Source organism: Vicia villosa, linkage group LG3 (assembly GCF_029867415.1).
Source record: "Vicia villosa cultivar HV-30 ecotype Madison, WI linkage group LG3, Vvil1.0, whole genome shotgun sequence".
NCBI classification, from domain to species: domain Eukaryota; kingdom Viridiplantae; phylum Streptophyta; class Magnoliopsida; order Fabales; family Fabaceae; genus Vicia; species Vicia villosa.
In genome coordinates, this window is record NC_081182.1 from 42,100,549 (window position 1) to 42,172,637 (window position 72,089).

At 32.6% G+C, this 72,089-nt stretch overlaps 3 protein-coding genes, 1 non-coding gene and 1 pseudogene across 5 annotated transcripts in view; 2 read left to right on the forward strand and 3 right to left on the reverse strand.

The window, feature by feature from the left end:
* Window positions 1-12,488: 12,488 nt before the first annotated feature.
* On the forward strand, window positions 12,489-13,471 carry LOC131655527 (citrate-binding protein-like). Its single transcript, XM_058925383.1, has 2 exons — window positions 12,489-12,814; window positions 12,912-13,471. Exons 1-2 carry the CDS (start codon window positions 12,548-12,550, stop codon window positions 13,290-13,292), a joined length of 648 nt encoding a protein of 215 aa, XP_058781366.1. The 5' UTR covers window positions 12,489-12,547; the 3' UTR covers window positions 13,293-13,471.
* An 18,986-nt stretch (window positions 13,472-32,457) lies between these two features.
* LOC131655528 (citrate-binding protein-like) lies at window positions 32,458-33,502 on the forward strand (annotated as a pseudogene).
* A 3,462-nt stretch (window positions 33,503-36,964) lies between these two features.
* LOC131657943 (egg cell-secreted protein 1.4-like) lies at window positions 36,965-37,397 on the reverse strand. Its single transcript, XM_058927287.1, has one exon. The coding sequence runs from the start codon at window positions 37,367-37,369 to the stop codon at window positions 36,965-36,967; it is 405 nt and encodes a 134-aa protein (XP_058783270.1). The 5' UTR covers window positions 37,370-37,397.
* A 12,954-nt stretch (window positions 37,398-50,351) lies between these two features.
* On the reverse strand, window positions 50,352-50,425 carry TRNAI-AAU (transfer RNA isoleucine (anticodon AAU)). The gene has a single exon. It is a non-coding gene; the product is annotated as a tRNA-Ile (tRNA).
* A 19,251-nt stretch (window positions 50,426-69,676) lies between these two features.
* The window catches only part of LOC131661149 (uncharacterized), a 3,721-nt gene continuing 1,308 nt past the window's right edge, over window positions 69,677-72,089 (reverse strand). Inside the window, exons 3-9 of one of the 2 annotated variants that reach the window (XM_058930580.1) lie at window positions 71,556-71,636; window positions 71,382-71,470; window positions 71,214-71,288; window positions 70,840-70,901; window positions 70,682-70,747; window positions 70,354-70,533; window positions 69,677-70,075 (exon numbers count right to left, since the gene is read on the reverse strand). In XM_058930580.1, coding sequence (XP_058786563.1) covers window positions 70,008-70,075; window positions 70,354-70,533; window positions 70,682-70,747; window positions 70,840-70,901; window positions 71,214-71,288; window positions 71,382-71,470; window positions 71,556-71,636 — 621 coding nt within the window. In that variant the 3' untranslated portion in view covers window positions 69,677-70,007. Of the gene's footprint in view, window positions 70,076-70,353; window positions 70,534-70,681; window positions 70,751-70,839; window positions 70,902-71,213; window positions 71,289-71,381; window positions 71,471-71,555; window positions 71,637-72,089 lie in introns of both variants that reach the window. The other variant, XM_058930579.1, reaches the window with a different exon arrangement.

Sequence of the window (72,089 nt, forward strand, 5' to 3'; positions counted from 1 at the left end):
CAGAAGCTATGAATTCTCTAAAGACAGAAGCTTATGTGATCGTCTCTACCGAAATAATCAGGGAAGTCTTTTATTAAAGTTCTTCGAGTATTTATTTCAGGGGGAGATTATTTATCTCAGGGGGAGATTGTTAATCTCAGGGGGAGACATATTCATATGCTTATGCTATAGCTGTGTAATTTGTCTTTTGCCGTCTGCTCTTTCTGATCGCAAATTCATATCATTTATATATGTTTTTGTCATCATCAAAAAGGGGGAGATTGTTAGAACAAGATTTGTTCTGATCAATTATCTTAGTTTTGATGATAACAATAATATGAATTTTGCTTAAGATAATATGGTACTCTAATCCAATGCAATTTCCTTTTCAGGAAATATATAAAGAGTACGCATAATTCAGCTCTCAGAAGCTTTGTCTCAAAGGGTTCAGCATGCAACATCAGAACATGGTCTGGCAAGACATCAGAAGATGGTCGAAGCAGAATCAGAACATGGGTCTATGGAAGCATCAGAAGAACAAGAGAACAGAAGCACTGAAATTCTGATGGTATCACGCTCAGAAGCACTTCAAGGTCAGAAGATCAGAAGATGCTTTGCACCAAGCTGTTTGACTCTGATGATATTCAAACGTTGCATTCACAAACATCAGATCAGAAGGAAGTACAAGTGGCAGGCTACGCTGACTGACAAAAGGAACGTTAAAAGCTACTAAAGGCTACGTCAGTAGACACAGCGTGAACAAGGCCCGAGGTAGTTGACAAAAGCGTATAACATTAAATGCGATGCTGTACGGAACACGCAAAGCATTAAATGCACTCAACGGTCATCTTCTCCAACGCCTATAAATATGAAGTTCTGATGAGAAGCAAGGTTAACCAATTCTACACCTATTCTGTGAATATTAACTTGCTGAAACGCTGTTCAAATTCAAAGCTCAGAATCTTCATCTTCATCAAAGCTCACTACATTGCTGTTGTAATATTTTAGTGAGATTAAGCTTAAACGTTAAGAGAAATATCACAGTTTGTGATTATAGCTTTTAAGAAGCAATTGTAATACTCTTAGAATTGATTACATTAAGTTGTAAGGAACTAGAGTGATCGTGTGGATCAAAATACTCTAGGAAGTCTTAGAAGTTATCTAAGCAGGTTGTAACTAGAGTGATCGTGTGGATCAGTATACTCTAGAAAGTCTTAGAGGGTATCTAAGCAGTTGTTCCTGGAGTGATCAGTGTGTGATCAGAAGACTCTGGAAGACTTAGTTGCTGACTAAGTGGAGAACCATTGTAATCCGTGCGATTAGTGGATTAAATCCTCAGTTGAGGTAAATCATCTCTGCGGGGGTGGACTGGAGTAGTTTAGTTAACAACGAACCAGGATAAAAATAACTGTGCAATTTATTTTTATCTGTCAAGTTTTTAAAGCTACACTTATTCAAACCCCCCCTTTCTAAGTGTTTTTCTATCCTTCAAAAATGACCACTATCAGGTTACTCCTATCTATTGCTGCTTCCCTTCAATGGCATGTGCACCAGCTAGACATCAACACTGCCTTCCTTCACGGAGACCTCGACGAAGAAGTCTACATGAAGTGTCCACCTGGTCTAACAACTGCCAAAAATCTGTTATGCAAACTAACCAAGTCCATATACGGACTCAAACAAGCCAGCCGTCAGTGGAACTATAAACTCACTACCACTCTGGTTCAGCTTGGCTTTATACAATCAAAATTCAATTACTCTCTATTTACTCACAAGACTGACATTGATTTTACTGCAGTTTTAGTCTATGTCGATGATTTGATCCTTACAGGTACCAACATCAAACATATTGAACATATCAAGCAGGTTTTGGACAATAAGTTCAGCATAAAGGACTTAGGTTACATCCGCTACTTCCTTGGCTTCGAGATTGCACAATCCACAAAAGGCATCACACTATGCCAAAGAAAGTACTGCCTCAATCTCTTGGAAACCACTGGCCTACTGGGAGCAAAACCGGCTAGCACACCGATGGATCCTTCCCACAAACTAGACAATACTGATGAACCTCTCTTGACAGATCCAACACAGTACAGAATCATCATAGGTAAACTGCTTTATTTAACACATTCTCGCCCTGACATTGTCTACTCTGTTTGCAGGCTTAGTCAATACATGTCAGCCCCAACACAAACTCATCTCCAAGCAGCTCATCGTACCATTCGCTACCTCAAGACAGCGCCTTCCATGGGACTCTTCTTTCGCGCAACATCCCCTCTTCTCCTCACTGGCTTCACAGATTCTGAATGGGGAGCCTGCCCTGTAACAAGACGTTCCACCACTGGCTTCTCCTTCTTCCTTGGTGACAACCTTGTCAGCTGGAAATCAAAGAAACAGCCTGTCGTGTCTCGGTCATCTTCGGAAACTGAATACCGTGCCTTAGCCAACACTTCTTGTGAGGCTCAGTGGCTGCTCTATCTCCTTCAAGACTTCAACATCAACCATCTTGCACCTGTCAACATCTACTACGACAATCAAAGCGCAATTCACATCACAACAAATCCGATCTTTCATGAAAGAACGAAACACATCGAAATGGATTGTCACCTTGTTCGCGACAAAATCCAGTCCAAGACAATACACCTAATGCCGATCAACTCCAAAAATCAAATTGCTGACTTATTCCCAAAGCCGCTGCACCATGGCCCGTTCCAATCATTGTTTTCAAAACTGGGAATGCTCAACATCCATTCCAGTTTTAGGGGGGGTGTTAAAATATAAGTCCTCTTAGCCTCAGGCCCATTTGATTATTCACTTCTGTTTAGGCCCACTTTTCATATTTGCCATATCTATATATAGGCCGTTGTACCTCTTACTCAATCAATGGAAAATATTGTAAAGTTTTCACATTCAATTTTGTCTTTAATGCCTCCGCTGACATTTGTCAACACAAACCAAATTTTTCATAAAAATTCCAAAAAAAAGTTGATTAGAATAGTTATTATTATTTTAAATATTTTATTATTTTCTTAATTTTTTTTTAAATATCAAATTTTTTTAATTTTAAATCTATTTCAAATAGCTTTTCATAAAAATTATTTTTGAAATATAATTTTAAAAAAATTGAGATTTCAACTATATTTTGATATTAAATAAAGTATGTTTATGTTATAGAATGTCGAAATTAATTTTTTATTTTTTTAAATTATAATATTTTAAAAAACATTTTATAAAAATTATTTTTCGAAATGAAAATATATATATATATATATATATATATATATATATATATATATATATATATATATATATATATATATATATATATATATATATATCTTTTTAAAATTAAACCAAACAGGCATTGTATTATAGTTGTGTGGTCTGTTTAAACATTTCAAAATAACATCATCTATTTAAAATTTTTAATAAGTACAAAGTATTTAATAAATAAGAGTATTTTTCATATTTAAAAATTATATTTTGATAGGTTTGCAGAAATCTCTCCTGCTTTCTTTAAATAATTTGAGATTTCATTTTTTATATAGTCAATAGGATGAGAGTCTTTGACTTTTCAATGGTGAGTACTTTTTTTTAATAATCAAAATAAGATATCATTAATAAAAAGAAAAGATTACAAGGACTAAAAAAAACAAGACCCATTAGTTACAAAGCCTAAATCTAGGAATGCCTTGTAAGTCAAGCAAAAAGTCCTTAGTTAAATCAGGATGTACCCTATCAAATCAAGTGAAAGCTTTGGTCTTAAACCTTATATTAGCCAATAAATCAACACAAAAAATAAATCAGCACAAAAATTGACTTCACGGAAGGTGTGCGAAATCATAAAATTCATCTGAAGAGTATGCGCACAACAAAAAAGCCAACAAAACTTAATGTACCAAGGGACAATATTCGAGTTTGAGAAAGCCTTAACCACTAAAGAGCAGTCAGTTTCAATCCACAGTTTAGACCAATTTTTTTCCTTTGCTATTTGAGTAGCCTTAATAGCCGCCAAAAACTTCGCAGCATCAGAATTTTCTTCATGGAGATATGCACAAAAGCTTCCCAATGGTGAGTACTTGTTACTTGCTATTGAGATTTAGGACTTCTTTGAATGAGTTTTAAAATTTGTTTAAATTAATTTTGTTAAATTGTTTTTTTAAATTTAAAAATAATAAAATTTGTTTAATAAATTAATTTTATAAAATTAATTTTGAAAATTCTTATCTATTTAATAATTTTGATGACAAAAATTAAAATAATTTTTAATTTAAAAAATTATTATTATTTTAAGAATAATTTTTAATTTCAAAAATTTTATAAATGTCACGGAAGGAGTATTGTTTTTAAAATATTTTTAAGAAGAGTGGAAATTTTGTAATTTTTAAACATATTTACTGCATATTTTTTATATAAAATATTCGGAATTTTCTTGAAATGTTTTTAATTTTTTTTATTTTCAATTAAATTTTATAAATACATTTTAAAACAATGTCCATTTTTTCCATATTATTTTGAGAGCAATAACCCTCAAGAAAACTAAAATCAATATAGATTGTGGGTTGACTAGAAAAATAAAATGGCGGCTAGATTTGTTATTTGTCAAACAATAGTAAAGAGGTGATATCGTATCTAACCCAACAGACAATAACTCGCTGTGTCATAAATGCTAGATAAGATCCAATTTATTTTCTGAGTCAACAATGGAAACTCTTACTAACATATTATAACCTTTTTTCTTATAAAAATTAAATGTTATGGTTTGTGAATGTATTTTAGATATTTTTGGATAAATTTACAAAGTACATTATTATTCTTTATTTACATACATTCATTTACATCTAAATACAAATAAGAATCCTGTTAACACTCTTTAAGTATTTTAAATAAAAAATACTTCTGAAACACTCGTTCGCATTTTTTAATTTCTGACATATTAAATACACATATTGTTAAAAAATTACTATTTTAAGATTTTAAAAAAAATACTTCTGAGACACTCGTTCGCATTTTTTTTAAAAAATTAATATTGTTCATTTTAAAGATTACTATCACAAATTCTTTATATAAGAATATATTTATCTTTTAGATATACATAGTTTAAATATATTAATTATTTAAAAAATTTAAAAAATAAATATGTCTTTTTATAATAATAAAAAAATATATAATAAAATGTAATCTATACATAAAAGTTAAAAAGTATTTATAAAAAATAAATTATAAGAGTTTTTTTTTAAGTTAACTAATTCTATAGATTATAAATTCGAATTCAATTCTAAATACGGAGTAGTATTAATTATTATTTTTTAAATAACCATTCATTATAATTCTCTTTGATTTAAAATATTTAATTTTATAATTATATAATTTTGAGATTAAAGAAAATGTAATTACACGATTATCTAATAGAAATTTACTATTCTATCATGTTATATAATTAATTTAAAAATATTAGTATAATTTAACATAATATATGATGGTGGTTGATTGACTGTATACAATTATTTTACTTGATACATGTTTTTTCTCATATAAATAATTATATATATATATATATATATATATATATATATATATATATATATATATATATATATATATATATATATATATATATATATAATATTTAATTCATAAAAAAAGTAGAGATCACACTTATCACTATTTTTTTTTTAACCAAAAGAAAAATAAATTAAAACAAAAAGAGGGGATTACAAGAACACAAGGGGGGACCAAACCAAAACCCCTTAGTGAAGAAGTCTAAGTCTAGGGGTACCATCATTGTCAAGCAAGAAATTCCTACGAATATCCGGAACAATGTGAGAGAACCAACAAAAATTTCTAAGTTTAAGACCTAAACTAGCCAGGATATCGGCACAAAAATTGGCTTCTCTATAAATATGTGCGATCATGAAATCTATTGAAAGCGTGTAAGACCTACACTTAAGCCAACGAGACTTGATAATCCAAGGCACTAAGTTAGAGTTAGAAAACGCGTTAACAACAATGATGCAATCCGATTCAAGCCATAGCTTCTGCCAACCACAATCTTGAGCTTTCTCAATGGCCACCATAACAGCACTATACTCCGCCAACTCCGCTATCCCTTCCCCCAAGAAATTGCAAAAGCTCCCAATATGATCACCCATGTGGTCTCTAAAAATCCCTCCACCAAAGCTAATAGAGGGGGAACTGGTAGCCACCCCATCAATGTTTCCTTTTATCCAACCCACCGGCGGAGGAGACCATAACACGTCAATATGACAGATCGATCTAGACGGATTTATCCTGATATCAAATCTTTTGAGAAGAGAGAAATTTTTCATAGAAGAGTTAAAGGATTTCTTCGTATTATTACCAACCATCTTGGCCATCGCACTGATATTAGTAATCCAGGTTTTCCAATGAGTGACCTTATTTTCAAACCTGGCCAAGTTTCTTGCTTTCCAGATTTGCACGAAAACATTAATAAAGCAAGCCGTAAGGACCACCCCTGCCTGAGGAGAGCTCCTGGCAGAAATCAAAGCATAGCAGTCCTTAATAGAATGGATCTGCAAATGAGTGCCAATAACTCCATTAAGCCAATCCCAGATTTTCCGAACATAAACGCAATCAAAGAATAAATGTTGGGAAGTTTCTTGATTCGAATTACAGAGATTGCAGATAGAGGGAAAAGCCAAACTGCGAATCGACATATTCTCATCCGTCGGTATTTTGTTATTGATAAGGCGCCACACAATCATAGATTGAGAGGGAGGAACATTCGGACTCCATTGAAATGTTTTCCACGAAGCTGCCGCCGTTGAGGCTTGAAAGAACCTGTAAGCAGATTTGAGATTTAATTGGCCATTAGCAAGCTCCTTCCAAATCAGATCGTCCTCTTCAGCAATAAGGGGAAGATGAATTTTATTTTTTATCCTCTCAAGGAGACTGGGAAAAGCTGTGGAAACATTATCATGAAAGCTCCAATTGTTATTGTCAACATAGTCGCAGATTTTCGAGGTGAGGTGTCGGTGGAAGACCTTCGGAATATGGAAAATGTTCACCAACGAATCTCCGAGCCAATTATCCATCCAAAATAATGTGGATTTGCCATTACCGATAACCCACTGCAGTTAAATATAATTCTTTGTGTTGACTAATTAGTAATTAGATTTGATTAGAAATAATGATAGAAAATGGATGTCAACTCTCAACTATTCTCAAATACAATTACTTTTGATTCTTATCAATTATAATTTTTCAATTGAGTTGAATCACTTTTATTTTATCAATTCTTAGTTAGCCTAATGGTGATTGACGATTTGATAGAAAGGATTATAGTTCAATCACCTATAACTACAATTAAAATGAGATTGAAACCACTTGACGCTAGAATCAACCCTAACACAATTGACTCCCAAATCAGATTTGTTAGGAAGCTAAAACAAATATTAAATTTATTTTGAGAAATTTTTAATTCAAAATTTTGAGATAGAAAATATTTTTTTAGGCGAAGGGTTTGGCCTGATCTTGAACACATATATTAGGTGTTCTGTTGTAGAATCAAGGTTGTACGATGAATGGTGAAATAAGATCTTGACATGGTGGATCAAGCTCATGATGCAACAGAGAGGGGGCTAACATGTATGGTTTGCACTCCAACATTCAAGTAAGTGATAGAATACAAAATGATGTGAGAATATGAATGAATTTGAATAACTGAGAATAACACACCTTTCTCTTATATAATGGGAGAGGTTTAAACCATATGTGAGGAGTACATCGTGCAACATAGACAACTGTTTGATTGATCTAGAGGGTTGGTAATGCTTCAAATGACAGAGTTGTTTGGTTTAGGCGAGGATAGAAGAGCACCAGCTCCTCGCAATCGTTTCCTTGTTAGCGGCCTAAAACAGTTGCATGTTAATCCCTTGTCCTTGCTTTGCAGGATGAGGATTTGTTGTATACACCTTAGCCCGACAGCTTGGTCTAAAGAGGTAAAAAGCTTTGATGGGAAGTCACTGTTATCGAGAACATGCACATTTAAGGCCTTTCTTGTAATAGATAATGTTTTGTAGGGAACAACGAATGTGTGTCCCTACGCTAGTTGGTAATGATGTTTCCTTTTCCTTAGGGACTTGAGTACTTTGAACAATTTTGAAGAAATCTCCACTGTTGGTGGTATAAGGGGATTGTACGATCCTCTGTGGTTGAGGCGTATATAAAGGTCTTGAAGCATAATTTTTCTCTTTTTTGCCATTTACTATCTACAAAGTGTCTCTTTTTTGCCATTTACTATCTACAAAGTGTCTCTTTGTCTTGCTAACTTTGCTCCTTCTCACAAGCCCTTATGTTATGATTTCTTGGTTAAGCTCATCTGCGATTTTTTCCGGTGGCATTTGATACATATAGACAACCAACCTATTTCTTTTAAGGTGAAGTCAACATCTTTTTCTTTTTTTTTTCTTTATCTGTTAAGGTTTCTATGGAGTGAGTTTTTGATATATCTATTGCTCAAAATCCTGTTATTGATATGTTCGATCAGAGTATGATTATTCATATCCCTTTTCAGTGTTGTAATTATTATTCATAATGGACATTTCACCTACTATGCTTCGTAATGAAGAATGAGATAATCTGTCGGTATGGGTAGATCAGGAGACATTGGATACCACCTCTACATTCTCCTATGAGGGTGATTTGGATTGATCTTTCACCAAGGTGGGGCTTCCTTTTAACTGGGGAGTACTTATTCCTAAGAAAGGCAAAAGGGTGTAGTAAGTATGATGGGCGTTTCATCCCATTTCCTTACAGATTATTTTCCTTAATAGGTTTTCGTCTTCCTTTTGATGATTTTAAGATTGACATTCTTAGTGACATGTTAATCTCCCCTTCGCAACAACACCTAGAAAATTGGGTTTACGCTAAAATCTTCCAATACTTGTGTGAATATAAGAAGAGTATGCCGACCTTGACGCTCTTTTTCCATCTCTTCAAACTTCAATATAGCACGAATGATTCAGCGAAGGGTCAAGGCTTGATATCTCTTCGTCAGTGGGCCAAGATATTTGACGTCTATTGAGATAATGTGAAATACTTCAAGGGTGATTTAGGTTTCTCACAGGCGGCGCACTGATCCGGAGGATGATCAAAACCAAAAAGTGGGCCAGAGACGTCTGCACGATGTTGGTGATGATGAGGAGGGAGTGTACCTGCAAGGCACTCCGACGAGCAAGTAAGTAGGAGCACATATACATTTAAGTGTTTCAAGGATTTGAAATTGTGTTACCTGAACCTCTTAAATAAGAGGGTTTTTATATTGTCCTAAAGCGCTTGGCCATTGGTCCATGTTTTAGACTGGATCGTGGATCTAGGCCCAAAATGCGTGACTGCAAGGATTCTAGGAATATGTTTAGGAATCCTGAGAGGCTGTTAGAAACTAGCCGTTGGTCGGGAAGGGAGGTATCTATGGTTGATAGAGACGTCCAACAAGCAGAGGTTGTTTGTCCCCGGCCGAGGAGCAGAGAGGTTGCCTTGCCTTAGGTGCAGGGGCAAGCCAGGTCGAGTGTAGCGATGATGTGTTTTCCTCAGACAATATGGAGGCGTGTCCCCAACGAAGGGGCATGGGAGATGGTGCTCTTACTGTCCTTAGGTGATTGGGCCAAAGTTATTGGGCCGTCTTGAGAGCAGATATGGATTGGGCCACCATTAGCCATTGGGCTAGTCCAGAACAATAATATTAAAGAATCATAAGGATTTAATCAATAATACAAAATTATCCCAGAAAGATTGCACAAAAAATTGATTTTTTATACACATAATGATTTGTGACATACATTTTGGAGAAATTAGATTTAATTTTTAATAAAATATTCGTGATTGAGTTTTTGAAGAATTACTCATTTATATTATACACGAGTTTCTAAAGAACTACGGATTTACAACATACATTAGTTTCTATGAATACTGTTAAAATATCCCAGAAGGATTACACAGAGAATAATTTTATAGTTTTGAATAACTAATATTCATTGATAAATATTTGTGATTAAAATCTTATATGTTTTGTTTGAAAGAGATTGAGAAAAAGAAAATTTTTGATTACATGATATTTTTATTTTGTTTGATAGTATTTAAATTTTAATAGTGATTTTATTCTCTCTAATATATATGATAGTTTTTTCTATCTGATAATTTTATTCTTGATTTTTGTTCTCATATTGGGTATACTCTATGTTTTTTTATTTATAATAGGGAGGGCCTAAGCCCATTGAAAAAAAGAAACTACAAAACAACAACCATAGAACTAACACTCCCACTAGAACTTGCGTCCAAATAAGGTCTCAAGAAGTTCCGCGCCTCATCATAGATGAATAATTTCTTCTCCATGCATCCACTATTAGCTAGCGCATCCACACATAAATTCGAGTCTTTGTAAACATGAGAAACAACAACAACAACCTCATGATCTTCAATAATCTCTGTATACTTTATGTTTCTATGACATATACAAGTAGAAAAAAAATATTTTTATTGTAAATTTATTAAGATTGACAAATACTTATTTCATAATTGAATGTTATTAATTTAATAATTTTTTATATTTTTTTTTTATAAATGTGTGACTAATATTATTAAGCTTGACAATAAAAGTTTGATTATTTTTATTTTCATTGTGTTTTATAAGAAAATAAACCATTCAAATATGAAGTGAATGAATAAAAACTAATTTTTATATATACCGACTCATTTACAACATCATTTATATTTTTTTCTCCTTCATCTTCTTATCTTTTTATAATACTTAGATTATAACATATAATTATATATGTTATAAGTCATGTTTTGTATAAATTAAATATATGAATTAAAGATATGCATTTTTCCTTATTTCCTTATGATAGATATTTATTTATTTTTGACATTTTTTTATTATTTTTAAGATAAATTTTAGTGGTGAAATTATTTTCTTAACACATATTTACTTTATTTCATTTCAATTTATAGTTATATGTCTATATATTGTTTTTGAATATCTATTTTCATTTGGATTATAACAAATTTTAAATTATATTTGTTAACCGTTGATTCAAACATATTAGAATAATTGTAATACTTGTATTATACAAACTAGAAGTTTATATATATATATATATATATATATATATATATATATATATATATATATATTAAATTTTAGTTTGTCGTTGGCAAAATTGGTTTGGTCGTCTCAGCTATGATATGATGCGAAAATTAGTATTGAAGAACCAACAATTTCTTCAATCTAATATATTTTGTGTATTTCTAAAGGAAATTAAGAATTTGAGAAATTCAGTATTTTTCATGACATCAATTGTTGCATCGACTAAAAAATCACACATATGTTTGTTGTCTACTCATCACCATAAGTTTGCAAAATTGTTTTCTCAACAAAAAGATCATGCATATATTAATAATGAACATATATTATCAAAATTAATATTGAACATCTTGTAACACATGTTCATAAAAAATGGACTTGAAAATCCATTTTTTAGATGTTTAAAGTTAATAGTATGATTGATACTTGTGAGTCCACACACAAAACATGAATATTAAGATGTTTATTCGCATTAAACCAACACATTACTATACATATAACCAACACACACACACACACACACACACACACATATATATATATATATATATATATATATATATATATATATATATATATATATATATATATATATATATATATATATATATATATATATATATATATATATATATATATATATATATATATATATATATATATATATATATATATATATATATATATATATATATATATACTAGATGTTTTTCCGTGCGATGCACGGAATAGTCGTGCATAATTTTGTGAGGCAAATGAATAATATTAAATATAAATTAAAAAAATGAATTAAAAAATATCATAGTAGTCTATCATCAATGTGTTATATTGCTTTCAATCTCCAATGTTATCTTTATATGTGAATATTGCTTAATCTTTATATTGGCAATTCTAAGTTGAAATAAAAATAAGATTATTTTTAATATCCCCCTCTTTAAATATAAACACATGATCATAAAATAGAGAAATTAAATTCATTTTCAACTTGTTATAACAAAGGAATATTGAATTGAATGGAAAATGGTTCGTTAAAGAGAAGAAACTCAAAATGTTTTTGACATTAAGTGTTTTAATTCTATATTAAATGTTTTTGACTGTGTAAAAAATTTTAAACTGACAGTGCACTACCTTTAAACTCTAATATTAATTAAATAAATATATTAAATTATGAAGTTATACCCTCAATTTTAGAGATAAAATTATAAAGTGACTTAACAACTTTAATATATAAGACATTTAAAAAGTCGTCCTTTTCATATTTTTTTGCCATTTTTTATAAATATTTATTTATGTTGTGTCATATGAAATCAACTGTACCATAAGTAAATATCTCTTTGATATCACACCGTCTATGTTTAAAAATTGTATATATACACACCCCTAGTTACAACTATCTAGCACAATCCTCATTCCTCAAGAAAAAAAAACTTGTATCTTCCAACCATGACAATGTTACCAATTTTGCACCTCATCCTCTTCCCATTAATCATTTACCACACCACCTCCTTTGCCACCGCGGTTGATCCCACACAAGGGTTCACCCAACTTCCATTAGGTAACTCAAACTTCCAAATTCAAAAGCCTTACGATGTCTCAGTAAACGAACGTTACAGCTTCTCAAATGGAGTGCACAAATTCTGGATATACCCTACAGACAAGCCTTTCATGTCTGGCAGTAACACACAACCACGAACAGAGATTCGAATCACCGTAAGCCAATCTCCATCTCACAAAACATAACTTTTGTTGTTGTTGTTGTTGTTGTTGTTGTATATAATTTACATTCACTTTGTATTTCTATTTCCAGGGATATGATTATACTTCTGGTGTATGGCAATTTGAAGGATCCGGTTATATTCCAAGTGGCACAAGCGGTGTTTGTGTTATGCAAGTGTTCGGTGGAAGTTCTACCGCCACAACATCTCAGCTTAGAGTCTATGATGGTTCGTTAACTTATTATAGATCTCCTGTTTTGTCTCCAAATATCTATAATAGGTGGTTTAAAGTGAATGCTATTCATGATGTTGGTGCTAACAATGTTAAGATTTATATTGATGGAAATCTTAAGTATAATGGAGATGGTCGTGGAGCTGGTACTCACTATTTTAAGATCGGGGTTTATGTACAGAATGATCCTTCCAGTTACATGGAGTCTCGTTGGAGAGATATGAAAGTTTTTAAGAAATAGTGTGTGTTTGTGTTTGGTTTTAGTTAGTATTAAATAAAATTCAATATAAGAGAAGATAATGCAAACTAAATAAGGACTTGTTTCATGTTGTTTGCGGTGCAGATAAGGAAATACTCTTGTAGTATATTGTTCTGTTTTATAGCATTAAAATGATAATAATAAGAGTTATGTTAAGAGTACTGAAGACTGGGTGAAAAAGAAGCTATTATGATTTATTCTGATTTTTTTTTGTTGATTCCTAAAGTTATATTGGAATCTTTGCTTAGCAATAGAAAGGCTGGATGAAGTGGTGAAAAAGGAAAATCAAAGTTAAACACATGATACACATTTTCCCTTTTGCGAACTGGGAATTAGTACTTTAACCAATTCTTTGTTCACGTAATTGTTACGATAATGGGTGGTGGTGGGGTGTCTGTGATCATGAATAATGGAATTGAACGAAAACTATTGTTTGAGTTAAGCAGCCAGCTTTTTTTACTCTAGCATGTGACATTTTTTCATAGAAAATTAACTTGAAATTCTCATTATTATCTTGGTCTTTTGGTGGGGTTAATCTTCGTCTTGAGAGCACTTGAAAATTATTGGTTAGACTTCTTTCTAAGTGGATGTTTTGGAGGAGCCACTCTAGTGGAAGAGTAGTGCTTCTTAGACGAGAAACAAGGGTAAATGTAATTTAATGTAAATGTTTTGTAAACAATTCTGTTATGTAATTTGGGTTTTTTAGTTTTATAGAGAACCGGAGAGAGTTTTGTGATCTCGACTATAATGCATAAGCATGCGTTATATACTACTATGACGATAACCGTCGACAACGATTCAATCATATGAATCTTCAAGGACATAATTGCCAAAAAATCGATTATTATGTTGATAATTGCGTTAATAACTGCTTCAAACTTCTCAACTACCTTTAAGAATCTCATATTTACTCTTATTGCACTTGTCGAAACATCTCGTCACTTAACTGGCTCTTAGACGAAAATATGATAAGTCATAGACTCATAGATAACTAGTGAACTCGTCGAACCCAACTATTTTGTCAAAGACATTTTTTAAGATTTTGAGAGAGAGAGTATTTTGTCGAAGACATTTTTTAAGATTTTGAGAGAGAGAGAGAGTATTTTGTCGAAGACATTTTTTAAGAGAGAGAGAGAGAGAGAGAGAGAGAGAGAGAGAGAGAGAGAGAGAGAGAGAGAGAGAGAGAGAGAGAGAGAGAGAGAGAGAGAGAGAGAGAGAGAGAGAGAGAGAGAGAGAGAGAGAGAGAGAGAGAGAGAGAGAGAGAGAGAGAGAGTATGTTCTTGAGATTCTTTCAAACCATTCTTACCACACTAGTCGAACTACTAAGTCGACGTTATTAATAAGTTGAAGCTTTTGAATTGAACCTTCTTGATACTTAGTATTTTTCAACTTAGCTATTAACATTTTTTTGTTGAATTTTCTCCAACTAAAATTTTCAACCTAACATGATTGATCTCTAATTTCTTTTGGAAGGTTCGAGGAATTACCTTTTCCCATATAGTGACGGTTAGTGGTGTGGTGCCATAAAAATGTGGGTGTTTTTTTCAGTTATCCCGGCTTACAATGCCCTTCTTAAAACACGATTCAGGAGTTGTTTGACTACGTATAAAGAGACTATGATTTTGTCAATAATTTTGATTAATTTGTTTCCTTTAAAGTAGTAGTTTTCTCTATAAATAACAACATTCTAATTTATTATAAAATATTTAATTATTAATAAATGTCATAAATATATTTTAAAAAAGTCATATGAATAGTGTATTTGTAATTTAAATTTAAATTTCTAACACATTGCGATATAATAAATTGTAGAACAAATATTCTTATTTTGATTTACATAAAAAAAATGTAGTCTTATAAAATTTTGGTAATGAATAAATTAGTGGTCATTTTATAAAAATTAAAAGTATAGAGAATAATATTAATATTATTAAAGAAATTTAAAATTTGTTTAGTTTATATAGCAAAATCTCAGTCACCGCCATATTTGAATTATCTTTTGCATAAAAACGAGAAAAGAAAAAGACAAAATTAGAATTGTGTGGTTTTGGAGATAACCTTGCGAGAAGGTAAAAGCAATCAATTAAAGCGGCGTGATAGCGATTTGTTTGGCAAACGAGTGTCATTTCTGCACTTAAGCAACTTGATTCCCTTATGGGAGGAAAATTTCTTTTTATTTTACTAAGTACTTAAGAATGAAGAGTTGAATATGTTCATCTACATTGATAGCTAGAAATTCAGACGGATATCAGATTTCTTATATGTATAAATTAAAATAGAAATGTTTTAAATGAAATATATAAATTTTACTTCAAGAATAATTATACAAAACATACCCTATACATATCAATTATATTTTAATGGATAATAGAATTAACAAATAAACATGCATATTGTAGAAACTGGAAAAACATAAAAATATTTGTAGACTTTTTGTGTATAAAGTACAAGCAAATACTCGTTTTTATAATACAGGATTGAAGACAAAGAAAGAAATAAATAAAAATAAATATACAATAAAGACAAATTATTTCTAATATAATTATAATATAAATTATATTACTGAAAAATTTATAACATATAATAACATACTCTAACATCCTCCTCAAACTCAAGTGTGAGTGGAGGAGTAATCAAATTGAATTTTGATACTAAAGTGCATAAGCAATCAGAAGAATAAAGTTTTCAGAGTAAAGGAGACGATTGATCTAAGAGTATCGATGGAAATAAGATGAAGTTCACCACAAAGAAGATGCTAATGAATGAAGTGACAATTAATTTTAATATGTTTAGTTTGCTCATAGAAAACATCACGGTGGAAAATTTGAATGACACTACGATTGTCACAATATAGATTAATTGGGGAAGATCGTGATATCACTAAATTATCAAGAAGCCTATGAAACCACAATATCTCAAAAGTTGTATCAGCAAGAACATGATATTCAGGTTCAGTGGTAGAGAGCTATCAAAGTTTGTTTCTTGTTACACCTAGATATAAGAGTATTCAAGAAAAATATAAAAACCAGTGTTGGAACGATGATGACTTAAGTCACCGGCCCGATCAACATTAGAGTAGGATCTAAGAATCAATGAAGACATGTAACTGAATAATGTAGACCCTAAAATAAGGTATCCGTGATATACTGAATAATTTGGAGGATAGCCACATACTATATGTGGTACGAGGAGAAGTCATGAATTGGCTAATAAGATGAACTGCATGTGAAATATCTTACCAAGTAACCATGATGTATATCAGACTACCTACAAACTGCCAATAAAGAATGACATCGTCAAACAAAGTATTATCTTGAGGAATAAATTGAACATTAGGTTCAAGAAGAGTGTGCTCAATTTCACTATTTGTGAGACCTGCTCGAGAGACAAGATCAGAAGCAAATTTAACTTGTGATAGAAACAAGCCATCACTTAAAGATGATACTTCACACCTAACTTAATGTCCCAAGATCCTTCATCTTGAAATGTTTATGCAATAATTTCTCGTGCTCTTCAATTATGATAGTGCCATTGTTAGTTTTTCTAGTAAACACAACAGAATCATGAGCACTGCATTAAAAATTCAATTGTGTGATAATCTTGTCAAATTTAGAAAACCAAACTCCATGGACTTGTTTGAGACCATAAAGAGCCTTACAAAGGCAACACTCTTTGTTTTCTTGACGTGTATATCCTGAAGGAGGATGCATATAAATCTCTTCTTCTAAAAGACCATTGAGAAATATATTTTTAACATCTATTTGAGTTTTATTTGAGTTCTTGAATATTGAAAACACGTCTAGATTTTATAGAAGTGTTTTTAAATATTTTATAATCACAATTTCATGTTAATTATTATTTTTAATATATATATATATATATATATATATATATATATAAATAATTGTTTTTAATTAATATTTTATAATTATTTTGTGTTTTTCTCTAAAATCAACTTCCTAACACTTTTTAAAAGTTCAAAACCCGTGCATTCAAATTTTTCTTTTTCAAGCTTTGTTTTGATATCAGATCTTGATAATGAGAGATATGTGATTTATTGTGGGAGACGTTGTATTGAAACTAATTATTCTTGAAGATTGGATAAAGATTTTCAAGTTCTTGCAAGATTAATGAGTTGTCACTGGTACTAATAAATTCTAGTGAAAGGAAGGAGGTTCTTTTCTCCATATTTCCTTAGTAGTCAGTGTGTGGAAGGCTACAGATAAGGAAGGTTTCTTCTCAAATCTTTAGACAATTCATCACTATGTCATACCCCAAAATTTACCTTATTTATTTTAATATAGTGACCTTATTTTAAAATTAATTTATAAGGGATGTATTCAAATTATGGGTGTTATTGGGCTTAACATTTTGATTCATTCTCTTGTAAACCTCAAAAGAAAAATGGAGTATCTATTGAACTAGTGGGCTTAACATTTAAATTAGTAAGTCCATTCTCTAAGATATTCAATTCAAAAGATGGGGGTTTGTTTTTGTAGAAAAATATTTGGACCCAATTAGAGTTAATAAAAAAATAATAATAGAAACCATGACCTTACCTTTTCAAATTAAAACAATCTAATTTCCTAAATCTAATCAATTTGAATATTAAATATTAATTAAAAAATGGTCAAAATTTAGTATAAAGGGGGCGCTTATTATCCTTATTTTTAGGCTAGATTTTTTGTTTTATTTTCATAATAATAAGCCAACATAAAAAAAAAGGGTGTAAATAAGGATGACTTTTTCAACTATAAAAGTTACCACTAATATTGTAACATTATATTAATTATTTCTATTATTAAAAAATTACATTAATTATTATTATACTAATTATTATTATTAATTAACCATTGTTAATTAGTATTATATTAATTATTATTATTACATTTAATTGCACTATCATTATATTATATTATTAACCATTTTGTACTACACTTACGGTAAAATCAAATATGCTTTGAATAAATACAATTTTATTTTTATTTTTATCATTTATCAATAATCATTTTACTATTATTATCCATTAAAATCTATTATTATTTGGTTATTATTATTAAAATTAATAGTTTCATGAGTAGTAAAAATTATTTACTTAATTAATATAACATAGGTTTTATATATATATATTTTTTTTATTATTAACATTTAGGAATAATTGACTAAGTCAACTAGCCCTGTTCATCTTCTTCTCCAAACGGCACACCACCTTCATCAACCTCAAACCCTAATCTAACTTCAAACCAATTCTAAGCAAAAATCAGAAAAGGAATTAAACACAATTTTTAATTGAATCAAAAGAAAATATTTTTACAATCAATATTCAATCAATGTCCAAATCAAGTCTTACAAGAACAAATTCGAAATTTTTAAACCATAAATCTCTAAATACAGAAACAATTGAAATCAAAATCGAATCGGATCAACACAGTAATTAATTTCATCAATTTCTGAATCAAAGCTCTTAAAGGATTATTTCCTAATCCAATAATCTAAAAACTCTATAAAACGAAAACCTAAACAACCGAAAAGGGGACCGAAAATCTGACAAAAAATAAATGAAATAGAAAGAGTAGAAGAAGGATCAAAGCCTTTGCGATTGATACCGCGAACACGAAATTGAAACTTCAAGCATCCGCCGCCGCTCTCGATTTGGGTTTCATACCTGAAACTCCAAATCGTCCTCGATCCTCATCTTCCTATTGTTACGCCGCCACCTTCGTCTTGCATCCGAAAAGAGAGAAGAAGGGATTAGAGAAGGAACTCACAAGGACCGGAAACGGAGTTGTTCAAAGATTCACGGCATATAAGGTAACCTCCTAAAACTTAGCTTTATGGATGCGTTTTTATGAGGACTGATTATTGATGATGTTCCATTAGGGGTTTCTGGGGGATTTAGGGTTTAAAGGGTTTGAATATGTTTGAAAATCTGGGTTGGGTTGAAGCTTGTTGTTGTGTGTGCGTTGATGGAAAAAAAACGAGAGAGAGAATGGGAAATAGAAAGAGAAAAGATCGTTAATAAAATGGAAAACAAATAAAACACTCCTCTGCGTTCCTATGTGTGCACTTTGTCTTACTCCCTCAGTCAATATATAATCATAGCCTTCTGTTTTGTATACCTCGATCTAACGCCCTAGGATTAAATCTCGGGAGCTCTTTGATCAAATCAACGCTCTAGATCAATCGTCCCCACCATAATCTCCCTGGTCCAGCCTACACTGGATCCATGGGATGTACACTAATTAGAAATGGGCCTTGACCAATGCTATTCGTACCCCTGTTTTACTATTTATTTACAAAAGTTATGTAATTCGTACCCCCCATGCTTATTGGGTCCAGATTTACATCAGGGCCTGATTCCTTATACAATTTGCACTCTGATTTTTACTATCATAGGATAAAATGCACCCCCTAACTTATTAGGTTCAAATTGACATTTGGACCTAATTATTTTTCTTAACCAAATATTTATTTCAATATTATTATCTCCTCTATTTAATTAATATACTATTTCATTAATATATAATTTTTATTTAATTTTTACAAATTACTAATATCTAATTTATTTACTATGATTCATAGGAGATAATATTTAAAATATATCTATTTTTAACTTAAACTTTCTATTGGAATATATTCTTAATACATATTTTACTAAATTTTAATTCAATTATTATAGATACATCCAATTAAAAATCTCAAAACATCTAAAACTTTTTACTAATACCAAATCAATACTAAGTTCATAAAAAAGGATTGTACAATTGTTTTTTTACTAAACTTCAAACTACGCCCACAATTACCTTATTTTCTAAACCGGACGAAATTCAAAGGAGAATCTGAAAGTAATTATACAATCCTATAAAAAACACAAACCGAACCCGAACTACGAATTGGGACTCTGATTCTCCATAAGGGGATACGTAGGTATTCAATCGAAAATTGAAGCGAGTCCCCTAATAAATAAATAAATCACGTTTCTTTTATAAATATGAAAATAATGCTTTCGAAACCCTAGAAAAAGACCTAGATCTAGAGGGGGTCCCCTTGAGTACAAGGGAAATAAAGGGTGCCTAACACCTTCCCTTTATTTAATTAACTCACGAACTTAGAATCTCTGAAAATATAGGGTTATCCATTTAATTCCCTTCCCTTAGGATAAAAATAATGGTGGCGACTCGAAAAACTTTAAGCCGGTTGCTACAGCTGGTGACTCTGCTGGGGAGCTCCTTAAAATAGAGTATTCCCTACCTTTAGGTCTAGGTTTTCTGTTGGGGGTTTTTTATTTTTGAGTTTATTTTCATATCGTGTTTTATTTATTGTATTATTTTATTTGTTATTATGTTATTTATTTGTTCTTCATATATATATTTTGTTGGTGGGATCATATTTCAAATAAAGTGAGAAACATTAAGAGAAGGATTGTCAATTGGCCAAAGGGGTTTAACATCCCTACGAGTCTTTGCGACAACTTCGCCTAGAGTCGGTCAAATTCCGAGAAATGTCTCAAGAGGGCTCGCCTCTCTTGGAGTCAGGACTTTGGATTTGACCAATGACTCTTTGTACCAAAAATAAAACATCATGGTGAGACCTTGCATGACCTATGAGATAAGTCTCGGTCTACAAAAAGGCTCCGCCTAAGGGAGGCCCCTGTGCCTTTTCCCTTTAGCGTTATCCATGATACCCTTAGTAAAAGCCACCCTGAGTGGGGAGGGTAGAATATCCTTAGAACGAACTTATGAACCTACCTATTAAGGATACCATTATCACCATCTCACCCCCAAGTTACATCATCATACATGCATGCATTTAAATTTTAAAATATTCATTTTTTTATGTTTTATTCACAGGAGTTCTTCGAAAAAAATATTAAAAAAAAAAAACTAGTACGGGGTATTACTACCCTAGCCTCTTTAGGGTAGTCACTACCATAAACTCGTATGGGGTGTCCTCGTTTTATCTCAAGAGTGGTATACGGTATTCTCTAACCTATCCTTTTTAGGGTATTCACCTTAAACCCATTTAAGGTGTTTGCATTTCAATATATTACAAAAAAAAAAACTCGTATAGGGTATTACTATCCTAGCCTATATATGCTTTAGTTTGTCTGCCTCTTCTTAGCCTACAAGGATTCCATTAGGTCAAATGACATGACTAAAACCCATTTAAGCTTCCTTTGTCAATCATAGACCCCTAAACCCCCACATGAGATTGCATTGCATCCATGACGTGACTTTGCATTTCCATTTACATATATACATTTGCATACGCATTTTCATCTCTGCTCTTATCCAATTACCATTTAGCTAGCAGGCTTCCCGATACACACAAGAGAACTTGGAGCATGTCTCAAGAAACTATGGAAGAACTCAAGAAAGATCAAAAACTATTAAGGGAGGAGGTCAACCAGTTACAGACTCAAATGAATTTGGTCATACAAATACTGTTGGAAAGGGAAGGTAACCCTTCATTATGTCAGCCACATGCCCGTCCAACTTCTCAAACATCACAACCATGGGTGATCCCCCCACTTCAACAACAACATCAACAGCATCGACAACCCTACCAACAGAATATGGGTATTCATCATAAGGAAGAACCAAAGCCACCCCCGAGAAGGTTTGATCTGCTTCCTATGCCTCACAATGAACTACTTCAACAACTGCTCAAGGCTTCATTGGTCGAGTTAAAGAAACTTGATCCTCCTACTGGGGCAATCCCACCAAAATATAATGCAAATGCAAGGTGCGAATATCATGCCAATTCTCCAGGGCACACTTTGGAGAAATGTTGGGCCTTCAGACACAAAGTCCAAGATTTGATCGATAACAAGCAGTTGACTTTAAAAGAAGGAATACCCTTTGTGAATGGTTACCCCTTACTTTGACAAGTGCAAAAATATCATCAACATCTCTTAGAATTCAAGGAAGCTCGTCCTTAAGATCATTAGGCTTTGCTATTTTCCATTTGAAATTTCGTTATTGCTAAGTTTTGTTTGTTTCTTAAAGTTGTACTCTTTGATTAATAGTTTTAATAAAATGAGCATGCATGTTTTTGAAGCCAATTCATTCGTATTCACTCTTTCTAAAAAAAAAATGGAACAAAAAAAAAAGGTCAATCCATTTGATCCTTTTTCTATTTCTCACATTTAACAAACTTCGAGGGAGAATGATGTAATTAAAATTAATCTAATTTTGCTAACGTATGCTTTCAATGTAAAACTGAGCTGATGATGTAAGGCATTGTTTTAAATCCTAAACAGTGGAGAAATAAGGAAGTTAATCTGTAGTCAACCCCCCTCGAGCCAGAAGTTGGAGTTTTCTTCTATATACTAAAAAACCTTAATTTTAACCAGGGGCAGGGTAGATTTCAATTAATTCAATGGTGCATTCTGTACTCAGGAGAATTAGTCAATCTAAGCAAAAGTTCGGGCACATCTTTTTCCTCGCAATCATCAAAGATTGAGGAAACAATGAAGATAAAGCTTGCAACATCTCCTTCCTCAATATATCATTCAAGACCAATGAAGAACTAAAGATGAATCTTACAACAATCAACATGGCAGTCACAAATGTTCAAAGATAAAAAAAAAAAAGCTCAAAAATAAAATAAAAATCCCGCTAAGTCAAGTAAAAATCAAAAGAAACTTGACTTAGGCAAAAGTTATGGCATCCCAATGGACCGCAAATTTAAAAGAATTGGTCCATGCAAAAAAATAAGGGATTAAAAGGAAAATTTTGGAAAATAATCTTGTGACTGCCACCTCAAAAATAATCAAAAGCTTCTTATCAACGCTTGGATCTTATCAATGCTCTTCATTGGCGCTTGAATATTTATCAATGCTTATTACCATCACTATGACTACGAAAAATTCTCTTGCAAACTGAATGCATTCATTGGATTAAACGAATTTTAGGATTGGAGAACATCAAGGAGAATGGGGTGGGTTTATATAAAATTTGAGCCTTATATCTTTGTTTCTTAAACCACAAACCATGGCAACGTTACAACCTTCGAAAGCCCTAATTGAAGCAAGGTTAAACTATGAAAGCATACTCAGAAAAATTTATGTTAAACTGACTCCTATGTTTGTTAAAATTATTGCTTACCATCTCTAAATCATCCATTCCTTCTCCATAAAAACTTCAATTTCAAAAAACTTGCATGGGCGTCACAAAGAATTACTTTTCAAAATGTACAATTTTATCTACGAATCGAAACTTAGCATCAAGGAGATTTCAAAATTGGTTTAATCAAAATAAATTCATTTCAGGACGCTACTGACTAGGGGAAAAACATCTAAGAGGAGCCCTATAATCAGGGGCAAATCCTAATGATCATAGGGGTACATCACAGGAAGATCATATTGACTAGGGGCATTCATTCTAAGATTCGATCAACTTGAGTCACATTTCAAAGCACCAGACAATCAGGGACATACATTTCCAAGATCCTAATGATCAGTGGCAAACTTTCAAAGATCAAATATGGGGCATATCGTACCAAGTTCATCTTACGGCATGTAGGATCCAAATTCCCTTCAAGCAATTACAGATTACAACTTTTCCAAGATTTGGACACTTAGCGAAAGTTATATCAAATCATATCACCACGCGGTGATGTCTAAGAACATCCCTTCAGAGTTTGAAATTGGGGCATGATTTTTTTAAACTCAAACCATGGGGCAATATATATCAAGTTTGTGGGGAGGTTCAAGTTCTTTCTAAGGGTCCTCCAGATCCTAGAGATATTGGGGCATACTTTTCAAAATTCAAGTCTTGGAGAAATCTATATCAAGTTTGCAATGATGTCCAAGTTCTTTCTAAGGGTACTTCCTCCAAATCCTAGAAATTAGGGGCATACCTTTCAAAAATCTGAATATGGGGGTAGACCGCTACGAGGCTCGTTCGAAAGAGTTAATTCAAAACAGTTCATTATGGGGCAGGACATTCCAAGAGTCCACAATCAAAGGCATAATGTCTCGAAGTGCAAAATAGTGAGGTCATTCATATTACAATCAAACTACTCTCGGGATTGTATTAAGAAAATGTCTACAAATCAACATATCGGGGTAATACATTTCACAAAGGGGCAAGCTCTCTGCGTACTTTCACATTTCCCTTGGATCCTTCTCCTACGCCAACAATTTACGAGTTCAAAAACAAGTGTCGGGAAGCCATACTAGCATAAACAACTTGCTTTTAATAAGCAGCCTTGGTGCATAAGTAACTCATCTCAATCATAATCATCCACAAACTTATTGGACAATCAAGTCATTTCATTGTCATGAATCATGCATAGCATTCATCTCATCTCTATAAGCATAAAACGTTTTTTGCAAAGCCTAAATTTACTTGGCAGTTATAAAACAAAACTCTTTTACAAAAAATCAAGTTTGCTTATCACCCGGTAACCTGACTGATGACAGTAACCTTACTGTTTGTTTATTTCCAATCGCCTGATTGATGATTTCCAGTAACCTTGCCGATATCAATAAACACAAAAAAACTGATGATTATAAAATCATCGAAATCAGAAATACACAAACATTGGTGCAAACATTGGGTGAGAAAATTTAGTGCTTGGGAAAAAAAAAAACATTGGTGCAAACATTTGGTGAGAAAATTTGGTGCTTGGGGCAAAAAAAATTGGTGAGAACAATTTGGGGAACATTTGGTGCAAACTCTTGGTGAGAACATTTTGGGGAATATTTGGTGCAAACTGTTAGTGAGAACAATTTGGGGAACATTTGGTGCAAACATTTGGTGAGAACGTTTACCAGTTAGCATAGGCATGATTATCCACAGTCATTTTACTATCTAATTGTGGTTAAACGCAAGTACTTGGTGAGAACAATTTGGGGAACATTTGGTGCAAATTCTTGGTGAGAACAATCTGGGGAACATTTGGTGCAAACATTTTGTGTGAATCATTTGGGGAACATTTGGTACAAACATGTGATGTGAACAACTTGGGGAACATTTGGTGCAAACATTTTGGTGAGAACGTTTACCAGTTAGCATAGGTATGATTATCTACAATCATTATACTGTCTAATCTTGGTTAAACACAAACTTTATCTATCCTCTAGGTCGTGATAGATAAAGAATAGATTGGCGACTACTTGCTCTCTAGGGTACGGCAAGTCAATTCTCCATCTTCCCGCAAATATATTTGGGTCAAAACCTAAAATAGAGTTGAAATCCGTTATTTCTTATTCTCTAGGTTGTGATAAGATATAAAGGAGTTCAAGATAGTTCGCTGAGCAGCAGTGGGTTATCTGATCTATGTTACTTATCCTCTAGGTTGTGGTAAATGCATAGTGACTACGATATAGTTCGTTGTGTCAGTCCATAAACGACGACGAACTATCCAAACTTGTCTTATTCGTTCTCTAGGTTGTAACGAATACGCAAAATACAATACATTTTTTCTATTTTTAGCCCCAAAGGCTTTTGCAGATTATCTTTTCTGAACTAGCGTAACCTATTCTCTAGGTTGCGATAAGAACGCGAAATTTACAATTACTGTACTCAGGCATTGGTGAATTTTCCAAGTTATCCTTGCTTATTACTTTCTAACTTCTGGTCAAATTTTGGGGTCTTCCGGTATTTAATAAATCTTCGATCCGAACGCGCGAGAACTTCGTATTCTCGCGCCCTTCGATCGAATAATATTAAATAGGGGCAGCTGTCATACCCCAAAATTTACCTTATTTATTTTAATATAGTGACCTTATTTTAAAATTAATTTATAAGGGATGTATTCAAATTATGGGTGTTATTGGGCTTAACATTTTGATTCATTCTCTTGTAAACCTCAAAAGAAAAATGGAGTATCTATTGAACTAGTGGGCTTAACATTTAAATTAGTAAGTCCATTCTCTAAGATATTCAATTCAAAAGATGGGGGTTTGTTTTTGTAGAAAAATATTTGGACCCAATTAGAGTTAATAAAAAAATAATAATAGAAACCATGACCTTACCTTTTCAAATTAAAACAATCTAATTTCCTAAATCTAATCAATTTGAATATTAAATATTAATTAAAAAATGGTCAAAATTTAGTATAAAGGGGGCGCTTATTATCCTTATTTTTAGGCTAGATTTTTTGTTTTATTTTCATAATAATAAGCCAACATAAAAAAAAAAGGGTGTAAATAAGGATGACTTTTTCAACTATAAAAGTTACCACTAATATTGTAACATTATATTAATTATTTCTATTATTAAAAAATTACATTAATTATTATTATACTAATTATTATTATTAATTAACCATTGTTAATTAGTATTATATTAATTATTATTATTACATTTAATTGCACTATCATTATATTATATTATTAACCATTTTGTACTACACTTACGGTAAAATCAAATATGCTTTGAATAAATACAATTTTATTTTTATTTTTATCATTTATCAATAATCATTTTACTATTATTATCCATTAAAATCTATTATTATTTGGTTATTATTATTAAAATTAATAGTTTCATGAGTAGTAAAAATTATTTACTTAATTAATATAACATAGGTTTTATATATATATATTTTTTTTATTATTAACATTTAGGAATAATTGACTAAGTCAACTAGCCCTGTTCATCTTCTTCTCCAAACGGCACACCACCTTCATCAACCTCAAACCCTAATCTAACTTCAAACCAATTCTAAGCAAAAATCAGAAAAGGAATTAAACACAATTTTTAATTGAATCAAAAGAAAATATTTTTACAATCAATATTCAATCAATGTCCAAATCAAGTCTTACAAGAACAAATTCGAAATTTTTAAACCATAAATCTCTAAATACAGAAACAATTGAAATCAAAATCGAATCGGATCAACACAGTAATTAATTTCATCAATTTCTGAATCAAAGCTCTTAAAGGATTATTTCCTAATCCAATAATCTAAAAACTCTATAAAACGAAAACCTAAACAACCGAAAAGGGGACCGAAAATCTGACAAAAAATAAATGAAATAGAAAGAGTAGAAGAAGGATCAAAGCCTTTGCGATTGATACCGCGAACACGAAATTGAAACTTCAAGCATCCGCCGCCGCTCTCGATTTGGGTTTCATACCTGAAACTCCAAATCGTCCTCGATCCTCATCTTCCTATTGTTACGCCGCCACCTTCGTCTTGCATCCGAAAAGAGAGAAGAAGGGATTAGAGAAGGAACTCACAAGGACCGGAAACGGAGTTGTTCAAAGATTCACGGCATATAAGGTAACCTCCTAAAACTTAGCTTTATGGATGCGTTTTTATGAGGACTGATTATTGATGATGTTCCATTAGGGGTTTCTGGGGGATTTAGGGTTTAAAGGGTTTGAATATGTTTGAAAATCTGGGTTGGGTTGAAGCTTGTTGTTGTGTGTGCGTTGATGGAAAAAAAACGAGAGAGAGAATGGGAAATAGAAAGAGAAAAGATCGTTAATAAAATGGAAAACAAATAAAACACTCCTCTGCGTTCCTATGTGTGCACTTTGTCTTACTCCCTCAGTCAATATATAATCATAGCCTTCTGTTTTGTATACCTCGATCTAACGCCCTAGGATTAAATCTCGGGAGCTCTTTGATCAAATCAACGCTCTAGATCAATCGTCCCCACCATAATCTCCCTGGTCCAGCCTACACTGGATCCATGGGATGTACACTAATTAGAAATGGGCCTTGACCAATGCTATTCGTACCCCTGTTTTACTATTTATTTACAAAAGTTATGTAATTCGTACCCCCCATGCTTATTGGGTCCAGATTTACATCAGGGCCTGATTCCTTATACAATTTGCACTCTGATTTTTACTATCATAGGATAAAATGCACCCCCTAACTTATTAGGTTCAAATTGACATTTGGACCTAATTATTTTTCTTAACCAAATATTTATTTCAATATTATTATCTCCTCTATTTAATTAATATACTATTTCATTAATATATAATTTTTATTTAATTTTTACAAATTACTAATATCTAATTTATTTACTATGATTCATAGGAGATAATATTTAAAATATATCTATTTTTAACTTAAACTTTCTATTGGAATATATTCTTAATACATATTTTACTAAATTTTAATTCAATTATTATAGATACATCCAATTAAAAATCTCAAAACATCTAAAACTTTTTACTAATACCAAATCAATACTAAGTTCATAAAAAAGGATTGTACAATTGTTTTTTTACTAAACTTCAAACTACGCCCACAATTACCTTATTTTCTAAACCGGACGAAATTCAAAGGAGAATCTGAAAGTAATTATACAATCCTATAAAAAACACAAACCGAACCCGAACTACGAATTGGGACTCTGATTCTCCATAAGGGGATACGTAGGTATTCAATCGAAAATTGAAGCGAGTCCCCTAATAAATAAATAAATCACGTTTCTTTTATAAATATGAAAATAATGCTTTCGAAACCCTAGAAAAAGACCTAGATCTAGAGGGGGTCCCCTTGAGTACAAGGGAAATAAAGGGTGCCTAACACCTTCCCTTTATTTAATTAACTCACGAACTTAGAATCTCTGAAAATATAGGGTTATCCATTTAATTCCCTTCCCTTAGGATAAAAATAATGGTGGCGACTCGAAAAACTTTAAGCCGGTTGCTACACACTAAAAGAATCGGTAGGATCAAGGAGTTGATTGCTACACACGAAAGCTTGGATTAGATTGGTGATATTTGAAGATTTTATAATGTAAATCGAGTAAAAAGTACGCATAATATTTTGGCATTATGTTGTATACAAGTCAAGATCTAGATAGAAGATTTAATTTCTTCAGCATTATTATGGACTAGTGATTTTATGAACTTTTGTAATATTTATCAAAATAAAACGAGCTATGTGGGTTCCAATGGGAAACCATTGAAGAGTGCACGTAAGCAAAGCGAGGGCGAACGCCGAAGCATTATAAATCCCAATGTCTTCTCTCTCTCTCTCTCTCTCTCTCTCTCTCTCTCTCTCTCGCATTTAAATTGCGTAGAACATTGCATGCTTAAGTTTTCAATTCTTAAAGGATTTTATCATTTATTCAATTGGTAGTGATTTATTACTTAAGATTAGATTTTGTTGGAATCGGTACCTAATTGAGCTTTAGTGGTGATTAAAATCTAAGAAACTTATTGAGTTTAGAATTCCACAAAATTGAATCGTTGTATAAACACACAACTCGTGAAGTATACAACTGAATTAATTGAATATCTTTGTGTATCATCATTATAACATCTTTGATATTTGTGAGTTGATTAAGTGCTTACGTGATACAGTTTCTAGTTGACTATAATTCTCATATTTTTGCTCTAAATATTCCGCGTGCAAACTCTAAAAACCTTCGATAATTTGTTTTTTAAAAAATTGATTGAATTTATTTTAAAAGTTTATTCACTCCCTCTAGAATATTTTCTTACTATATATTCTCAACCAACAAAACACGCTTAGACAATTAGAAGATACTATTGTATATCAAAATCATCATTGAAGAACAACTTTCGTGGTAGTTATGTTTGGTCTAGAATGAAGTGTCGAGTTAGGAAGTCGAACTTGTGATTATACACATTTATATTTCAAATTATGCATTTGAGTACGTCTTCACTTTAGGGTAGTTGAGGAGGTGTAGGAATAGAGTAGTCGAACTCGTTTATCTATATGGGTACTTCAGGATTATTTGTTTTTTCTTTTCTTCTCATATGATGATATGAAATCTCATTGTTGGTAAAACTGATTTTCTTATTTTAGTCATATCTTATTTGTACTCTTCATCTATGAAGTTATATCCGGTGTGTTCTAGGATATTTGTGATCAGATTAACCATAAGGTAGACATACTTCTTCTTTCTTGCTTTCCATCATGTATTTGATTACTTGTTTTTCCCAGTTCATCTTAATTTTGTTTTCAATTAACCATACTAACATCGAATTGGTTATGAGACTAAAGTTGATTTTTCTCAGGAAAAGTATATGATTGATCACATAGTGGATCATATGACTATTAAGGCAGATATATCCAACAGTAAACAAATTTGGTATGGAGGGTGATGGGTTCTTCATAAGAAAAGATGCAGTAGTCTTGTGATTGAAATTGTATCATTTGTCTCTAGATTCAAAGATGATATCTTCACAAAGAATATTTAGAATCTCCCTAAACTCTTCTACTGACAGAGATATCTTATGCCTTTTATTTCAGAAAGAATTATTCCATCGGTGAGGTTGAGATTTGAGAAGAACATAATGACTAGTGATGGATAAACTTTTCTTAAGGGGTTGCAGAGGAATGTGGATAGGTAAAGATCTTCAAAAGTTTTAAAGAATTCATATTCTTTAAAAGCTTCTAAATGCAGGGTGCGAATTCTTAGAAGGGTTTGGTCGACAAACTCTTGTAAAAATTCTACCTCTTGTTGTTTGGTGATGAAGAAATCAGAGAACGATTTGATGAAAAAACTTATCCTTTTGGGAGCCATGATGATTTTTAAGGAATAATCTCACACTCACACAGTTGGAAAGAGAATATGCAATGAAAAAGAATGAAGGACGAATACTTATTTATATTGGGCTTCCTGATGATTTGATCGTGTATTTCTGGTAATCAATTAATGGAGATTCTGTTGATTAAAAATCAAATCGAAATCTTTCCAAATTCAGCGTGTCAATTGATTGGCTAAGGGCTCCAATCGATTGGTAAATATTTCTTGATTTGGAGCTTTTGTCATCAATGCTGAGATTTGATTGCCTTGGAACATATGTTTAACTTGGATGTGATTTAAAAATATGCGCACAAAGGTTATCCAATCTATTGCCGTGAAGTGCCAATTGATTGGGCTTACATCAGTGAGTCTCTTTGATGCATTTTAGGGCTTTGTGACAGATTTATTAGTTTTTTGCACCCCTATTCAGCTTTATGTGCACCCCCTTTCTATAAAACTCTTAGAAACTCATTTTTTGGTTAGTAAATACAATTTATTGAGATGAGCAAAGTTAAACACACTATTTTAAAAGATTAATAGAAGTTTTTCGAACATTTCAACCTTAAAATAGTGTACTACCTCAAATATTAAGAGGCATTGACAAAATCTTTCCCTTGAAGGGAACCCCAATCATATTATGGTGTGTCCTCCTCTACATATTGTTGGATGTGAGAATTGATAAGAGCAACGAGATGGATGAGTCCATTGCAAATATATTTACTTTACCTGCTATGAGATTAATTAATCACTAAGGATCATAATTCTTGAGACACTGTCAAGACATTTGCTTTGACCATCTTCGTTGATATTCACCATTATGCATTCTTGATGTATGAATAGCAATACATAGTTGGTCTCAGATAGAAAAGCAAGGAACTTGATTCAATGATTTCCATTAATTGTCCTCGACTAGACAAGATGACACAAATCGTAACGACTAATTAATTGGTCACTAAATACTCAAAGCATACAAGATTATATATAAATTAGCAACCATCATACGAAAGAGATAAACACTTTTGACTACATATAATTGCAACTATCGTTAGCGAAGGCAACCAATTTATGACCTCTGCGTAGTATCTTAAATATTATCCCTCCTTATATTGAATTTCATTTGTTTAATGATATGAGTTAAATTGGTTTCTGAAAAAAAAAAAAAAAAACTAGCAAACAAAATGGTTAAAGACTTCGTTATATATGCGATTTGACTCTGCATCGATAGAGTTATTATATGCATTAGTAAATTAAAGAAAAACTCAAATCACCTCTCTTATAAGAGAGAGATACATGTTCTTTAAGTAATTAGTTATTTTTTATTTGTCTTGTTATGATAAAAGTAAAAGATTCATACTTCTATTTTATCTTCAAAAAATAAATCGTTGAATAGGACATGTTGAACTATAAAATTATCAACTCTTACATAACTCCAACATTAGCAGCGGCGCTATTAATTAAAATTTATTGAAGAGTGGAGATTCATGAACAAAACTTTAAAATTAATTTATATAATTTGTAATTTATTTAGTAAGCTAGAGAGTGAAACAACACTTTGGGGAGGTTTTACTATATTTAGTTTAAAAACACTTAAAAGTTTCATTCTACCCCTTCTTAAATCCTAAATTACATCTCTTATTAGTATATATATAGCTACAACCTTACAGCAGAATAACAAGTCATTTTCCACCAAAAAAAAATGTCATTGTTACAAATTTTACTCATGAGTCTTATGTTATTAATCTTCCATCAAACCACCACTGCTTCATCTGCACTCAATCTCACACAAGGGTTCAGTCCTGTTACATTAGATAACTCAAACTTTGTTATTCAAAAACCCTACAATATTCCTATAAATCAACGTTACATCTTTGCAAATGGAGTGCACCAATTTTGGATATATCCCACAGACAAGCCTTTCACGAATGAAACTAGTACTCAACCACGAACCGAGATTCGAATTAGTGTAAGCGCCATGTATATGATAAAATTAGTTAAATTTTATTGAATAACTGTTGTATATGATAAAATTAGTTAAATTTTATTGAATAACTGATGTATCAGATAATAAAAAATTTGTGACGTGATCATTTTCACTTTGTATAAATCGTAGGGATATGACTATACATGTGGTATATGGCAATTTGAAGGGTATGGTTATATTCCAAGTGGCACAAGTGGGGTGTGTATTATGCAAGTGTTTGGTGGAAGTCCTTATGCGACAACCACACAACTTAGGATCTACAATGGTTCACTTACTTACTATGAATCTCCTGTTCTGTCTCAGAATATCTATGATAGATGGTTTAAGGTGAATGCTATTCATGATGTTGGTGCTAACAATGTTAAGGTTTATATTGATGATGTTCTTACGTATGATGGAGTTGGTCATGGAGATAACACTCACTACTTCAAGTTTGGGGTTTATTTGCAAAATGATCCTTCCAGCTGTGCAGAATCTCGTTGGAAGGATATTAAAGTTTTACGAAAATAAAAAAGTCATTTCGTTCGGTTTTGTTATTAAAGTTGAATAAGTCAAGACAAGATAAGGACTTGTTCACATAATTTAAATAGCTATGTATAGTTCTCTTTGATTACATTAAAAAAATGATAATTTCCTTTGTAATTTGATGTTAGAACTTTATTTGTAATTTTTTTCTTCCTTACACACCGTGTGCTTGGTTATAATGGTGTACTATGTAATTTTATTTGTTAATGAGAGTTTATTTATTTAGCTTGTTCGACTTTTAATTTTTTTTATTATCTCTATGCTAATAATATAACTCTTTTTTGGTTTTATTCCTTTTATCTTCGATGTTGTTGGAGGAGGTGTTCAGATCTTAGTGTTTATTAGTATTTTTAGTAAACCAAATCATAAGTTTTAGTACGCTTAAGAGATTAAACTTGAAAAAGTTATAAGGACAATTTGTGCAGAATAGTATAACAAAAAGTGTTTGTGCTTGGAGCTTAAATGTTTGGATATTAAGAGTTTGGATAGAAACTATGATCGAAACAATGCAGAATTGTTTTGGAAGAAGAAAGTAAACGAAAAGCTTACTAAATTTCATTAAGTAAATGCTTGAATCTTAAAGACTTTAAAAAAGAACACGGGTTCATACATCATCTCGCAAACTGTTTCTCTATGTGACTTGGATACTTTAGTTCAATAGAGAAGAAATGAAATTGCGAACCTTGTCTACATGACTGAACTCATCTTATATACTATTACAATGTTAATCGTCGATAACTGTTATCTTCGCAAAAATCGACACGTACTCCCTTATGTGGGCTTCAGACTTTTAGCTTGCTTCCACGTGTCTTTGACATTTGAACTATCCTAAACTGCTATTGCTTGTTCAAATAGTCCTTTAACTCTTCTAATTTCTTATGTCAGAAATTTTCTTTGTCGAATCTTTGGAGCATAACGTCAAAATGATTTAGCTACTGGTACTTAGCCGACATATTTATCTCATTCCGACTAATATTCAATTATACCAAATCAACACAAACCTTTTAGAGATTCTGAATATGTTTTGAAGAGAGTGATCTTAATCTTATGAATCGTTTCTTGAGACTCCTCTAAATCAAACTCACTTTTGATAGGCGAGTCGAATTCATCTCTTCAGTTGAAGTTATCAACATGGCGAGACTATATCTAGGTTATTTTATACCTAGAAATATCATACCTTCACATTACACCTTTATTTTGAAATACTAAACCAAAATTCTCAGACTAAGAGATGTCCCCCAAAAATGCCCTTTTTCGATCATATGCATAAGATGGTGTTTTTAGTAACTGCTCGACACTGCTCAAGGTATTTTGTGTACGTCATAGTTATCTTAACCATTAACTACTTTCACAAAATAGTCACATCACCGAACGTGTGTGTACTTAGCCATCATGATTCTAATTTCCTAGGACATCGTAGGCCACAAAATTCAATTACAATACATAAATCATTTAATTGTTTTTAAATCAAAAAAAATTAAGCGCCATTTGTACAAATTCAAGGGAGACACTGAAATTTTTTCCTCCACTATATATACACCCTCATTCTCTCATTTTTTCTTTTTCACAACTTCTTTTTCCTCAAAACCTTAAGAATCTCCAACTTCTGCAAATTTTCATTTTTGTTTCTCTGTCAAACATCAAATACAATGGCTTCCTCTTCTGCTTCAATAAAATAACTTCCCATCACATTTGCTTATGAAGTTACCACTCCTACTTTTCCCAGTAATCGCACCTATGTCCCTAAACCACCAATGGAGGAACAAAAAGCTATCATTTGGGCTCTCAGGTATTAATCTATGTCTCTATATCAAGTAATGTTCATGCATTCTTGGGTCAATTTCTCGGATCTTGTGAAAAAACTAAACATCGAAAGAAATATTTCCCTTGCTATCGTCGATGCAAACCCCGAGCGTTTGAAGACAAACCCTATGAGTTAGAGTTCATTAGTGCACCTCTCCAAGTTTTTCGTTCTTCTCACATTACTAAAAATGAGGCTTACATCAATTGGTTAAATGAAGTAGAAAAGAAAAAAATTGGAAAGGCCAAGGTATCTATGATCTAATTCAATTGTCTAGAGTTAGCCCTAAGTACAACGCTAACATGCTTATTTAAGCCTTTTTCTTTTGGGAAGGCTTAAGTAACACCTCTCATTTTTGTTGTGGAATGGTGACTCCAACCCTCTTCGACGTGCCTGTAGTTAGTTGCCTTTGACCCATCAGGGAAACCTTCGACCCTTCTATAAAAAATAAAATAAAATCAAACCAAACTACTCTTTTCCCGTCCAAGTTATAGTAACTACATCGAATATCAATATGAAAGTCATTATGAGGAAGTCTCTGAATATGAGCATATTGATTTCCTCGCCTTATGGTTGTCCCACTTTGTCCTATGTTCTAGCTCTCTACAGGTATCCAAGAAGTTCATAGCTTTGGAAATCCAAATCCAAGAGGGGGAGAACATATGTCTTAGTAAGCTGATTTTAGATTCCATGTATGAATCTCTTGAGTCTTCTTTGTCTGACCTAAAATCCATAACCAATCTAGATTAAAAGTTTATGATCTCTGGCCCTATGTGGCTTCTGCAACTATGGCTCAATGGTACTTTCGAACCTTCTCTAACGGTCACCATCCCTTCTAACTTAACAAAACAGGTCGAAGAAAGACGGGTCGAAGCCACTAGGCTTGTTCTGTTCTTGGAAGAGTTGTTCAATCAATGCATTTTCTATTCTTGGAAATGGTATCTTGAGAAATCATCTTGGTACTCTTGTTCCTACTAAGAGTGGCAAAAATATATCATCATGTGCATGAGTCATTATTAGCCAGAGGCGTGCATTTTTTTCATTGTATGGGTTAATGTTGGTGGTGTGTTGGATGAGTATGGATCATGGTTTTGCTCATGGCTTAGTTTAGAGATTTTTCTTCTTACTCAGTGATGGTTATATACTCTAATTTATGAATTATTTTGCTTTGGTTGTTTAAGTGCTTGATTGACTATTTTTAGTTGTTGTGTGTATGTTGTCTCGAACCTGCGACCTTCGCGTTATTAGCACGACGCTCTAACCAACTGAGCTAATGGGCCACTTGTTTTAAATATTTGCACAAAATTATATTTAGATATGTACATGTTAAATCAAAGAGACGGTTGATTTAAAGATCAATCGATTAAACCCATTAAATTTATGATCAAACCATTTATATTTAATTATAGATACTTAATAATATGATACTAGTACCAGATTCAAAAGACTATTCATATGATGCAATCAATTGGAAAAATTTAGTTAAAATAATGTATAGTTAAAATATAAATAGGAAAATGAGAAATTATATTTAAGAAAAATTTAGAAAACAGTACGTTAGGGACCAATTGATCGCATCATATAAATAGTCTTTTGAAACTGGTACTAGTATCATATTATTAAGTTCAATTTTAAATCCTTCCTATGATAACTATTATGTATTGATTTTGTATCATAAAAAGAGATATTAATATTTAAGTATGAAAGATAAATTTATAAATAGAAAGCATAGGAGAGAAAAATGTAAAGAAAAAAAAGACAGAAAAGAGGAAAGGGAAATAACAGCATATATTATATAGTAGTGTTTGTTATATCACCATTTTTATTGATAGAAAAGAAGTGGAATACATTTCATAAGAGTAGAAACTTCAATAATAGTAATTATTAGGAGCAGGAGCATCAGCGGTCACAGTTGGTGGATTCGGTTTAGTGACGGATGCAGCACCGTTGCAAAAGCCATGTAGAATTCCAGCTTCTTCTTGAGTAAGACCCAAAGAGGTGAGCATATTAGGCCAACATTCATTTGCTATGGTGAGAAGAGCATCACAGCATCCCGATCCAAGCTGCGTTTCTCCGTTGATGAAAAACTGAACAATCTCGCCGGTGCAATGTTGAAGCTCGAACATTGTCTCCCAACATTTGTTGTTGGTTCCTGCGCCAGCAAAGGATTGTAAACGTGTTGGAATGTGTGGTGTTGTTGTTGAGGTTAAAGTTCTTGCTGTTGCTATAGTTGAGAGCGATAGGATGACGAAAAGCTTCAAAAAGAAAGACATGGTGGTGATAATGAGAAGGAGAGTAATGGATATGGAGATTGTTTGATGAAAATAAGAAGTGTGATTGTAACTTATATAGATATGTTTGGCCATTAGGTTCTCTGAAGTTTTTAATGTAAGTGCTCAATTAGTATGACTATTGAGTTTCCAACATTTAATGTTAGGAAAATTAAGTTTCATTACTACAAGAGTGTAGTAAATGTGAAAGAACCTCCACTGACTCTGTCCCTTGGTTTTCTTTTCTTTCTTTTCCAACAAAAATTGATAAAAGAGATTAATAAAACTTTATTGACCGGTCAAAATAAATTACACTAGTAAAAGAGAGAGTATTTGCCATGAAGGAGTAAATTATTTGTTCTTGCTTAGCATAGAAGTTTCAAGTTGTGTATCAACCAGTCGTGTGTACGAGTGAATTTTTATCATTTATTTACAATTAGTTTCATTTCAATATATTCACATTTTAGTCATGATACACTTCATTTAAATTGATTACAAGCAGAAACGAGAACAAAATCACTGGGTTAATTAGACATGGAAGCTGCTCAACAACTTGTACATTTGAGCAATGAAGATAAGTGCAACAGCAACGACATTAGCGAACGGGTTATAACTTATAAGCACCACTATACTAGTAGGTTATAAGCATCACCATATGAATATTGATTTTTGCTCATATATACAAAGAGATTATGCCCGTACCGTATGAATAAAGGAATAAAAATAAACCAATTTTAGGTAATAACTGTATCAACATCTTAAAAGTCCATAAATATCTTGTCAAAATTTGAGTGACTTATGACATTTAGGGTATGTTTGGTTGGGAGATTTTGAAGCGGAGGGGAGAGGAAGGAAAGAGAGAGAATATTTTTAATTAAATATATTTTGTTCAAATTTTTATGAAGAAAAGAATGAGATTATAGATAATTAGATTCCCTTTTATCATTTTCTTCAAATAGGAGGGATTTGGAAGGGAGGGGGTGGAGACTGGAGAGATAGTTAGATTCCCTCCTAAAACATTATCCTCACTTTTTTATTTAAATTCAAAATTACCCTCACTTTTGTGTTTCATTATCTATGTTGTTTATGGCTTGATAATTTATTTTTTTTTAATATCACTTTGTTTTTATTTTATTTAGCATGATTATTATACTATTTTAAGGGTTAAAAGGTAAATTAGTTTTAAAATCTATCATCTCCCTTCGTGAACCAAACATACTTTTGATCAAATATTATCTCTTTCATTCTCTCTCCCCTTTTGAACCAAACATACTTTTAATTAAAATATTTTTTCATCCGTCCTCTCCCCTTTATTAAATTTCATCACATCTCTCCCCTCCATTAAAATAAACGTATCCTTAGTGACTTTGTCTCTATCTCTTATCATACTAAACATTATCTATCATTAAAATAATTTATTTTAATAATTTATATATTTTTTATTTACACTAAAATAACTAAATAGTAAAGTCGCCTAATTCATTCTCTGGTTTATCACCCTCTTTCTTTTGAATCTTTTGTTGGGTTTTTTTATCTTTTCCAACCATTTTTCTGGTTATTGCTCTGAAACCCTACCTTTTTCATCTTCGACCGACCCTCCTCTCCTTTCTCAAACTCCCATTTTGACACTGCTTTTTCGCCATGGATCACATAGGGACAAGCTCTGACAACAACCGCAAAATAGTGTCTAATAAACCTACATATCAAACAAACATCAATCAAACCTCTGAGAGCGACCAAAAAACGATGACTACCAAACCTGTAAAGAAAAACAACAATAATCAACACCAAAATCAAGATATATATCTATATATATATATATATATCAGAAAACATCCTTAACAGCAGTCACACATCAAAACTCCAAGAACAGTTCCACGTCGGGATGGAAACTAACCAATCTGATTATCCCTTCAGCTAACTATGAAGATCAAGATAATCCTGAAACCCCTTCATCTGTGAAAGACACTCCTAAACCGATCCAAGAAACAAACTTCATTCTCAATGATGACGAAGAAATCCAAGATCAGACAGAACACCTAATAATCAGCTTGTTGGGTAAACTGATTATAGTGAAACCCATCCACAAAGGCTCGATGTAATCAGCCTTAGCTAACATTTAGTTCAACCCTAAAAGCCTAAATGTGAGGGAACTAGAGATAACCCTCTTCAACATAACCATGGACAACATGGATGACTACAAACGTATTCTAAAAGGTAGCCCATGGTTGTTCAGCCATGCATGGTTAATTCTACAGGAATGGAATGGTAGGGCGGTAGTCACACCCTTGAATTCTCTAAAGCACCCACATTAAACAAATAACGCTTTTTATGGCAAAGTTTTCACCTCATCCAGAAAAATTCCGGGGTATTATGCCAAGACACTCCATGTTTTATTTTATTTCAAAAAATAAAAACAACATATTCCCTTGGTTTTTAATAAAACTTAGGGGAAAACAAATCAGGACACACTTTGAATCCCAACTATTGCAATTTATGTTTGTATCTGTTTATAAGTGAATACTAAATGATTTATCCTTTCGGTTTCCTTAAAAACCGAGGGATAACATAATCAGATTTTACTATAAAAACACTCATTAAACAGATTTTACCTTAATCCTAACTTATATGTTGTCGCTCCAAACTAGTACGAATCATTCTTTGGGACGAATTGCAAGACAGAAAAAATATCCAATGTTTTTCTATCTTGAATAAAACATTTTTTCTGCCCTTACATTTTATCTCGCATAATGGTGCTGAAGTTGTTGTTGTTGTATTTTTGGAACTACCCTCGGTTAAAGAAGGGGGCTCAGCCTTTAAAAAGTAATCAGCTGATAGATTGCAAGTGCAGAAAATTGTTCTTGCTTCAACTTAAATAAAGAAAGGGAGCTCAACCTTTGAAAAGTTAAACAAAGAAGAGAACTTAACCTTTGAAAAGAAAATTTCTCATTGTTGGAACAAATGGATATCAGTGAAGATATTCAGTAATAAGAGAAAAGATTTGTTGTAAACAAATTATTTTAATATTTTGTGTAACCAATGTAATCTCAAAGAAAAAAATTATTCACCTCGATTTTTGTCATAAAACCGAAGGGCTTAATAAGAAAATTTTACAATAAAAACTCTCGTTAAACAGACTTTACCCTAATATTATTATTAACTGATATGTAGCCGCCCCAAAGAGATGGAATATTTACCACCGTCCATTTCATCAATTGCTACTTAGGAAACAGTTCTCCAGGATGGATTGCAAATGCAGAAAATATAAACTATCATAAGTTGGACAAGATATGGGTTTTTTTTTTGGAACAAAGGATATGCAACAAAATTTGAATATCATCGAAGATTTGTTGAAACAATGTATTTTAATATTCTGTGTAAATAATGTAATACATAAAAAGCTTATACACCTTTACCTCGGTTTTTGTCAGAAACTCGGGGAATAATTTTGGCCTGATAATTATGAATATTGATCACTGTCCTTAAACAAATTTGTGTCGTTCATTTTATGAGTATCAACGCTCAACACACTTCCTTTGGTGATTGCGTGAAACTTAAGAGACATCCATTATAAAAGCATGATGAATATTAACATTTCAAACCTAAATGAAACATGAAGCGCTTGAAACTTAAAGACACTTGAAAAAGTACTTTATGATGGATTGCAAGAGCAAAAATTTATCTGGGTTCAAGGTTTGTTTTCTTAAATATTTATTTGATCCGAAAATTATTTATTTATCTAACCCTTTTTTACCTTATATCAGAAACAAATGCAAGCAAAAGCCATATAGAATATTTTGCACCCAGTATTTTGATCTACCCTAAATTCAATGATTCAAAGATCCAACATTTTATCTTGACGGCAAATTAATTTTTACTTTAATATTATGCGTAAACAATATAATATTCTGGGTAAACAGTGTAGTAAGTAAACAAATTAATTTATTATTATTATTCTGTGTAAACAATGTAACGAGTTTAAAAAAATACAATCTACCTTACCCCTCAGTTTTATTGATAAATCAAGAGGTACGATGCGTTAATTTTTAAAATAATAAAAATATAGATGATGAGGATCGAACCCGTGTGCACATAACTTTACCCCTCGGTTATTAAAAATATGAGGGGTAAAGTGGTAGTTTTTCATAAAGTCCTTCGTTACCTCTCTTATGTAGCCGAGGTTAAATGTATCGGGTCTGAGGTTTAATGTATATTTTATAGTAGTTCCATTGGAATCCAGCTATGGGGACTTCCCGTTAATGGCAAAACAACCCAAATGGGGCAGAAGATTGGTGCTCAATTTGGTGAAGTTATGGATGTTGGCATTTTCGATATGCCCGACAGAACAACTATTGTTAAGGTACGTGTTAACCTGAGCAGAAAAGAACATATAAAACCAGGCATGTATATTGGAAGTAAGAATAACGATATTGGAAGTATGAAAAGTTACCCCTATTATGTTTGTAGTATGGCCTTATAGGGCATAATGAAGAACATTGCAAACGGTAAACTGGCCCCGATCATGGTATTTCTGATATAAACCCCCAGGCCTCTGGCTGAAGACGAATCAATTTGGCAGGTGACAGGCCGCAAGCGTACTTTTTAATGTAACACCCCGATATCCGATGCACGCATCAACCGTGTCGGCCAACCGAGCATGTTACCCGGCTTAATCAATAATCCCCCCTAGGTCCGCTTATCGGCTGCCCAGGAAATATTGTTTTTGCCTCCCGCAGGAATCGAACCATGTACCTAGGGGTTAAGTACATATTCATAGCAATTCCTGCTACCACTTGAGCTAGTAGCTCAATTGGTAGCAGGAATTGCTATGAATATGTACTTAACCCCTAGGTACATGGTTCGATTCCTGCGGGAGGCAAAAACAATATTTCCTGGGCAGCCGATAAGCGGACCTAGGGGGTATTATTGATTAAGCCGGTAACATGCTCGGTTGGCCGACACGGTTGATGCGTGCAGCGGATATCGGGGTGTTACACCAAATGTTAGAGTAGTAAAAAGTACTGAACCTCAGAGACCAATGGTTAATTACCGAATTTTATCTAGTCGGTATAAAGCTAGAGTAATCGAATAATGGGGAAATAAGACTAACTTAAGAGAAAAATCACTTTTTGAAATAGCTTAAATGCAAATAACTAGTAATTAATCAAAAACAAATAGGACTTAGGGTCACAATCCCCTACTCAAACATCTCTTTATGATTGATTTACATCTACTACGAGAATTTCCGTGCGGATTATATAAAATAGATTTTTATAGAGAACACCTGCTTTCGCCAGCGTGTTGTCTTATTTTGGACGAATAATTCGTCAACTTTTGCTTATTCGATTCATTCATAGAAAACTCTTTACTATTGCACAACTATTATAATGAAACATTTCTCAAATTCATTTAACACTTGTGTGTCATCAAACTCAGTTGTTTGAAAACCTATTATCGGGTACGGATACAAGTCCTTTCAGATCATGATCGATACTTGAGAACTCTTTTACTTTCGTAACAAGGGGAAAAAGAAAATCCAGATTTTAAAAATAAACGTGCATCGAATTCTCGTAATCAATTCTAATCAATCATACAAATAGTCATGAGTTAGATCTCATGACCCTTAGTCCTTAGAGTCATGGTGAGGGATAGAGTGATAAAAGAGATTTCAACAATTGCGAACATGATCTATTCAATTGATTCATAAAGAAAATAATAACAAGAAAATAAGAACCTGGTAAAAGAAAGAGTATTTGAATATATAAAATAAAGGTTCAAATCTAGCTGCTCCAATGGAGACTTTTTAGTACTAACTCAGATAAAATGCGTAGAAGAAAATAGTACGATAAAAATTGAATGTATTTGCTCTCACAACTTATGAGCTTAAATAGAATCAAAACTCAATCCAAACATATCCTAGGCTTAAAGTCGAATAAAATTGGTTCAGCTGATCAGATCGTAAAGTGCCAAAATTATGAAAACAACCAAAATCATGATGAAAAGGAAATAATTGAAGAATAGATCCCCTGCAAGTTACTACCCGTAATAGCTGTTATGGGAGGTCGTAACAGGTATCTTATTTTTGTCACGGGCGCGTGAAACAAAGGGAATTTGCATTGTTATCCTGTTACTACCTGTAAAAACTGTTACAGGTGGTTGTAACATACCTCAGATTGTTGTATGGAAGACTTTGAGTTTTTCGCCTATTCCTGTGTTTCATCCAATTTGGCCTCTCTTTTGTTTTGAATACTTGTTATGACCGAAAAAAGTGGAAATGCAATACCAAAGCGTTAAAAATGGTAAAACAGAAATAAATTGCATGAAAACCTGAAAATAACATAATGAAATGACTAATAGAAACAATGCGAAAACCACTTATCAAACTCCCCCAAACTTAGACGGTTGCTTGTCCTCAAGCAACAAAGCTTGCATGTATGAATTTTTTGATCAAGCAAATCATCAAATGAAATAGCTTATGAAAAATTAAGCATGTTGGTACTCATATGTGAGTCTTCATTCAGAATGGCTAAGGACTAGTTCTCCCAGTACTCATCTGATGCCAAAGGTGTTTGCAAGAACACTAACCATAGTGAGATTGAGAACTCAAATTTCCATTTCAGATACCTCTATAACTATCCTCATTACTTAAGTCTCACTTTTCAATTTTTCGCATTTTCATTCGGACAATCATATCAAGACATTTGAGAATTTATGATAGTCATCGTATGCATGAAATTGGTCGAGAATTTTTGTCTAGGCGCCAAATTAGCATTTTCCTCTTTTAAATCCACCGATGAAAATACACACTTTTGTGTTTATTTATAGTCCACTTTACGAAGGTGTTAGGGTTCAACCACCATTGGGTTAAATGACCTTGTGATGGTTACTCGAATTAGAGGGTGCAATTGCCTTTTACCGCCATTTTCATCATTTTGGTGCCATAATTATTTTCTCAACCATCATACATTACATGTGAATATTATGTTATGCCGGACTGTCATGATAAACTAATTAGGGAGTACTTTTTAGAGTGTGAGTACTATGGTACAAATCTACACGTTAGACTCGCATCTTACTTTGGGAAACTTAAGGTGTTCAAGCAAAAATCTCTCCTGTCAAACTTTGGTTTCCCTAGTATCAACCTTTCATCTATATATCTCTATATACTATTCCTGATTTCCTCAAAATCAAAGCTCTTTTGAATAAACATTTTCTTTCGGTCCTAATTTGGAGAAAGACTTTAGAAAGTGGTCTTTTAGAAATAAAACTAACAGAAGCAAATAACATAAAGCAAACCAACCAACAAAAAATAAATGAAAAGAAAATAACAAAATCAGGTAAATCTCCCCCAAACTTGAACTAAACATTGTTCGCAATGTTTACAAGAGAGGAAGAGTAACTCACAAAGATCCTCACTAAGTAGGGGGGATGCAACATCAGTTGTTGCATCATTTCTTGCACATCATCCAAGACCGTGCCTTATCAGACTTGCTCTCTTCTCACGTCCCGGAGTAAATTCTGAACCCAATCCCACCTGTCATGATTTGATGTTGATGTTCTGGTTTCATGATAGGTAGGTTGGATGGGTGGTGCAGTATCATCTCCCATAGGTGTACGTGCATCAATGTTAGTAAAATTGGGGTCGCCTTACTCCTCAGATAAGTTACCCGAAGAATTGAGTGTCGTCGTATACAACCAGTTTCTTTCAACATCAACCTGTGTTTTTCTTGGGTTGGGCAGGTCAAGGATGGCGATGTTATGCATCATCAACATGCATGTGTTTCCTTCCCAATGGATCATGCCTTGATGGATGAAGGATTCCATGTCGACCTTGGTTTTTCCCTCAATAATACGGTTTGCCTCAAGGTTGAACTCAAGGCCTAGTTGCTCGACTATGAGGGTGATCATTCCTCCCATCGAGATACCACCGGAGTCTGTCGGTGTGACTCGTCTTAAATAATTAACCACAAAAGCAGCATTATTAATAAGCTCCTTATTAACCATAAAGTGCATGAATAAAAGTTCCCTTTGGGAGGCCACACCGGTGTTATTGCCTTAGCCAAATATGGTGTAGGCCAAGGCTTTTTGAATATACCTTAAAACCGGGTTTTGGATTTTTGAGGCTTTTTCCCCGCCGACAATGTTATCATGGTTCCCAGAGATGGAAGCCTCAAAATTAACAAAATCGGTCCCATAGATGGGCAGCCCCAGAGAATTTCTCCCAAATCCTAACCACTTAATTCAAGGTCTTGGTTGAACAACTGGAAGTAGAGAGTACCATAATAGTATCTCACACCCTCAACCCACTTCTCTAGTTTGAAGCGTAGGGTGCTAAAAAATTCGAGGGTGATACACTCGTATGTGGGAGCGTCCCTCTACATAAAACCTAGCAGCGCAATATTATTAAACAGTCTATCAATTTCAATTTTTAAACATAGATTAGTTTGTTCACACATGTACCTTGTTGGAATGAGCTTGCGTATGATTAAGACCAAATATCTCTTTGCTTGGTCATCATTCGCGAATACAATGTTGTGAGGATTTGATGCCCTTGTGCTTCCTCTATTTTTTGGTCTTGATGATTCAATAGACTCCTTTCCCTTTGCACTTCTCTTAGGAGGCATCTTTGATTTTAAAAAAGTGAGAATACAATTTTTTTGGAATTTGTTAATTTCATACCCGGAATAAGGTTTAAGGTGAGACGTTCTGACGGTTTTGTTAAGGGTGTTTCTGGTTTTATGTTGTTATGTGGGTAAAGGTGAAGGCTTAAGAGTTATGTTTAATGGAGTTTTTGAAGTTTTAAGAGAGAAAGTTTTAGAGATGAGAAGATGATGGGATATGGAGAGAGAATGAAAGTGATAAAGTGAGGTTGAAAAAAAATCAGAATTTTGGATTTATTGGTATTGAATGGGATTGATTAGGATTAGAGAGGGAGGTGGGGTGGTGACAAGTAGAGAGAATTTTCTAAACCATTAGGTACAAAACTATTCTTTAAGACAAAACTATTAGGGTACAAAATTGTTCTTTAAGAATTCATGTACGCACTAGACAAAACCATTAGGGTACAAAATTGTTCTTTAAGATACTATGCATAGCTATCATCAAAACTTAAGGTCAGCTGTAGAACCAAATCATGTTCCTGCAATCTCCCCTCTTTTAAGATGATAAAACCATGTTTATTTTATACTTATCAATCTCATACCTTCATATCACACCTTTATTTTGAAATACTAAAAAAAATTCTCATGCTAACATATGCCCTCCAAAAATGCGCCTTTCGATCATATGCACAAGATGAAAGAAAGATGGCATTTTTAGTAATTGCTTGACACTACTCAAGATGTTTAGTGTATGTCATAGTATCATGACTACTTTCACCAAATTTTCGCGTTAGTGAACGTGTGGGTACTCGGCCATCATATTTTTTATTTCCTAGGACATCGTGTGCCACAATATTAAATAACAATAAAGAAATCATTTAATTGATTATAAAACAGAAAAATTAAGCGCCATTTTTCCAGATTCAAGGGAGACACTGAAGTGTTTTCCTCCACTATATATACACCCACATTCTCTTTTTTTTTCTTTTTCACAACTTCTTCCTCAAAACCCTAAGAATCTCCAACTTCTGCAAACTTTCATTTTCGTTCTCCATGAAACATCAAATGCAATGGCTTCCTCTTTTGTTTCAACACAACAACCTTCCATCACGTTTTCTTCTATAGTTATTGCTCCTACTATTCCTGGTGATTGCACATGAGTCCCTAAACAACCAATGAAGGAACAAAAAGCTATCATATGAGCCTCCTAGGTATTAATCCCTTTCACTATCTCAGGTAATGTTCATGTATTCTTGGGTCCACTTCACAAATCTTCTGAAAATTTGAACAGCTAATGAAGTTTTCCCTTGCTATCATCGATGCAAAGTCCTAGAGTTTGAAGACAAACCCTGAGTTAGGGTTCATGAGTGTACATTACTGTGTTTTTCATTCCTCTCTCGTTACTAAAAATGAGGCTTACATCAATTGATTAAATAAAGTAGAAAAGAAAAAGGAACTATTCTGGAAATACCAAGGTATCTTTTATCTGATTCTATTGTCCAGAGATGGCCCCAAGTACAACGCCAACATGCTTATTTCAGCCCTTTTCTTTTGGGAAGGCTCGACTAACATCTTTCAAATTTGTTTTGAAATGGTGACTCATACCCTCTTCGACGTGGTTGGTATTACTTTCCTTTGACCCATCAGAGAAACCTTCCACCATTCTCTCAAAAATAAAATCAAACCCAAATTTTCTTTTCCCTGTCCAAGTTATAGTAACTACATCGAAGATCATTATGAAAGCCATCATGAAAAAGTCTCTGATTATGAGCATATTGCTTTCCTCACCTTTTAGTTATCCCACTTTGTCTTCTGTTCTAGCTCTCGGCAGGTATCTAAGAAGTATATAGCTTTGGCAGCCCAAACCCATGAGGGGGGGCACATTTGTCTTAGTAAGCTGATTTTAGGTTCCCTATAAGAATCTCTTGGGCTATCTTCGTTTGATCTAAAATCCATAACCAATCCAGATCAAAATTTTTTGATCTCTTGCCCGATGTGGCTTATACAACTATGGCTCAATGCTTCTTTCGAACCCACTTTGAAGGTCTCCATCTCTCCTGACTTAATGAAATAGTTCAAAGCCACTAGACTTGTTCTATTCTTGGAAGATTTGTTCGATCAATGCAGTTTCTATTCTTGGAAATGGTATCTTGACAAGTCATCTTGGTACTTTTCTTCCAGCTATGAGTGACAAAAAGATCTCATCATGTGCATGAGTCATTATTAGCCTAAGGTGTGCATTTTTTTCATTGTATGGGTTAGTGTTGGTGGTGTGTTGGATGAGTTTGGATCCTGGTTAAATAAAGTAGAAAAGAAAAAGGAACAATTCTAGAAATACTAAGGTATCTATTATCTGATTCTATTATCCAGAGATGGCCCCAAGTACAATACCTACATGCTTATTTCAGCCCTTTTCTTTTGGGAAGGCTCGACTAACATCTTTCAACTTTGTTTTCAAATGGTGACTCATACCCTCTTCGACTTGGCTGATGTTACTTGCCTTTGACCCATCAGAGAAACCTTTGACCATTCTCTCAAAAATAAAATCAAACCAAAATTTTCTTTTCCCTGTCCAAGTTATAGTAACTACATCGAAGATCATTATGAAAGCCATCATGAAAAAGTCCCTGACTATGAGCATATTGCTTTCCTCGCCTTTTAGTTGTCCCACCTCGTCTTCTGTTCTAGATCTCGGTAGGTATCCAAGGAGTTTATAGCTTTGGCAGCCCAAACCCATGAGGGCGGGCACATTTGTCTTAGTAAGCTAATTTTAGGTTCCCTATAGGAATCTCTTGGGCTATCTTCTTTTGATCTAAAATCCATAACCAATCCAGATCAAAAAAATTTGATCTCTTTCCCTATGTGGCTTATACAACTATGGCTCAATGCTTCTTTCGAACCTACTTTGAAGGTATCCATCTCTTATGACTTAATGATACAGGCAAAAGCCACTAGACTTGTTCTATTCTTGGAAGAGTTGTTCGATCAATGCATTTTCTATTCTTGGAAATGGTATCTTGACAAGTCATCTTGGTACTTTTCTTCCTACTATGAGTGACAAAAAGATCTCATCATGTGCATGAGTCATTATTAGCCTAAGGTGTGCATTTTTTTCATTGTATGGGTTAGTATTGGTGGTGTGTTGGATGAGTTTGGATCCTGGTTAAATAAAGTAGAAAATAAAAAGGAACAATTCTGGAAGTACCAAGGTATCTATTATCTAGTTCTATTGTCTAGAGGTGGCCCCAAGTACAACACCAACATGCTTATTTCAGCCTTTTTCTTTTGGGAAGGCTCGACTAACATCTTTCAACTTTGTTTTGAAATGGTGACTCATACACTTTTCGACGTGGTTGGTGTTACTTGACTTTGACCCATCAGAGAAACCTTCGACCATTCTCTCAAAAATAAAATCAAAACAAAATTTTCTTTTCCATGTCCAAGTTATAGTAACTACATCGAAGATCATTATGAAAGCCATCATGAAAAAGTCTCTGACTATGAGCATATTTCCTTCCTCGCCTTTTAGTTGTCCCACCTTGTCTTTTGTTCTAGCTCTCGGCAGGTATCTAAGTAGCTTATAGCTTTGGCAGCCCAAACCCATGAGGGGGCACATTTGTCTTAGTAAGCTGATTTTAGGTTCCCTATAGGAATCTCTTGGGCTATCTTCGTTTGATCTAAAATCCATAACCAATCCAGATCAAAAAATTTTGATCTCTGGCCCTATGTGGCTTATACAACTATGGCTCAATGCTTCTTTCGAACCTACTTTGAAGGTCTCCATCTCTTCTGACTTAATGAAACAGGTCAAAGCCACTAGACTTGTTCTATTCTTGGAAGAGTTGTTCGAGCAATGCATTTTCTATTCTTGGAAATGGTATCTTGACAAGTTATCTTGGTACTTTTCTTCCTACTATGAGTGACAAAAAGATTTCATCATGTGCATGAGTCATTATTAGCCTAAGGTGTGCATTTTTTTCATTGTATGGGTTAGTGTTGGTGGTGTGTTGGATGAGTTTGGATCCTGGTTTTGCTCATGGCTTGGTTTAGAGATTTTTCTTCTTACTCAGTGATTATTATGTACTCCAATTTCTGAGTTGTTTTTGCTTTAGTCGCTTATGTGCTTGATTGACTATATTTAGTTGTTGTGTGTATGTTTGTTCTTTCGAGTTGTTTTGATACAATTCGAACATGCCTCCTAAACTATATGGTGGCGTTTGTTTCAAGGATTTGAAAGTGATTCTCAAGAATTAGTTTTCCATAAATAAAAATAGTGATGTGTTGTAATTATAGTTTTGAATAAAAAATGTAAAATTTCATGGAAATAAACATTCTCACCTTCTTACATGAGAGTAAAATCATTGGATAGAAATAAAAGAAATTAATGGCCCATGCAGGTCTCGAACCTGCGACCTTCGCGTTATTAGCACGACGCTCTAACCAACTGAGCTAATGGGCCACTTGTTATTGAATAATTGCATAAAATTATCTTTGGATATGTATTTCAATCCGAAGAGACAGTTGGTTTAAACATCACGTGATTAAACCGATTAAAAATTTACAATCAAATCATTCATTAAACAAATAAGCAAATAACTTAATAATATTAATTTAAGTTCATAGATAATTATACATAATTATACATAATTGTAGGTTTTATATGTTTGTAACCTAATAAAGTAAATATTTTAAAAATCATTAAAAATTTAATATAAAAATCAATGATATAAACGAGAATACAATATAATGATACACTTAATCCAACCTTGGTTCAATAACCAACTTGGGCTAGAAGGTTTCATAAAATTGACCCTAATTTTTTTATATAAACGGTTTAGAATCATTCAATCCAAATTTTCTACATCAGTTTTGACCCACCAACATCTTTATAAGGAAATTAGAAAATTTTAATTTGTACCCTTATATTTATTCTTATACTCTTATATTTTATAGAAAAATGTAATTTTTTTCTTGTGTATTTTTAATTATCATTTTATTTTTTTAATATTTATTTTCTCCATCGGAAGACTTTGTAAAAGAGTTCTGGTAGTCTTTTTTTATATATTTTTCAAGCTACAACCTTTGGAAGATCAATTTTTTCCTATAGTCCATATTAGTCCTGAAGCTCAGGCCACGGTTTGTGTCATTGGGGATATCATGGAGGGGCAATGTGTTGTATTGTTTTCCAAGTATTTCACTAAGAGTCGGTTCCAAGTATAGGAAGATGACTATTTTTCATCTTCTTGGGAGAAATTATATTCTATGTGTCTTCAAAACGCTTCTCTAACTCAACAGTTGGCCGACTATACGAGTGTTACCCTTGAGTTAATCTTAAAGTCATCTGAGAATGCTTTGTAGCAAATGAAGCATTTTCAATGTCCTTTGGTTGTCTTGAGGAATAAAATTAGGGAGGATCAAATGGTCAAAGATGGTGAGGTTGTGTACGGGCGAAATTAACATTACTGGCCTTTTATTTTTATTTTTTATGTTTCATTGGATTACCTTGTAATGGAAGCACCCGCCTGCAAGGTTTGCACTTCAACACTCATGTCAGTAACAGAGTAAGAATGGAGTTTAAATAGAAAATGAATCATACCTCAATACTTTTTTTTTTCGATAAGCAATCATACCTCAATACTGACGTGTGTTCTCCTTTAAATAGGATGTATGGTTAGAAATTGTATGTGAGTAATATGCGACTGACCGTTTAATCATTTTTGGGAGATGATGCCTAATGATTTCATAAAGAGATTATGGAGGGAAAATAATATGGAATGTTTTCTTTATGACTATCCCTCATCCAGCTATTGGGTCTTACCTGATGAGTCTTGTCTACTAAGTAGGTCCAGACCAGATACAATAAAATAGCTTTGATTACAAAAGAAATAAATAAAAGACGATAAAGTATTAACACGTAACAACAGTATGAGCACACAACAGAAATAACTAAAGCATAGTAAACCTTGCATTTAGGGAGGGATTTTATTTTCCGTCACTAATTTTAATTTTACTAGTAGTTTTCGAGGGGGTTTGAACTTCCTTATAAAAAAAGAAGCCCATATACATATATATATTTTACATTTTCAACCTATTTTTCTTGAACGAGAAGCCCAAAAGGATTTGAATTTTATTTTGCATTCTTTGTACTATAGTTTCGGATCCATTAGCGTGTGAATATCAACTTCCAATTAAATTTCCAAAACTAACCTTAAAACCCTATATTTTCTAATGTGAGGTGAGGTGTTGCTTTCTGTCCACTCTCTCTCAACATTTCTTTCCCTCAAAAACCAAACTCCTTCATCGAATACCCTCAGAAAACGCGATCAACAACAAAGATAATCTATGGGGAACAAACGTCAACGCAAGCTGATGAAACCTTGCTTGAATGCAATCGCAGATGATAAAGCACCAAATGAAATCCAGAAGAATGATGATCTGGCTACTGACGTTCGTGTTGAAAAGGGGAAGAAGATCTCATCTGAAAATTTTGATCGAAGATCCAATACTAAGAAGATCAATGGGATTTTTCGACCAAAGAAGATGAAGAAATATAGATCTCTTGCTGATATTTACAGGGTGACAAAACCCATTGATATTGAAAATTAAGAAAAGGTGAGAGCTTGATATGTAATTTCAACAAGTATCTCGAACTAGTCTTATTATACCTTGATGGCATGAGAGGTTAATTATTCCTCAATAATAAATGATAAACAATTGGGTTGTACCTTATTTTGATACCATTTAATTTTAAAATATATGACTATATGCATGTTTTTTTAGGCTTTTGATTAACTTCGAAAGAAATCTTTCAATTCTCTTTTCACTTTATGATTTTAATTTGTGTATAATATATGGTTGATAGTCTTGCTCATAAGAAAAACTATCAATGAGATAGATCTTATTCTAGAAATTGAATATTTTATAATAAAAACTAATAGGAGACAACTTATGTATGTATTCAATAATTTGTCAGAATTGTATTTATTTTTTGGTGATTCTAATGATATGTGTGGACGTGTGGTATAGTTTTTGTCTCTCATTATGGATTGAAATTTCATACCATAAAGTATGAACATAAGAACTTCACCCCTATGTGTTAATATGTATGCTTAATTAATCTTATGGATTTGATATTTTGTATTCAGTATGCATATATTTGTTTGATATTTTGTACTATGTGTGGTGGTTATTTAATGGAAATTTCGTACTAGAAATATTTAAGTATGAAGGATATCATCTAATTCATCTCTAATATTTTTTGAACTCAATTTTTATATATTAGCATAAATTTAATCGGATAAGGGTGTCTACCCTCCTCCATCAAGACTAGTAACCAATTTGTTTAAAACATGCTAAGTTAAGCATCTTTTATGTTAAGTCTATTATTGTATTGTAAAGACGTTCATATAACAATTGTTCATATAGTAGATATGTTCAATTTTGTGTATGTTAATATTCATGTATGTAAACAAAACTAGAAACAAGATGATGTTTTTCTCTTAGCTCTCAAGAGAAAGCTTTTAAGAATTCTCTTCACAAGAAAATACAATATTTAAGTCTATGAAAATCAATCATTTTTTTTATTAAGTTCCCTCCTTAAAATTATTCCTTCTAAGTATAATGGGTCATTCTTCTGTCATATAGACCCATTGGGCCATATTTTGGAGATCATAAAAATAGACAATTTTTTTTATAGACCCAACCTTCTTAATACCCACAGAGAAATTTCAAATTTGTTCCTATATTTCGGAAATGCATCTTCAAAATCATTTTTTTCTGAAAATAATTGATTTCGGAAGTGCACTTCCGAAAATACCTTTTTTTTTTTAAAAAAAAAAGTGTTTTCGGAAATATTCCAATTTCTCGTGTGTACTTACAATCCTTTGAGCCACTTCGGGCATAACATCTGATGTGTACTCGCCATATTTTCTTTGGCGTGCTCTCTTCCATTTCTCGTGTCGTGATGGTGGAGATGGAGTGCAATCAAGACTTATAGAACCTCCCACCTCTTCCTCCATTTGTTTTCTTTTTTCTTCAATCAAAATTTTTTCAAGTCTTTGATATCCTCCTTGAGACAACCTATGTGGATAGATATTTCTAGCTCAATTTTTCTTAACTTTTTGGCTCTTTTTCAAGAACTTGGGAGTGTTGCGAGACTCTACAAATTCCTCCCAAGTAGCCTTATGAATAAATGAATATACCTCGTATGAAGGTTGTTCTTTATTTGCTCTATTTGTAATATAATCATGGGTGAGTTATGTCTTAAACCCCCTCCAATGCTCACCATAATAAAAAAAGCATTTTCTTTTTCATGTATTTATCATTTGGAGTAACAATGAACACATCCTATGTTTACACAATAGAGATGTTATTAGTATTGCACAAAAAAATATACTTGTAAAAAAATGATAAAATAAAAAAATAAATACCGTAATATCGGTCCATATGCCGTATTTCAATTCTTTATCAACAACATGCCAACTATCTATCAAAATACTCACTTTACTTCTACCTTGTAAGGCAACGTAACCCAAAAAATCATCAGCATGTTCACCAAAAACCTTGTCGGTTTGGGCATCAACTCTAACAAGGTATCGAATACCAGTTTCGTTGGATTTTTTCACCTTTGTAATTGTATACATCATGGCACCTCTAGTTTTTCTTATACGAGTATTAATAGATCTGTTTGTAGCAGATGTTGTATGGGAGGTGTTAGTCGAATCGTCCATGACTATCAAGATGAATCAAATAGAAACGTTTCAGCCAAAACAAAATGATCAATAGATAAACTAATGAAAAAAAACCTAAGCAACATGATCAAGAGACTATTTCAGTGAAAAACTAACGTTGATGAATATACAAAATAACGTTTCGGTGAAGAACAAACCTACTTGCGAAAATGACGTTTGATGAATATCTTTTGGAAGAGTTTTGATGAAAATTAGCTTGAAAATCACCTAGGATTTTTGCGAAATGACAAACTGGCGTTTGAGTGTTGATAGGTAAATGAAAAGTTAGAAACTAGATAGTACTTTGAAGTATTTCATGCATAATAAGTGTCATGTCGGTTTTACACTAAAACCGATTATAAAAAATATGAAATATAAAAAAAAACTTCATAGCGCCATATTTTGGGACTTCATTTAAAAGATATCTCACGTCAGTTATTTAATAAAATTGAGAGGTTAAAGTATATCAAATAAAGTATTAAAATAAGATTTTTGAAATTAGTATTATGAAATTGTTAATGCAAAATATTTTACCTATCCGTTGGAAAAAATAAATAAAATAAAAACTTTATTAGAAAGACGCTAAATGAGAAATACTTATTAAACAATTGAAACATTATATAAAATGCAGCAACAGGGTGTCGAAGCGAGACCCCTTATTGCTAACTTACATCGGTTTTATTAAATAAACGAAGGCTAAAGTTTTTTATAAAAAAGAATAATAATAAAACATGGCGCTCCCCGGATATATACCCTCATTTTTTTCATTGTTCGAGGTGTAAGTTTCGTCATAAAAAGCGTTATTTGTTGTAGTGACTCCTTGAATTTTTAAGCCTTTGATTGTGATTTAGCTTTGATATGTTAATTTTGGCACCCCTTCCTTCATTTTTGCACCCCTTTTCTAAAAAAGAAAATGCTTAAAACTCAATTAACTTATCAACAATAATAACTTTAAGAGATTGAGTAAATAATAAACTACTTATTTAGAGGGTTAATCAGAGTTTTCTGGTTTTTCAACCTTTAAAAAGTGTACCACCTTAAATCCCAAGTAGACTTGAGAAAAACTCTCAATTTTGAGAGAATGATAATATTATTATCGTAAATCCATATCTGTGAATCGTTTGACTAGAGAGTTGGTTCAAACCAAAAAAGTTGATAAATTCATTACAGATTTATCACCTCAACCTATTAAGAGATTAAATCATCATAGATCATTATAACTGTTTAGAAACATCCTCAATAAGAATATTCTAATCACGTCTGTTAAATACACCATCAACGAGAATCCCTTGGATCATAGGCATCAGAAATTCAAAATCATCAAACCTTATCAGCAAAGACTTTTACTTATATACTCAAAGGTATATTTTGCTTTGTACGACTTCATTTAATATGCATTAAGGCTTCATTAAAGCTGCAAAGCATCTCTGCAAAACAAACCAAATTTCCACCTTTAGCATTCAAATCTTTTTTTGCTCCTGGTGTGTTAGTAGTTCTAAGAGGTATAGAGTTATTACCTTTAGACCTTTTTAATTTATCATAACAAAATGGTTCTAGGTGGCTAAACTTATTACAAAACGAGCATTTGTAAATAGGGTGGTTCAATTTCTTTCTATTTAAACTTGTACTATGTGATATATTCAATTTAAAAATCTAATCCAATTTTATTTAAGGAAGACTTTTGATTTGATAAAGTCAAATTTAAATTTTCTTTCTCTTTAGTAAATCTACTTAAAATTTCATGCAAAAAATCTACTTTCTTTTTTTCTTGAGAGACGAGTTTCACATTACTTAGAATTTCGTGCAAATTTTTTACTTCCATTTTCATTAAAAGACAAGTCTCACATTACTTAAGGTCTAACCTATGATGCCCAAAATCAGCAATTAATGGTTAACTAAAATATTGATGATGACATCAAGTAAATGAAACAAAAGATCCAAAATAAAATATAAAATGTTTGTACTCTGAACCAAACCAGTTTTTTCTAATGGCAAATTATTATTATATATTTTACACCCTTGTCAGGACTTAAACCCTTGACCTCCAACTCCTTTTAACCCTTAACTCAAATATTTTAAAAATCAGACCGAACCGGCCAATCGAATCAGGAATCGAAGAGATCATCGGCCTGGTCTAATTATTGGATCGAGTAAGCTATTAAATCGGTGTGAACCAGTCAGGATCGATAAAACTAAAAAATTGACAATTTTGAAAATCGGCAGATTAAATGCTTTTTTTTTTCTCCGACAAAATGACTTGTTTTGATAATTTTTTAAAATAAAATTAAAATATAAGTAGAATTTGTTCAAAACTTATTCTGAACAACTTTCCCTTTTTAGAATTAAAAAATATTAGACAAGTATTTTGTTATTCAATTTATATCGTAATTAAACTTTGTTCAAAATTTATTTTGAATTTATATTTATACTATTTTGTAGTGTGTGATGACTATTTTTATAAATGAATTTAAAGAATGAACTAGTGAAATTGTAATATTTTGAAATTTTGTAAGCATTGTGATATTTAAAAAGACCAAGTCATCTTATTCGACCGATTTAATAACCAGTGGCAGATCCAGACATTTTGCTTAATGGGGGCAAAAGTAGAGCAAACTGTTTTAATAAAAACAAAATTATAACAGTTGATAGAATTGATAAACTATTTAAATGGATTGAAATGAAAATAATTATTCGTGTTTAACGAGAATAAAGAAAAAATATGAGCCTTGTAAAAGAAATTATATGTATTTTGATTGTTGTTAGACAGAGAAAAGAGTAATTCCATTAAATAATGGAAATAATTCTAAAAAGACATTCTCTAACACACAATTCTTAATATTTTTAATAATTAGTTTTAGTTTATCAATTGGTCTTCCTACTATATTAATTAAATAAATTTAACGGAATGTATATGAATAGTAATTAATATAATAGACTTTGTTCAGTGTATCTTACACATTTCAAATAGATTCCATGTTAGGTGATAATTTTTTTTTACCAATTATAAAATTTCACAATTATGGTCGTTCTATAATCAACGTGACATTGAATTTTAATATACTAGTTTATCTAAATTGTAGGATTATTATTGAGACAAGATAAATAATAGCAGAGAATGGAAAAACACATTAAAAAAGTCTTGGGGGCAACTATCTTCACAAGATTGTACATGAAGGTATAGTAGAATAGTATGTCAAATAGAACAATTAATTTGGTGGGGGGCTCTAGCCCCCATTTGCATACATGTGCATTCGCCCCTGTTAATAACTATATAATTTTGTTATAAATATCAATGTATTCGATCGAATTATCTGATTTAATCTGATTTAGTCATATAATTCGGCTAATACCCAGTGATTCAATCTATAAACCAATTTTTAAAACATTGCTCTAAACATTTTCCTTTATCCTCTGCTTATTAATTTATTTCTTTTTACTGTAGTTGTAGAGAGAAAAAATTATTGATCTAGGAAGAAGGTGGCACAACCCGATTCCTCAGTCAACTCCCCATCGAAACATGTTTATTCTCCTTGATTTATTATAAACACTCGATAAGAAAAATAAATCAATTTTAAATGCATATATACACAGCAATTTAGGACCTATTTATTTTGATTTTTTTAAAATTAAATTTTATAGTGTTACATAATTTTGTGAAAAAAAATTTTTAAAAAAAAACTTTTTATAAAAATTTTGTTTGAATAGTTCCTCTTAAAATGTGATTTTAGATATTTCATTTATTTAAACCATATTTGTGCTTTATAACATCTGGGGTGATGGTGTTACTGATATCATATTGGTTAATGCGGGAGTGAAGAATTTGGGGTGTTTTATTCAGCATATAGCAAGGTACAGAGAAGAAGATCGTCAAAACCTTCATGCGGGAGTGAAGTTAATGATAAGGTATTCTTTGTGCTTATCTGTTTCTTTCTGGTCAGAATATTGGTTAGGTCTTGTTGTGTTACTTGAAGAAGAAGCAAGCATATTGTTGGATTGTTCAGCTGCAATTCTTGGATGTCATGCTTACAACTGGTTCTGGGAGTAAGCATTGTGTAATCTCTGTTAATACATGGCTATTTTCTGCTGCATAGCATCTGATGCATAATCCTATCTTTGAAAGAAGATCTCTAGGGTTATATGGTTTTCAACAGAATTTGTAGCAGATTGTTTTCAACTTTAGTACAAGTGTCAAAGATACTTGAGATCTTTTCTCAAGTCCACTCATTAAGGCATGGTTATTGAGGTTGAAGAGGTTCATATGATCAGTGTTCCTCATGTTCATCTGCAAAGTTGTTTGATAATCCTCAAGATTGTCAAGAATTGGGTGTTCCAAGACGAAGGAACTGATGGCATACTGGTTTGGAGCTACCAGTTGAAGAACAGATGTTCTGGTGCTAAACTTATGTAGTGTGAGTACATTTGTTTGGAACCTACTCCTGATCTGGAAGAGGAGACATCTGCTTTGTGTGTTGATTGGTCAAAATACAATCAACTGAACCTTCCATCCCAAATGTCAGGTTATTTCAGGCATATGCTTATAGGAGTTGGAAGTAGAGCTCAGTGCAAGTAAAAGGATTCATTCAGGTTTTCTTTTCAAGACCTCTATGAAAATTCAATATGAGCTTATATCTGGTATGTTCTGTTGATCAAAGGAACCAGATGTGTAAATTGTTTTCTTAACCATAGAACAGTTAGTGGTAAAAACTGAATAGTGTGTACTGTGCATAGTGAAATATGGTTTGAATATTGTGTGATGATTCAAGGGAGTCAGATTACTGTGTGGAATCTGAGGTATTCTCAGGAGTTATGCAATAAGTGAATCTGTTCCAGAAACCTTGTTGAGCGAATTTCTTCGTGGAGTACAGAATGTGGCATCCATTATCTCAAATTCAGAAGAGAAGTCTGAAGAAAAGTTTATAGAGATATGAGATATATTATCCCTTAATCATGACTGATGTGTAGCTGAGTTGATGGTGTTGGTCATGCCTTCTTTGTCTTTCCCCAAGTGTCATACAGGAGATGTTGAATAAGAAATCCAAAGAGTCTAAATGAATGATGTCATAACAGATGTTGTAACATCATCGTCAAGAAGAATGCTTTTATGTATGAAGAAGAGATCATTTAGAAGGACCTGGTGTGAGCAGCAAATTCTATCTAAATGATTAATAGGTTCCTTGACGGGAGACTTAATACTTATTGGATGTACAACCTGAATACAGATTCATATACTCTGTGGGGAGCTAAGTATGTGTATGATGTGTCCATGGTCTGACTTGAACTATGCATCAACCATAGTTCTGTGCTATCTTGAATTAAGCATTAAAGAAAGGCAATGGTTGGTTGGTGAGTTGATTCAAGAAGAAGAAGATGTATGTGATGCTTTGTTTTGTATGTTACATCACAACACTTGAAGACTCCAGGAAAGACTAGGTTCAGATCTATCTGTTGAAGACATGTTCAAGAGCTATTTAGAATCTTCTTCTATTTTCAAGGTAAGTGAAGTAGCAGTCTGGATCTTGTGTAGCAAGCAAACAAAGGATTCCAAATTTGGAAAGTGTGGCAGTTCCAAATGAAGAATGCTTCAGGTTAAGGACAATTATTCAAAACATCCTTATGTTGTAATTCTCAGGGGAAGTATGAAGTATGACAAGACATCAATCAGTGTAGGTGGTGGAACACTCAGAGGTATTGATGAGATTTCAAGTCTGATAAACTAATGTCTTGCGTGATGTCATAACATCACTATATCTTGTTGGTCTGGAAAACTATCTAGAATCTAGCTTGTGAAGGATGAAGAAGAAATATTAAGTCTGAAGTGACAGTTCTAACTTAATGTGGATTAGAATGAGCAGATTCTGATCTTGGTAATGGTAACATGTTCTGGCAATTCGTGCTTACTTTCATGATGAAGATTTTAGTAGTCAGTATGACTATGAAGACAGAAGTCTGGTGAGATGATCAACACAGCTATAGATAACAAGGATTCTTCTAATTTTAATTGGAAAGTATGTTAATCATTATGAGAAACATCATATCAAGGAGGATCTCAAATTATCTTGACAGACCATGATCAGAGTGCAACTTGGTAGGGTTATGATCAACAAGTGGAAGAAGTGACAGTTCTGTATGTTGAGTCTGTGGCAACCTTTCTATGGAAGCATCAAGTGTCAAAGGGTTAGTTGTTGATTATTTCAGGTGGAGATAAGGTGGTAGACTTGAATCTGTTGAAGAAAGAGAAGTGGAATTAGTTGAATGCACTGAACTGTTCAACTGTATCTTAATGTTATACAAGATGTTATAACATCTGATGTGAGTTATTTTGTAATAGTGAAGAGTGTCAGATAGTTGTTGGGCATTAGGTGCGCTCTTGAAGATATGAAGATGAGTCTTATATTTTCCATTCATCATTACAAGTTTTCCTGTATGAAGCACAAATTATCTCAGATAGGGGGAGTATCGTCTGGGAATGGTCGAATCTAACCATGTGCTTCTGGTATCCACAAATCTTGATCTGGTCTAGTAGCTGCATGTCAAACAAGTGTTAGAAGGCTCTTCACAGGTGCAGTATACAGTCTCAAGGAGATCAGAACAACAGAGGTCTATGACTAGTAGGTCAGTAAAGGAGTAGGAGGTCTATTATGTGGTCTCTTAAAGAATCTTAAGCTATGTGCTTGTGAGGTGAAAGAGGGACAATGTCTGACCGGATGTCATAACATAGTTAAAGACATTGATTCTGCAGAGTCAAACAAGGAAGAACTGTTTTGGAAAGAGTAATTGCTTTGAGAACTGTTTCCTAATTAATAGCTTGACCATTGAATAAGACCAAAGACTATCGTTACTTCCTATGATCCTCCTATGGCTATAAATTAGCATCTCTGCAGCAGGCTTCAGATGTCAAATTGCTTAAAGATGTGTTTCGTGTGTGTCTGTGTTGGGTGTGTCCAGATTTGGTATTGCGATGGGTTCCTCTACCAAAATCTGTTCAGAATAATACAGGATGAGGAAATCATGGATCTCTACCAAAGGTGTTGCAGAAATAACAATGAACATGCATCCTCTTGTTCAGTCTTCGAGAAGGGAGACGTTTTAGTTGTGATTTGTGATCTGAGTTATGAACACAATTGTGATTTGTGTTCTGAGTTACAAGGGCTAGTTCTTGAAGAACTACAGTGGCAAGAATTGTTTCTCGTATCTTCTTCCTCATGTGCAGGGGGAGTTACAGGTTCTTCCATTGCATATTATGACATCGTATACATCTTTGTCATATTATGGCTAAAAAGGGGGAGAGAGGCTGATGCTGATTTTGCTACTGTCAAAAGAAACAAAGGAAGATTTGAAGACAGAAGTAGAAGCAGACTGAATATGTTATGATGTGGTTCAGCCCAGGTATCCTGAAAGTTGAAGCAGCTGCTCTTGGAGTTAATTATGTATATTTAATTTGTATCTTTATGTTTAGTTTTAGCCACAATAAGACAAAGGGGGAGATTGTTAATGCATTGTTAATGCTCTGTTCTGTATTATTGTCTTATTGGCATCCATGCTTGGCTAAAACATAATAGCAGCTGAATGTAATGTATTGTACTCTTGCAAATATTAAAAAGAACAAAACAGGTACTGAAACAAGATGTTACAAGGAATGTCATGACATTAACCATGACATCGCGCCTGCAGAACTGAGGAAGGAAGATTCAGTGTTGGGTTTAAAAGATACAGAATATTCTATGTGAATATTATGTAATCCTATGTGGCCTAGTTTTAAAGGTCAAAGAATCAAGTCAGAATATTGAAGAATCAAATCTAAGATTGTTGTTTCAACAGTTACTAATTTAGGAGATAAATTAGGTAACTATTGATCAAAAAGCCTTGTTTGTAGCAGAAGAAATCTGCTGATTTGTAACAGCAAGGAGTGCTGCGTTTTTAAGCCCAAGTCCAAATAGGATCAGGATATATATATAGGAATCTTTGTAGCCTTGAAAACCTAACGATCATAATGTAGTCATTAGGGTTTGTTGTGTAAGTGAACCACCCAGGTTGTGGGATGGTCACTGATTTGTACCTCGAAGCCTGTAGGTAAGAGGTTTATTATATTCACTCAGAAGCTGTGAAGCAATGAGTGAAGATTGTGTTCTTGGAACTACTCCATTATGTATATTTAAAATGTTGGTAATTAAGCCGTCGATGCAGTGGCTGAGCTGTTAACTGCTAGACATCATTGCTATGGTTGGGAGTGGAATGGAGATATTCCATATCTAGGGAGAACCTAGGTAGAGGGGTCATTGGGTAGTGATTAAGTGAGGAGTTGTAAACTGGGAGTTTAGCTCTGAATTGATACTGCTAATAGTGGACTTCATCCCTGGCTTGGTATGCCCCCAGAGTAGGTTGATTGAACCGAACTGGGTGAACAATTCTGTTGTGTTGTTTATGTTTCTGCATTACTCATTTGTAAGTTCAGTTTGGATGTCATAACATCGTGCATGACATCAGTGTGTGATTTAATGACTGTGCTAACACAGAATCTCTGCTAAGCAGATTTGTTAATGGTAACTGAACTGATATGGGATCCTAACACTTCCAGACTTCTGGATGTTAGATGTAATAAATAATTGAGGGATCTGTATGTACTGCCTCAGCCAAGCTGATGACAGACCAGATGTCACAACATCGTAGATGACATCTGGGGTCTGTATTACCAGAATTTCAGGTTTGAACTTCCTTATAAAAAAAGAAGCCCATATACATATATATATTTTACATTTTCAACCTATTTTTCTTGAACGAGAAGCCCAAAAGGATTTGAATTTTATTTTGCATTCTTTGTACTATAGTTTCGGATCCATTAGCGTGTGAATATCAACTTCCAATTAAATTTCCAAAACTAACCTTAAAACCCTATATTTTCTAATGTGAGGTGAGGTGTTGCTTTCTGTCCACTCTCTCTCAACATTTCTTTCCCTCAAAAACCAAACTCCTTCATCGAATACCCTCAGAAAACGCGATCAGCAACAAAGATAATCTATGGGGAACAAACGTCAACGCAAGCTGATGAAACCTTGCTTGAATGCAATCGCAGATGATAAAGCACCAAATGAAATCCAGAAGAATGATGATCTGGCTACTGACGTTCGTGTTGAAAAGGGGAAGAAGATCTCATCTGAAAATTTTGATCGAAGATCCAATACTAAGAAGATCAATGGGATTTTTCGACCAAAGAAGATGAAGAAATATAGATCTCTTGCTGATATTTACAGGGTGACAAAACCCATTGATATTAAAAATTAAGAAAAGGTGAGAATTTGATATGTACTTTCAACAAGTATCTCAAATTAGTCTTATTATACCATGATGGCATGAGAGGTTAATTATTCGTCAATAATAAATGATAAACAATTGGGTTGTACCTTATTTTGATACCATTTAATTTAAAAATATATGACTATATGCATGTTTTTTTGGGCTTTTGATTAACTTCGAAAGAAATCTTTCAATTCTCTTTTCACTTTATGATTTTAATTTGTGTATAATATATGGTTGATAGTCTTGCTCATAAGAAAAACTATCAATGAGATAGATCTTATTCTAGAAATTGAATATTTTATAATAAAAACTAATAGGAGACAACTTATGTATGTATTCAATAATTTGTCAGAATTGTATTTATTTTTTGGTGATTTTAATGGTATGTGTTGGTATTACTTTTGTCTCTCATTATGGATTGAAATTTCATACCATAAAGTATGAACATAAGAACTTCACCTCTATCTATGTGTTAATATGTATGCTTAATTAATCTTATGGATTTGATATTTTGTATTCAGTATGCATACATTTGTTTGATATTTTGTACCATGTGTGGTGGTTATTTAATGGAAATTTCATACTAGAAATATTTAAGTATGAAGGATATCATCTAATTCATCTCTAATATTTTTTGAACTCAATTTTTATTTATTAGCATAAATTTAATCGGATAAGGGTGTCGACCCTCCTCCATCAAGACAAGTAACCAATTTGTTTAAAACATGCTAAGTTAAGCATCTTTTATGTTAAGTCTATTATTGTATTGTAAAGACGTTCATATAACAATTGTTCATATAGTAGATATGTTCAATTTTGTGTATGTTAATATTCATGTATGTAAACAAAACTAGAAACAAGATGATGTTTTTCTCTTAGCTCTCAAGAGAAAGCTTTTAAGAATTCTCTTCACAAGAAAATATATTTAAGTCTATGAAAATCAATCATCTTTTTTTATTAAGTTCCCTCCTTAAAATTACTCCTTCTAAGTATAATGGGTCATTCTTCTGTCATACAGACCCATTGGGCCATATTTTGGAGATCATAAAAATAGACAATTTTTTTATAAATCCAACCATCTTGAATATCCGCGGAGAAATTCCAAAGTTGCTCCTATATTTCGGAAATGTATATTCGAAATCATTTTTTTTTTGAAAAAAAGTTGATTTCAAAAGTGCACTTCCGAAAACACCTTATTTTTTTTTTAAAAAAATGTGTTTTCGGAGATGCATTTCAGAAATCACCTTTTTTTTAGGGGTGTCTTCGGAGATGCATATCCGAAATATTCCAATTTCTCACAATCCTTTGAGCCACTTCGAGCATAACATCTGATGTGTACTCGCCATATTTTCTTTGGCGTGCCCTCTTCCATTTCTCGTGTCGTGATGGTGGAGATGGAGTGCAATCAAGACTTATAGAACCTCCCACCTCTTCCTCCATTTGTTTTCTTTTTTCTTCAATAAAATTGTTTTCAAGAACTTGGGAGTGTTGCGAGACTCTACAATTTTTCCTTAACTTTTTGGCTCTTCCACCTCTTCCACCTCTAGCTCAATTTTCCTTAACTTTTTGGCTCTTTTTCAAGAACTTGGGAGTGTTGCGAGACTCTACAAATTTCTCCCAAGTAGCTTTATCAATAAATGAATATACCTCGTATGAAGGTTGTTCTTTATTTGCTTCATTTGTAATATAATCATGGGTGAGTTATGTCTTAAACCCCCTCCAACGCTCACCATAATAAAAAAAAAGCATTTTCTTTTTCATGTATTTATCATTTGGAGTAACAATGAACACATCCTATGTTTACACAATAGAGATGTTATTAGTATTGCACAAAAAATATACTTGTAAAAACATGATAGAATAAAAAAATAAATACCGTAATATCGGTCCATATGCCGTATTTCAATTCTTTATCAACAACATGTCAACTATCTATCAAAATACTCACTTTACTTCTACCTTGTAAGGCAACGTAACCCAAAAAATATCAGCATGTTCACCAAAAACCTTGTCGGTTTGGACATCAACTCTAACAAGGTATCGAATATCAGTTTCGTTGAATTTTTTCACCTTTGTATACATCATGCACCTCTAGTTTTTCTTATACGGGTATTAACAGAGTCTGTAGAAGATGTTGTATGGGAGGTGTTAGTCGAATCGGCCATGACTATCAAGATGAATCAAATAGAAACGTTTCAGTCAAAACAAAATGATCAATAAATAAACTAACGAAAAAACCCTAAGCAATGTGATCAAGAGACTATTTCAGTGAAAAACTAACGTTGATGAATATACAAAATAACGCTTCGGTGAAGAACAAACCTACTTGCGAAAATGACGTTTGATGAATATCTTTTGGAAGAGTTTTGATGAAGATTAGCTTGAAAATCACCTAGGATTTTTGCGAAATGACAAACTGGCGTTTGAGTGTTGATAGATAAATGAAAAGTTAGAAACTAGATAGTACTCTGAAGTATTTCATGCATAATAAGTGTCATGTCGGTTTTACACTAAAACCGATTATAAAAAGTATGAAATATAAAAAAAAACTTCATAGCGCCATATTTTGGGACTTCATTTAAAAGATATACCACGTCAGTTATTTAATAAAATTGAGAGGTTAAAGTATATCAAATAAAGTATTAAAATAAGATTTTGAAAATTAGTATTATGAAATTGTTAATGCAAAATATTTTACCTATCAGTTGGAACAAATAAATAAAATAAAAACTTTATTGGAAAGACGCTAAATGAGAAATACTTATTAAACAATTGAAAATTTATATAAAATGCAGCAACAGGATGTCGAAGCGAGATTCCTTATTGCTAACTTACCTCGGTTATATTAAATAAACGAAGACTAAAGTTTTTTATAAAAAAAAATAATAATAAAACATGGCGCTCCCAGGATATATACCCTCATTTTTTTCATTGTTCGAGGTGTAAGTTTCGTCATAAAAAATGTTATTTGTTGTAGTGACTCCTTGATTTTTTAAGCCTTTGATTGTGATTTAGCTTTGATATGTTAATTTTGGCACCCCTTCCTTCATTTTTGCACCCCTTTTCTAAAAAAGAAAATGCTTAAAACTCAATTAACTTATCAACAATAATAACTTTAAGAGATTGAGCAAATAATAAACTACTTATTTAGAGGGTTAATCAGAGTTTTCTGGTTTTTCAACCTTTAAAAAGTGTACCACCTTAAATCCCAAGTAGACTTGAGAAAAACTCCCAATTTTGAGAGAATGGCAATATTATTATCGTAAATCCATATCTGCGAATTGTTTGACTAGAGAGTTGGTTTAAACCACAAAGTTGATAAATTCATTACAGATTTATCACCTCAACCTATTAAGAGATTAAATCATCATAAATCATTATAACTGTTGAGAAACATCCTCAATAAGAATATTTTGATCACGTCTGTTAAATACACCATCAACGAGAATCTCTTGGATCATAGGCATCAGAAATTCAAAATCATCAAACCTTATCAGGAAAGACTTTTACTTATATACTCAAAGGTATATTTTGCTTTGTACGACTTCATTTAATATGCATTAAGGCTTCATTGAAGCTGCAAAGCATCTCTGCAAAACAAACCAAAATTTCACCTTTAGCATTCAAATCTTTTTTGGCTCCTCGTGTGTTAGTAGTTCTAAGAGGTATAGAGTTATTACCTTTAGACCTTTTTAATTTATCATAACAAAATGGCTCTAAGTGGCTAAACTTATTACAAAACGAGCATTTGTAAATAGGGTGGTTCAATTTCTTTCTATTTAAACTTGTACTATGTGATATATTCAATTTAAAAATCTAATCCAATTTTATTTAAGGAAGACTTAGGATTTCATGCAAAAAAAATTACTTTCTTTTTTTCTCGAGAGACGAGTTTCACATTACTTAGAATTTCGTGCAAATTTTTTACTTCCATTTTCATTAAAAGACAAGTCTCACATTACTTAGGGTCTAACCTATGATGCCCAAAATCAACAAGAAATGGTTAACTAAAATATTGATGATGACATCAAGTAAATGAAACAAATGATCCAAAATAAAATATAAAATATTTGTACTCTGAACCAAACCAGTTTTTTCTAATGGCAAATTATTATTATATATTTTACACCCTTGTCAGGACTTAAACCCTTGACCTCCAACTCCTTTTAACCCTTAACTCAAATATTTTAAAAATCAAACCGAACCAGCCAATCGAACCAGGAACCGGAGGGATCATCGGTCTGGTCTAATTGTTGGATCGAGTAAGCTATTAAATTGGTGTGAACCAGTCAGGATCGATAAAACTAAAAAATTGACAATTTTGAAAATCGGCAGATTAAATGCTTATTTTTTTCTCCAACAAAATGACTTGTTTTGATATTTTTTAAAATAAAATTAAAATATAAGTAGAATTTGTTCAAAACTTATTCTGAACAACTTTCCCTCTTTAGATTAAAAAATATTAGACAAGTATTTTGTTATTCAATTTATATCGTAATTAAACTTTGTTCAAAATTTATTTTGAATTTATATTTGTACTGTTTTGTAGTGTGTGATGACTATTTTTATAAATGAATTTAAAGAATGAACTAGTGAAATTGTAATATTTTGAAATTTTGTAAACGTTGTGATATTTAAAAAGACCAAGTCATCTTATTCGACCGATTTAATAACTATATAATTCTGTTATAAATATCAGTTTATTCAATTGAATTATCTGAATTAATCCAATTTAGTTATACAATTCGGCTAATACCCAGTGGTTCAATCTATAAACCAACTTTTAAAACATTGCTCTAAACATTTTCCACTATCCTCTGCTTATTAATTTATTTCTTTTTACTTTAGTTGTAGAGAGCAAAAAATTATTGATCTAGAAAAGAGAAGGTGGCACAACCCGATTCCTCAGTCAACTCCCCATCGAAAGTGTTAACCAAACATGTGTTATTCTCCTTAATTTATTATAAACATTAAACACTAATAAGAAGAATAAATCAATTTTAAATGCATTTATACACAGCAATTTAGGACATATTTGTTTTGACTATTTTTTAAATTAACTTTTAGTGTTACATAATTTTGTGAAAAAAAAAAAATTTTAAAAACTTTTTATAAAAATTTCAAATGAAAATTTTGTTTAAATAGTTCCTCTTAAAATGTGATTTTAGATATTTCATTTATTTATAAAAAAAAAATAGACATCAAAATTTCAAAAAAAACACTTAATTTTGAAGCTATTTCAAATAGATTTTCATAAAAATCATTTTTGAAATACAACATTTTGAAAAAATTGCGATTTTGATTAAGTTTTAATTTTCAATAATATATGTTTATGTAATACGATGTCAAAATTAGTGTTTCATTTTAGAAAAAAAATATAAAAATATTTATAATGTTTTAAAAAACGATTTTCAAAAATCTATTTTCAAAAATACAAAGAAAACATTTATTTTTTTAAAGTTGAAACAAACGGGTCATTAGTCGTGGACACGTTAACACCATTCACTATTTTTAACAAAAATAAAATACACAATGGACGAGTGTATCCTTAAAACATCTCAACATGTAACTAAACAAGGACCCTCCCCTCGCCTCAGCTTCCATTAAAGTTTCTCATTTACTCAGTTGATCCAAACAAATCACAACACATAAAAGAAATCCTCATATTTGTCAAGAGAAAAAAAGAGGACTTCAATACTGCCCAAAATTTCAAGAATAGAAATGAAAGTGTCAACAACTACAAAGCAAACATGGCAAAACTTGCTGTGATAATTTCTATAAGAAAATTTTGATTATTTTGACTTTTTCAAAGTCTAAAATAAATATACCTAACTCAACCTCCCTAAACTTAAATTATAGATGTTACAAGGGAAAGAAACTACAAAAACAAAACTGCAGGAACATGGAATACTGAGCGCTTCCAATAATACCAAATTAACAGCTAACAAATGACTAAGCAGAGAGGCAGGGCAACCCTCTTCTAACAGAAAATTTACACGAGAACCAACATCGAGGTGATCAGGCAGCTGCACCATGGCCTGCATCACGACCACGACCACCACCCCATCCCCTTCCGCGACCTCGGCCTGCACGTCATCAAACAAAAATTATTACAGCATCCTTAAGTAATTTGTAAGGACCCCTATTGAATATGCCAAAAACAAGAAGGCAACACAAAAGACAAAGGAAACTAACAATCACAAGAAGAAAAACAATTGGCAAATTCAAATTAAGTAGCTTTCTAATGCAAATAGGATACAGCAAAATACTTGCTGGACTAAAATAAACAAATCTGTTCTGTATGACAGCATACAACTGGTATTAATCAATATCCGGAAATCTGAATATGGACTGGCATACTTACCACGTGGGGCAGGTGGTGCATCATATTCACCATTGTCGTAATACCCGACAGGCTGGGCACCATAGCCTCGTCCTCGTCCCCGGAAAGCACGGCCCCATGCACGGCCACGCCCTCTGCCACCACCATAGCCACGGCCACCATCCCAACCATCTCCATATTCCATACCCCCGTTGTACATTCCTACAAAGGAATAAATTGCATCATGATAAGATCATTTTTTATTGTAAAAGAAACCACAAAAGAGTTCAAGAAAGCATTTCAGACCATTCTATAATATATGCCACATACAATTACAGTTAAATAAGCAAAACAAAAGACACAGCAATACCTCTGCCTCTACCTCTACCCCTGCCCCTTCCACGACCTCGCCCCCTTCCTCGCATCCTTGGTGAGCCTTCTGTTTCAAAATTATATTTAACAACTAAACATGCATAATAATAAGATTTCATTCATTTGAAATATCAAAAGAAACGTCAATTAATTCACCTCCTTCGTCTTCATATTCATTTAAAGGTTTTACTTGATCAGCCGGTAGAGGAGGTTGATATCTGCACGAGGAAAAAACAAATTTAGATCTTGCCAGCAGAGAATACAATTAAAAATCAAAACAAAATATTTGAATTTTAAAACATAATGGGAAAAACAGCCAAATAAGAGCATTTAATATATAATTGAACCCCTGCATTATAGGAGTCTAAAGCAAATAACCAAAGGTACAACATTATAAACACAACAAAGTGACAATAAAACAACTAAGTAAATGAAATCGACCAAGCCCGTTAAAGATAAATTATAGAGATAAAGCATCGAACAACAAAATTTAGAGATAAGGTGCCGTACAGCATCATGAAAGTTCTTACCCTATAGAGGATGTATCCAGCTCTTTCTTTGACAAGGTGATTGTGATCATTGAAACATGACGGGTAGTTTCCAAACTGAGCAAGTATAACACAAATAAAACAATCATACTCGTGCACACAAATATTTGATAATGTGGAATAGACTATAGAGGAAAAAGTAAGCCATACGGAAGAAGGCCTTCTTCTAGTGGTTCCCATGTGTCGGTTATATCAGTTGATCCAATTTGAGTGTTCTGATGAAGACCAACAATCCTTCTCTGAAACAATTAGAAATAGGAGTCACAAATAGTAAGATTAAAAAAATGCCAACCAATTTACTGCTTAAGGATAACAACCCCCCACCTTTATTAGCTCAGTAATCATTACAGTCTTATTTATCGCCCGTCCCATTGCTTTGACAACAATTTCATCTGATCCTTTCTCCTGCAGAAAACACATGTAGATCAATATTAAAAGTAAGGGAAAAATTGTAAAAATATTAGATGGTTTACAATAATAGATACTTGCATGCATGTATTACACCAAACAAAATAAAAGAGAAAAGTCATGAAAACAACAAAAAAATTATTGTAACTTAATTAAGTAAACAACTAAACATTAACCAACATGAGAACAAAATATCTAAAGCAAAAATAAGGAAGTGCTAAGGGTGATATAGGAAAAGCTATGTCCCACATTAAATAGAGATAGCATTTAACTTAGGTAGTCAATAGCGGTGGTTTGCACTAGCAGAGCAATCAAGCCGGGGTGTGTGGTTAAAACGGTGCACATTAAGATTGGAGTTGTTCCCTGTGCGGTTACAGTTTGTGTAGTGTTTCGCGAACAAACATGTGATTTGTCAAGAAAAACCAAGAGCGCCCATTTTTATGAGGGTAT

Excerpts from the sequence above, each read along its gene's own strand:
- LOC131655527 (XM_058925383.1), top strand. The coding sequence starts at position 12,548 with ATGACAATGTTACCAATTTTGCACCTCATCCTCTTCCCATTAATCATT. Across the intron at positions 12,815-12,911 it reads GAACAGAGATTCGAATCACC|GGATATGATTATACTTCTGG; the intron begins GTAAGCCAATCT and ends TTCTATTTCCAG.
- LOC131657943 (XM_058927287.1), bottom strand. The coding sequence starts at position 37,369 with ATGTCTTTCTTTTTGAAGCTTTTCGTCATCCTATCGCTCTCAACTATA.